Source organism: Gadus macrocephalus, chromosome 22, assembly GCF_031168955.1.
Source record: "Gadus macrocephalus chromosome 22, ASM3116895v1".
Classification (NCBI taxonomy): domain Eukaryota; kingdom Metazoa; phylum Chordata; class Actinopteri; order Gadiformes; family Gadidae; genus Gadus; species Gadus macrocephalus.
In genome coordinates this window covers 16274111-16346199 of record NC_082403.1, presented here as the reverse complement: position 1 = coordinate 16346199, position 72089 = coordinate 16274111, and the positions used below count along the sequence as shown (strand labels likewise).

General features: G+C 44.1%; 1 protein-coding gene across 3 annotated transcripts; it reads left to right on the top strand.

The window, feature by feature from the left end:
* Positions 1-35465: 35465 nt before the first annotated feature.
* On the top strand, positions 35466-51766 carry LOC132451091 (CMP-N-acetylneuraminate-beta-galactosamide-alpha-2,3-sialyltransferase 1-like). Of its 3 annotated transcripts, none has more exons than XM_060043381.1 (7): positions 35466-35800; positions 38233-38530; positions 39589-39785; positions 40165-40347; positions 40698-40743; positions 40832-40951; positions 49882-51766. In XM_060043381.1, exons 2-7 carry the CDS (start codon positions 38270-38272, stop codon positions 50047-50049), a joined length of 975 nt encoding a protein of 324 aa, XP_059899364.1. In that variant the 5' UTR covers positions 35466-35800; positions 38233-38269; the 3' UTR covers positions 50050-51766. The 3 variants fall into 3 exon arrangements, with proteins under 3 accessions (XP_059899364.1, XP_059899366.1, XP_059899365.1); XM_060043382.1 differs by lacking the exon at positions 35466-35800 and adding an exon at positions 35896-36863; XM_060043383.1 differs by lacking the exon at positions 38233-38530 and having other exon boundaries at positions 35468-35800.
* The last annotated feature ends 20323 nt before the right edge of the window (positions 51767-72089 follow it).

Below are 72089 nucleotides of genomic sequence, written 5' to 3'. Positions count from 1 at the left end.
ATGATGTCATGGTTTGCGGTTTCAGGCGGTTTCAGGCGTCCACACGAAACCAAAACGAAACCGGATAGATTTGAAACCACCTCCGAGGGTGGTTTCAGAAGTTTGCGGTTTCGGTCAGCAGATTCGCCGGCTTCGTGTGGACGGAAGGCCGAACCGTACAAGACCTTTGCGGTTTCGCCATGAAATCGGCTTCGGGTGGACGGGGCCTTATGGTGCGAACATACCAAGCGCGTACCTCGCGTACCATGTACGCGCGATACGCAGCTAAAATGTTGCTTGACCATTTTGTGTCAAAAATGGTCCTACGTACGCAGCTACGCGCCTGCGGCTGCGCTGGATTTAGGAGTCCGAGGAAGGAAACCCAAACGCCGCCGTGTTTGGGTGCATGATAGAGCTTGGATCGGGTTAGATTAAATAAATCTCGGATATAAATAACAATAATCGGGTTAAATAACTTCACATGGTGTGTCTGGTGTGTTTCCAGCATTCGTAGTGTTGATCGGCAGAGAAATAGTCCGCCAAGACGTTGAGGTTGCTTAGCAACCAGAGACTCTGTCCATGCAAGTGAACGGAGCATTCACTCTTCGTCATAACTATCAAACCAAACATCCTTCACATTCACCGAGTGAACATTATGAAAGTAAAATGCACATTTCTCGCTAAAAATGTTTCCATAAACGCATTTAATGGCGTAACTATGTTACTATTTCCACCCAGAATAAAGAAAGATGTCGGCCGTATGCTTCTGTGCAAGGGTCACTACTCTGCCAGTGACGTCGGGTCAAGCTCCACGCTGATTGGCTATTGCGGCTAAGTATCACGCGTATGAGCGTAAAAAGTTAAATTTTTTGAACTCCTCGCGTACGCGCCTCATACGCCCCATACGCGAGTAAAATGTTGCTTGGTACGCATGATACGCGTGTACGCACCTCATACGCGCGTAAACCAATGGTTCCCTATGGAAAAATTGCCGATTTTATACGCGTGGTACGCGGGTAACGCGTTTGGTGTGGCCGTACCTTTAGTCATTGACCGTAATCAACACCTGCCCAACCTAGGATTCATTGTTCTGTAGACTAATCCCTGATACGATTTATACGTGAACAAGTTAAATCACTCATTTGCATGCAATGCCCAGAATATTTGTGTTCTTCATGTCGGATTTGGCTGTTTTGAATCCTGTACTCTCAGCTGGAGTAGTGTAGATACCTAGGCTGCATCATCTGTAAACAAAGCAACACATGTGCAAAAAAATAATTTCGTTGGCACACTCAACTCATCGCCTACCACTGAACACGCACACACACACACACACACACACACACACACACACACACACACACACACACACACACACACACACACACACACACACACACACACACACACACACACACACACACACACACACACACACACACACACACACACGTCAACGACATGGCAGTGTTCAAGCGGACAAAAGAATGTTCAAACCTGTTGAGCCATAATCACCCATGTGGACTTAAGCCTTAAAAGCCGTTGTTTGTGATTGATAGGAATAGATTAAAGAGGAGGAGTCTAACTAGCAATACAGTAAACATTGTTCTCACTGAGGACACATTTATTTTGTGTGCAAAGCCTCATGATGGCATATTTAACCTACAAAATATTATGCAGTTGTTTCAGGGATAAGACATGTTTCCCGTTACAAGACTTTGATATAGGTGAACCTGAGACTCGAGTTACGGCACAATTATTTTGGGGTAATTCGGATTGGAAAAGCTATTATTATTGATAAATGATAGATACATTTAATTGTAAGGTTGAGGGTGGCAGTAGATGAGATGCAGATCTTCGTACACTTTCGCAGGTCAATTTTATGTTTTTTTAACGTTGATTATCTGATCTGATTTGGTGTCAAATTTACGGCCCACAATTTAGTGGTGTACACGGAAAAGCTGTTCCTATTGTGGAGTTGACCATAAAAAAGTAACCTGCAGCCTTCAATGAAAATAATCAAATTAAACATATGCAAAACGTTAAATAGGAAGGGTGACATAAGATTGATTTCTGGGGTTGTTCGACAAGTTTTTTAACGTCATGTTGATCACCCAAAATGTCTAGACGGCGTTAATGTGGTAAATTACTATTCTAGCAGGAAACGGCAGATTTTTAATGGAATATCTAGATAGGTGTACAGGGGTCTATGTCCAGCCACCATCACTCCTTTGATCTAATGGTACATTGTTGAGCTAATCCTGTTAAAAAGCTAATTAATTATTAGAAAACCATTGTGCAATTATGTTAGTGCAGTTGAAAACTGTTAAATCAAAGTTTTCATGGAAAACGTGAATTTATCTGGGTGACCCCTAACTTTTGAAGGGTAGTGTATGCTATACAATTGCAGAAGGCATACAATTAACTTTACTAGCTGTGACGGCCAGGGGGGCGGGGGCCTGTGCCAGGGTGTGCGTGTGTGTGTGTGTGTGTGTGTGTGTGTGTGTGTTTGTGTGTGTTATTTCAGTGTCGGGTTCCTGCCTGAGTCATTAGGGAATTGGGAGCAGCTGGGTCTCCAGAATTGCACAAAGCTGTCTCACCTTACCAGTCCCTGTTTGCCTGGTCCTGTTACGTTGTGCTTGGAGCCCATTGATGAGCGGCTGTTGGGCCTAGTTTGGCTTGGTTTTAGATTGTGTGGTTATACAACCCAGTCGCCAAGAAAAAACGTCGACGGTGTACGTTTCCATGAACACTGGAGACGTACTATTACAACGTAAAAACAGCGTGTTATACCTACAGTATCCACGCGTGCCGCTGTGGAGGCGGGTTTCGGGGTAGGTGTTTCACGGCTTTCGCGGCAAATTATGGACACGATTGTTTAGGGGGGGGGGGGGTAGACTGTTGTTGACCGGGGAGGGGGGGGGGGAGACACGTTTGTTGAGGGGGGGGGGGGGGACACACGATTGTAGGGGGGGGGGGGGAACATTTTATTTGAAGGGGGACGACGACGACGACGACACGTTTATTGAGGGGGGGGGGAGACACGTTTGTAGGGGGGGGGGGGGGCACGCTCGACAACGAGAGTTGATTTTTATTGAATGCTCGACAACGAGAGTTGGTTTTTATTGAACGAGACTTCAACACGGAACAGCTGCACGAAACGATGGTCACGTCACTCTCGGTGACGGTGTCGACAACAATGAACACACGAACAATGTTAATAGAACAACACACAACCACATAACATCCCGAACCCATCAACCCCACTTAATCCTAACAACAAAACAAGTTAACAAAAGCCCCATTTGTCAACTGGCAACCCCAATTCCCAGAATCCCCCGCGGCTCCGGAACACGGTGTAGCTTATATTAATCTTTATTATCCGAATGGGAAATGCAATATTTTAGGACAGATACACCATTAAACGCGTTTCTAATGACATTTCTAGCGAGAAATGTACATTTTCCTTACATAATCTTCAGTCAGTGAATGTGTATGATCTTTATTAATCTTTATTATCTGAATGGGAAATGCAATATTTTAGGACCGATTCACCGTTAAACGCGTTTCTAATAACATTTCTAGCGAGAAATATACTTTTTACTTGCATAATCTTCAGTCAGTGATTGTGTCTGATCTTTAGTTTTATAGTTATTAGGATTTGATCGGATCGCTCGCATGTTTCAACGTCAGGTTGTCAGGCTGCTTTCGCTAAACTAGCAGCTCACGTGCTTCCTGCGTTTGTCTTATTAAACTGTTACTTTATGTAACTTTTAATGATATCATCTTGTTAGAAACACGTATATCTGAGAGGCAACCCAGTCGCCAAAAGCATTCGTTGACAGTTTACGTTTCGTGAACACTGGATTACGTCGCATTTCAACATAAAATAGCGTGTTATACACACACACACGCACGCACACACACACACACACACACACACACGCACACGCACACGCACGCACAGACACACACAGACACACAGACACACACACACACACACACACACACACACACACGGTGCATTTCGCTGCTAAAACAACAACAACAAAATATTCCCTCAAATATTATTACTAAAGAACCGTTTTCCAAAGAAAGAAATGTAAACCAATGCATTCTGAATGGGAGTGTTTCTCCGATTTTTCCATGCTACACAGAACGAAATGTAAACCCATGCAAATAAAGACTTCATGGTCATAATAATTTAAATATCATTAATCTCCGTGTGTTGGGTGGTAGGCCTATTCTATTTTTTTCAACGGGGCTGCATCCAGTCACTTGACCGTCATGCTGCTATGGTGGTTGCTATCGACCGCCCCCTCTAATCCTTACATGGCTCTAAAAACCACGCGGCAAAGGAGCTGCCGTAAATTATGTTGTTTTTGTCGTAAACTGGGGTCCGACGGTTAAAAAATAGACAGATATTCCGAGGTATCCTTAAAAGGCAGCTTGGATGTTTTTATTTTCTGCAGTTTAGACTTCTTCTATAACCTATTTTTGAAAGCAAAACACCAAGTTCATTGATTTAACGAGGCAGGGTTATTTGAAACAATTTATTCAATAAATATTTGTGAGAGGTCATTCCTTCTCCTGAGTTTGCTTCCTATTTATGTCTAGTGTACACCCCTACTGTCCAAAAGCATCCCCCCCCCTCCCCATATGGATTTGGAGAGTTGTTGCCACGTCCCAGTGGTGGAAGTATCATATAATATGAAAGAGGGCATTCAATTATACTACAATGATCAATTAGGAGGCCGAAGCCCTAAAGGAAGTGATGCAATAGGTGACTGAGGCGAGAACATTTAGGTAAACTGTACCTTGGGGTCTCTTATATATCAAAGGGGGTTTCAAAGGACGCATACGCTTCAACCTGTGGCTCCAGCCCTACAGGAAATGACTCAGCAAGTGCTCCATCTCGTTGCACCTGCACCCAGCGGCTCGCTTGCAAGATTTTGGCCTGAAGTTCTTCCCAGACCTATACCCTAACAGTCCAACATGCATATCTGAGAATCAGGCCTCTCTTCAATAATGACAAAATGTTACGAGAGAAATACAGATTCACTTTTTGTTGTCTCATAAGCGGCGTGGTGCCGGCTCCTTTTGACCTTTTGACCCCAGACTTCAAAGACGTGGCCACAGGCCAGCTGTGTCTACACACATTAAGCCACAAATGTACACCTCCATCCCGCAAAAAATGGGGCCTAGAAACTAACCTCTGTCTTATGTACATTGACTGTACTGTTGGAGGTCACGCCCCTTTTCCGGCCTTTTCGAGATAGCTAGGGATGCTAAAATGTTTACACACATTTCCCGGGGCCCCGAGAACGACATATCCAAGATTTGTAGTTCTAGCCCATAGAGAAAAAAAGTTTTCCCAAATGGACTGTCATTTGGACAAAGCCCCTTCAGAAGTGTTGCCTGCGAGACCTAATGGTTCAGAATGTGGTGGAAAAACAGTTTTTGAGATAGGAAGGTCCTACCGCCCTGAAATTTGAATACCATATTCTAGGGCCTAACTGGGAACCCCGCACCGAAACTTGGCCCGGTCGGACCCCGAGTGCAGGAAGGGGGGGCCTGGACTTTCATAATCTTCGCTCGGTGAATGTAAAGGATGTTTGGTCGTATGTTATGACGAAGAATCATAATGTGAATGGGAATATTCTATTAATGTCTTGATATCATCTTTCGTCTCAACACTTCTGCTGCAGCCGCTTAAAGTCTCACTCCGAGAACCTTAAAATATGAATCAATCCATTAGAAGTATGAAAATATGTTCCCGGTCGTGCAACAGGGCAAACAAGGTGTCCTTTGACATCTACGTTTCGAGACGATTGCAACAGTGCCACACATGATCCTATTTGAATATGTTTCGGGGTAGTAATTAGCTGTCGATTTTGGAGGCCTTTATCAATAATGACCAGCTATAGATTTGCTTCCCGATGGAGATTTTTGACAAATTACATGTTAATTAGTATCTACACGTTAAGCTGAGTCCAATGAGATCAAGCTCGCCCTCTTGCTACACCGAGATCATGTCCTAGACCTAGGTGTACCATGTAAAATACATGTTACCATTAGCTAGAGTGTCATGCTTGGTGTCATTGGACTCAGCTCAACGTTTAGATGCTAAATAACATGTCATTTGTCAAAAAATTTTATCGGGAAGCAAATCAATAGCTGCTCATTATTGATTAAGGCCTCCAATTTCGACAGCTAATTACTACCATTAAACATGTTCGAATATGCTCATGTGTGGCACCGTTGCAATCGCCTGGAAGTGTAGATGTTGAAGGACACCTTGTTCGTTCTCCTACGCCACCGGGAAGATATTTACATGCTTCTGATTGACTAATGAATTGATTCAGCTATTCCCCCAGAAGTCTGGGGTCAAAAGGTCAAAAGGAGACGGCACCAGCCCCGTTGAAAAAAATAGAATACCACCCAACACACGGAGATTAATGATATTTAAATTATTATGACCATGAAGTCTTTATTTGCATGGGTTTACATTTGTTCTGTGTAGCATGGAAAAATCGGAGAAACACTCCCATTCAGAATGCATTGGTTTACATTTCGTTCTTTGGAAAACGGTTCTTTAGTAATAATATTTGAGGGAATATTTTGTTGTTGTTGTTTTAGCAGCGAAATGCACCGTGTGCGTGTGTGTGTGTGTGTGTGTGTGCGTGTGTGTGTGTGTGTGTGTGTGTGTGTGTGTGTCTGTGTCTGTGTGTCTGTGTGTGTCTGTGCGTGCGTGTGCATGTGTTTGCGTGCGTGTGTGCGTGCGTGTGTGCGTGTATAACACGCTATTTTATGTTGAAATGCGACGTAATCCAGTGTTCACGAAACGTACACTGTCAACGAATGCTTTTGGCGACTGGGTTGCCTCTCAGATATACGTGTTTCTAACAAGATGATATCATTAAAAGTTACATAAAGTAACAGTTTAATAACACAAATGCAGGAAGGAAGCACGTGAGCTGCTAGTTTAGCGAAAGCAGCCTGACAACCTGACGTTGAAACATGCGAGCGATCCGATCAAATCCTAATAACTATAAAACTAAAGATCAGACACAATCACTGACTGAAGATTATGCAAGTAAAAAGTATATTTCTCGCTAGAAATGTTATTAGAAACACGTTTAACGGTGAATCGGTCCTAAAATATTGCATTTCCCATTCAGATAATAAAGATTAATAAAGATCATACACATTCACTGACTGAAGATTATGTAAGGAAAATGTACATTTCTCGCTAGAAATGTCATTAGAAACGCGTTTAATGGTGTATCTGTCCTAAAATATTGCATTTCCCATTCGGATAATAAAGATTAATATAAACTACGCCGTGTTCCGGAGCCGCGGGGGATTCTGGGAATTGGGATTGTCAGTTGACAAATGGGGCTTTTGTTAACTTGTTTTGTTGTTAGGATTAAGTGGGGTTGATGGGTTCGGGATGTTATGTGGTTGTGTGTTGTTCTATTAACATTGTTCGTGTGTTCATTGTTGTCGACACCGTCACCGAGAGTGACGTGACCATCGTTTCGTGCAGCTGTTCCGTGTTGAAGTCTCGTTCAATAAAAACCAACTCTCGTTGTCGAGCGTTCAATAAAAACCAACTCTCGTTGTCGAGCGTGCCCCCCCACCCCTACAAACGTGTCTCCCCCCCCTCAACAAACGTGTCGTCGTCGTCGTCCCCCTTCAACTAACGTGTTCCCCCCCCCCCCCCCCCCCCTACAATCGTGTCCCCCCCCCCCCCCCCCCCTCAACAAACGTGTCTCCCCCCCCCTCCCCGGTCAACAACAGTCTACCTCCCCCCCCCCTAAACAATCGTGTCCACAATTTGCCGCGAAAGCCGTGAAACCCAAACCCCGAAACCCGCCTCCACAGCGGCACGCGTGGATACTGTAGGTATAACACGCTGTTTTTACGTTGTAATAGTACGTCTCCAGTGTTCATGGAAACGTACACCGTCGACGTTTTTTCTTGGCGACTGGGTTGGGTTATATCATGCTATTGAAGATTTCAGTAGGGCCGAGATCGTTCATTGGCCTGTGGCATGTGCCACCGCGACCACTGACATACCATGGCATATGCCGTTCTGGAACGGTAACTGCCATTCTGAAACGGTAACTACCGTTCTGAAACGGTAACTGCCGTCGCGACCACTGATATACCATGGCATATGCCGTTCTGGAACGGTAACTGCCGTTCTGGAACGGTAACTGCCGTTCTGGAACGGTAACTGCCGTTCTGAAACGGTAACTACCGTTCTGAAACGGTAACTACCGTTCTGAAACGGTAATGCCATGGCATCTGCCTTTCTGGAACGGTAACTACCGTTCTGAAACGGTAACTGCCGTTCAGGTGGAACGGTAACTGCAGTTCCCAACAATGGTATGTGACACCAGCATAACTCCTCCGTATAATTTCAAGACAGGTATTGCCATAAATGTAAAGGTATATATATTTGGTATTTATTGACACAATATCACAACATAACGCTGTAAATAAAGGGATTTACACGTTTCTCTCGTCCGTGCTGTTGTTAGGATATTTCCGATCTGTTTGTTGTTGCTTTTGTAATGACAGATGCTTTTGAAAACAGCCGGACTTGCTCCGGTGACGGTAGTTATAGCCTAGCCTTCTAGGTGGCCATAGAGCTATAGTCTATTGCTTTGTTCCAATATCCATACTATCCGCAGTCATTATACTTTATTTTAGTATGACTTCTTTTTTATATAGTTTGAGTACGTAGTGCGTTGCAATTAAGATCAGGGCGAAAGGAAGTGTAGTGAAAGGACCCGGATGGTATACTCAAACGGTCAAACCGATGAGGATTGATGTACACACTGGCACCTACCGTTTTTATAAGAATGATTGTGTAGCTGTGAATCATGAGTGGTATGTGTGTATGAACGGGCAAATACCACAGGAAAGGAATATCTACTGGCAAACGGTAGGTGCCAGTAGAAACTGGTAATTACCATTTTCCATGAGTGGCATGCCATCGGAAAAACGGTAGGTGCCAGTAGAAACTGGTAATTACCATTTTCCATGAGTGGCATGCCATCGGAAAAACGGTAGGTGCCAGTAGAAACTGGTAATTACCATTTTCCATGAGTGGCATGCCATCGGAAAAACGGTAGGTGCCAGTAGAAACTGGTAATTACCATTTTCCATGAGTGGCATGCCATCGGAAAAACGGTAGGTGCCAGTAGAAACTGGTAATTACCATTTTCCATGAGTGGCATGCCAGCGGAAAAACGGTAGGTGCCAGTAGAAACTGGTAATCACCATTTTCCATGAGTGGCATGCCAGCGGAAAAACGGTAGGTGCCAGTAGAAACTGGTAATACCATTTTACATGAGTGGCATGCCAGCGGAAAAACGGTGGTTCCAGTAGGAAATGGAACTTCCGATTAACATAATTGGCTTGCCAGCGGAAAAACTTTTGGCCTGTATGCCATGATACCACTGGATCATGTCGATATAGAAAGGTTTATGACACTGGATCAGGGTTAAATGATAGGAACCTATAGGCCTGCTTAAATTATTTGGTTAAACACCAATAACAACAAATGCCAAACTTAATATTTGGCCTATTGAATAGTTATGAGCTGAAGCAGTCATACAGTAGGCTTTATTATAGGCTACGCTACTAGAACATCTTGATAAAACACGAGTGGAAAAATGGATGACTGTCTAGCCATAGCCTACAGTGCCACCCCTAAAGGGACCTGGCTCTGGTGCACTAACAGGAAACTACGATCGCAACCGCAATAAACATCTCGCTTTGAACGGTGAACTCTTTACACATAGTAGTTATAAAGCTATTAAAACAACAAAATGACTCCATTAATGCAGGATACGTGGAAAATGCATATGGACCTATTAAAGAAAATGCGCCGACGTTGGCTCAGCCTGGCTCCGCCTCTTCAGCTACGTAGCTAAGATCGCTGCCGTGGAGCACGAAAGGTGTACCAATCCACGATTCCACACTCATCGGTTTGACCGTTTTGAGTATACCATCCGGGTCCTTTCACTACACTTCCTTTCGCCCTGATCTTAATTGCAACGCACTACGTACTCAAACTATATAAAAAAGAAGTCATACTAAAATAAAGTATAATGACTGCGGATAGTATGGATATTGGAACAAAGCAATAGACTATAGCTCTATGGCCACCTAGAAGGCTAGGCTATAACTACCGTCACCGGAGCAAGTCCGGCTGTTTTCAAAAGCATCTGTCATTACAAAAGCAACAACAAACAGATCGGAAATATCCTAACAACAGCACGGACGAGAGAAACGTGTAAATCCCTTTATTTACGGCGTTATGTTGTGATATTGTGTCAATAAATACCAAATATATATACCTTTACATTTATGGCAATACCTGTCTTGAAATTATACGGAGGAGTTATGCTGGTGTCACATACCATTGTTGGGAACTGCAGTTACCGTTCCACCTGAACGGCAGTTACCGTTTCAGAACGGTAGTTACCGTTCCAGAAAGGCATATGCCATGGCATTACCGTTTCAGAACGGTAGTTACCGTTTCAGAACGGCAGTTACCGTTCCAGAACGGCATATGCCATGGTATGTCAGTGGTCGCGACGGCAGTTACCGTTTCAGAACGGTAGTTACCGTTTCAGAATGGCAGTTACCGTTCCAGAACGGCATATGACATGGTATGTCTGTGGTCGCGACGGCAGTTACCGTTTCAGAACGGTAGTTAGCGTTTCAGAACGGCAGTCCAGACATGTTTAAGGTCTAAACCGCACACCTAAGGACTGCACCTATTGTTAACCTTGTTATTTGTTATTTATTTACTAATTTTTTCGATTACTTCAGGGTCCCTGCACATTTGGCACATTTATATTTATATTTATACTGATATTTATATTATACCTCATATTTCATCGTACTTATTTATTTACTTAACACACAGGTCACCTACAAACGGAGAGTTACATGTATATAGTATGTTTGTTTTATCTTAACTTTATCTTATTAAAATAGTTTTGTACTATAATTTTTATTTTCAATTAGTAAATGTATTGTATATATACTGTTTTTTCGCTCTTCTCTTTTCCCACTGTACTGCTGGTCACCTGTGAATTTCTCCCAAGGGGGATTAATAAAGGACTATCTTATCTTATCTTACCGTTCCAGAACGGCATATGCCATGGTATGTCAGTGGTCGCGGTGGCACATGCCACAGGCCATTAAACGATCTCGGCGTCTCTCGAAGATTTTGTTTAATCCCTCAGGAGTGCTTTCCTTAAAGGGGATCTATTATGCTTTTTCGACTTTTAAGACCTATACACGTTGTTATAATGATTGATAGTCATGTTTAACCATACTAAAGTGTCAAATAATGACGTACATGCATTTCGACGTATTCCCGGCTGACTGGGGTGTGGGGTGTGGGGTGGCTGTGCAGAGCGCTAAACACTCGGGACAACGTTTGCATTCACTTGTTCCCATTTCCGGGAATTCATCTACGTAGAGGCACTCCTGCCACGCCCCCATATGCCTGGTTAAATCTGCCCGCGCGCGCGCTTCAAGGAAGGTAACCAATCACAACGGAGTTGGGTTGGCAGGAGGGGGGCGAGGGGGCGGAGAAGGACGAAACCGAGCGTTGACAGAGAATGCTGAAAGCGTCGAGATGAGAGGAAGAGTTTCCCGAAAATCTACATCGTTTTTTGTGTATGGTTAAAAATAACTATCAATCATTATAAAAACGTTTATAGGTCATAAAAGTCGAAAAGCATAATAGGTCCCCTTTAAATCAGTGGTTCTCAACCTTTTTTGAGCCACCCTGACCTTACCCTGATCCTCTTGCGCCCCCTTCCTCCCCAAAAAATAAATAAATAAACAAACAACCCCACTCACACTCGTGTTATATTGCTTAAAGGTGTTGTTGCATCGTTTTCATTGATTTTGCGGTGGTCACTATTATCAATGAATGCCCTCTGAGTCGGTTTTGGTGAAAAAATAAATATTAATGAATATTCATGACATGCAAATGTCTCACCTCTGATTGGTTAACAGCACTGTCCATCACTGTAATAAACTTCCAGAGAAACACACAGGGGAGTTGACGAAGACAGAGATTGTGACATCCGTCAGCAACACGCAAGCTCTGTGTTCGCCAATCTACTTATCGATTCTTAAAAACAAAATGGCGTCGACGGGTGATCTACTTATGGTATTGCGTGAACAAAATGTATTTTTAACAAACAATCTGTACTCTTACAAAGTTCTCAATGCCTTGTTTTATATGTTAAGACCCTTATTATACTACCAAAGAAGTGTCTGGCTACTTTTAGCCTTTTTAAGTGGTTTAAAATAGGGTTAGTGGGGCACTAATGCCGCTTTTCCACTGCATGGTACCAGCTCGACTCGACTCAGCTCGCATTTTTGGCGTTTCCACCGCGAAAACATGGTATCTGGTACCTGAAGTGGCTGCTTTTTTTAGTACCGCCTCGCTCTAGGTTCCAAGCGAGCTGAGCCGATGCTAAAAGGTGAGGTCGGCAGACAGCCGGCCACTGATTGGCCAGAGAGTGTGACGAAGTCACGAGAGCGACATGGCAACCATGCTGGTAACAGCCATAGCAGCGGTGCAGCCAACATATTCCACTTCTTGAACTTCTTCAACATGCCAGCTAATAATACGAACACGAATACCATCGCATCGATGTCCTCCATTGTTGTTATGTGGGTTCTGTCCATGTGTGGGTTGCGTAGGTGTTGTTTGCGTCGCGTACAAAAATACGTCACGGCCCTTTCGCGCAGCCGACCCCGCCCACGTCCAGGAGGTACTATTTGCGGTGGAAAACGACCCGTGCTGCTACCGTGTCGAGTCGTGTCGAGTTGAGTCGAGTCGAGTCGAGCTACAAAGAGCTACGAAAAGCGGCATAATAGCCACCGGGAAAATTCTCCCCGGCCCGGCCCTTGTGCTAGCTCGCAGACGACCCACAAGTCGTCTGCGTCCCCTTGAAGACCTCCAGGTAGGCCTCAATATCGTCCAGGGTTGGTGCTTCAGCACCGCCCCCCCCCTGTCAGCCAGCACCAGGTCATGGCGGATGGGTGCGGGGCCGTGACCTAGACAACGACGGAAGTGGAAGATGGCAGTATCCCGGTTGGGGTTGAGGGCATTAGGGCAATCAGTCTCACCGTGAGGTCCGTGGGCCATAGTGAGGGGGTTCTGCGAAATACTCTCCTATAAATGATACAATTGTGCTGCCAACAACAAAGCAAAGTGGACCACATCATCAAAGGATCGAGAAAATATGGACCCAGTTATATTGAGTTTGGTTCTATTGAAAACAGCCATGGGAGACTCAAATGCGTGACATGTCTCAAAGTGCTACTGAACAAAGACATGAAGCCAGCCAAGCTAAAGCGACTTCTGGTTACAAAGCACCCGGAATATGGAAGGAAAAAACAAACAGTTGTAAGAGTGAGGATTACATCTCCTTGCTCAAGTTGCAGCAAGTGGATTTACTGCTAAGGCAGAAGAGCAGCTGTTGGATATATCCTGTGATAGAACATTAAAGTTCAAAGTCCAGCAGGTGAGTCTTGCATAATTATGGCGCTCCCACTCACATATAAAGTATATCCTGCACTCACTCCCAAGGCCATGCAAACATTGCTCCCCTTTCCTAGAACTTACTCTGATGTGGTCTGTAACAGTGTGATGATAACTTCTGTTATGATTTGTTCAGTGCATTTTATCACTGATTTATTATTTCAAGATGAAGCACATGAAAGCCACCCTTATTTTAAATGTTGGGTTTATTTACTATTTACTATTAATTTCACTCAGTTAGAAACCTTCCTAAGCCCATAAGACTATTTGACAAGCGCCAAGGAGAAGGAGAACGAAGATGAAATACAATAGGAGGCTAATTAAACAAAGGTGGAACTAAGTAGGCCAAATAGGAAATGAGGAGAGTATTTTAACTGGGAACCCCCAGTCTATCTGATTGCCTGCCGGTCCCCAAACTCTTGCCTGCCCCCGTTTACTCTGCCTGCCCAATCCTGATCATCTGTGCAAACAATAAACCTTTGCACTGCCCTGTCACCATTGTCAGTCTGTGCACTTGGGTTCTGCCTAACCCCCCCGTTACACAGGGTTTTCCATTAATGTATTAGATTGTGGCGGCCCACCTGTCAAATTTCAAGCGCCAGTCTTCAACATTGCAAACAAAATACAATATACTGTTGTATTCCACTAGTTAGAAGACCTATGTCTTTATTTCCGTTTAGTTGATAAAAGTCCATCATGTTCTTTCTCTGAGGACCACAGCCAACCTAGCCGGGATTTGTAATCATCCTGAATGACTCCATGAAGAAGGCAAGAGTAGGGGCGGTCCTTTCCCAGCGTTCATCCTTCGACCAGAAGATTCACCCCTGCGCCTTTTTCTCTCGCCGCCTAACCCCCTCAGAGAGAAATTATTACATTGGCAACAGGGAGCTTCTGGCGGTGAAGCTGGTCTTTGAGGAGTGGCGGCACTGGCTAGGGGGTACCAGGGTTCCGTTCGTGGTTTGGACCGATCACCGTATCCGAGTATATTCGGTCCGCCAAGAGGCTCAACTCCAGACAGGCCCGCTGGTCACTGTTTTTCGACCGGTTTAATTTCACCTTGTCCTATCGTCCTGGTTCTCGTAATGTTAAGCCTGATGCTCTCTCCCAAACAGTTCCCCGAGTGCCCCGACGAGACGGTTTAACCCTCCACCATTGTTCCAGCCTCCTGCCTCGTCGCCTCTGTCACCTGGGAGATAGAGGAGAGGGTGCGGGCCGCCACTCTGAATCAGCCTGCCCCCAGCTCCTGTCCCCGCCTGTTCGTTCCGGCTCCCCTCCGCTCCGATGTGCTCCAGTGGGGGCATGCTTCCCGGCTCACCTGCCATCCCGGCATCCAGCGGACCCGGGACTTCCTGCAGCGACGCTTCTGGTGGTCGTCTCTGGGGGAGGATGTCCAGGGCTTTGTCAACGCCTGCCCTGAATGCAACCGGAATAAGCCGCCCACCATCCGGCTTTCGGCATCCATTGCCCATCCCCCATCGTCCCGGGTCACACCGAACAGCGGCCAATCGGACCGATGAATGGGCATTATTTTAAAAGCATCCGTAATGTCGGCTTTAGCGAGCCAGGCTCCCTGGCCTGCGATTTTTATCAACGCGATAGCGTGGTCGATAGTGGCATAGTACAACGAAAATGGTTCTGGTGGGAAACATTCGTTAATGCTAGCGATAGAGTCAGAATGAGGAGAGGACATGTCGAATATTAGATGTCGAGAGAATTTATTCTGAAGAAAGAAAAGGGGGGAGAACTAAATGGGCCGATAACGTCGTTTTTGAGGAGCTCTTTAGCCAGAAGAGCAGACATTATTTCCGGTTCTGCCAGAGCTGACTGGAGATTTTTTGCCACGTATTTAGTAGACAACGGAGAAAGGACTCTCACCCGGAACCCTTGTGAATGACCCGTGATGAGATGGTCTACAAAACCGGGGTCGGGTGAGAGGAAAGGAATGATGCTAGCTAGAGAAGCAATGTTGATTGGGGTAGATGGGTGAGATTTTAGAATCTCTTGGAGGGAGGGCCCCTCCCTTGGTTTGCCGGCCTTTGGCGGCGGGGGCAGGTGGATTTCGGGTGTGGGTCCCTGCAAATACGGTGCCATGCCGTAATTCCGACGCCTCATTGTTCCGACGTCTCAATGGTCCGAAATATTTCCCATTAGATCGACATGATGCCACTATGCCGACGGTTCAATGTTCCGAAAACGGAACCCATTGGTCCGAAGGTCCGTTTGTCTGACTTTTCAAAAAGGAGGCGCATTAGGCCGACGGTTCAATATGCCGAATAGGCCAAGGCGCAATTCCGCATGCGTGATTATGAAACAAAAAAAAAAATAGGCTAAGTTCCAGCAGTGCACTTCACAAAGCCAGATTGTTGCTTTGGGCTTGAACGGTCACAACAGGTAAATTTATGAAGCGCAAGTTATACAAGGACTAATACTTTTCCCGTAAAGAAGTCAAACGGTGAGTGAAAAACAAATATTTTTTTTATCTTTAGTAGCTGTGTGTGGGCCTATATGTGTTGTTTACTGTGTTTACAGTGGGCTTTTAACCGAAATAATTTCGCTGGTCTTGATTTAGTCAAACTTATACCTCATACCGTTGTTACGTATTTTAAGAATCTAAACTACCCACACATGGACCCAAAGATACAGGACCAAACATATAAGCCGTAAATACCATACATAACCACAAGGGGAGCAAAACCTTACTGAAGACTGTAATAAATACTTTAGCCACAGAAGGCAGCATCACAGACCAGGCGAGAAAGTACTGAAGATTATCTTACATCGGCTTCCCCCTACTACTTCCGAACCACGCTGATCAGACTCTTAACAGCCTACAGACCCACATTGACTTTAGAACTCTCCAGGCAGCGATAGGACATACGTGGGTTTATGTTTTGGATCAGCTGGGAGAATACTCTCGCACGTGCTAAGGCACATCTTCAATCTCTCTTTACTTCAGAGCATCAGTTTACCATACCGAAAATACTTTATACAAATAAAGTCTCTTTAAAGCTATTCCTTTGGATTCGACCCCTCTTTCCCTGAAGAACTTAGCAATTGGTTGACCCCGACGTTCTTGGAAAGTCCCGGACCGAGCCTAGCGACGCGAGGCCGTCGGGAACAGTACAAGCTACTTACAGGCGCCACAACAAAGGTAAACAGAACCTGTTGTCAATGACTAAACTCTGTATAGTTAGATTAGTAACATTAGGTGAATAGCTTGTACTGCGTCCGTCAGGCTGCGGGGACGTGTAATCTCGGACTGGTTTAAATTCATACAGCCGGTTACAAACGGCCTAGAATAAGCTAACAGATTGAAATTAAATAACGAGCTCACGAAGTATAAGGGCTAGGAGTGTGTTTTATATGGGTTTGTAGATAGACTGTATCCAATCCTGATTAGATCTAAATGTTTGTACCAACGTGGGAGACGCATTACCTGTGGTTAAGTGTTATTTATTTGGTGATAAGCTTCGAGTTCAGCCGGGCCACCATAAGGTATATTTATTACCGACCATAAACTTCTAAACTCTTACGGCGGAGCGAGGAAAGGTCAGGTTTTTAACGTTAATCTAACTTAGTTGCATATTGAACCGGAGGCTTGGCCGTCGTTTGCCAAGGAGTTCAAAACGAATTGATTCCTCACAGCCCGGTTCATGTAACATCTAATGTGCAATTTTGGTTAGTATAGAACGCAGCCGTAGAGGTAGACTTACGCAGTATAACCCATCTGCTATCAAGTGCCTCGCTAACCCGCCGTGGGGACAAACTTGCAGGAATCTCATACTTCTTATAGAGATCCAATGCAGTTTTTTTTTTTTTTCTACAGCATTTTGGATGTACCAGGTGGTATACGATTTAAAGGGACAACGCGTCTTGGAAACGTGCGTTTCCTTTGTTCGTACCTCCACAATCTTTGTAGTCGGAGCCCTTTTTGAAACAAACGCCATTGCTCGTGAGCAACAGGGGGGCTCAACTTAAGTGTTACATTCTCTCTCTCTCTCTCTCGCTCTCGCTCTCGCTCTCGCTCTCGCGCTCGCGCGCACCTGGGTGCTCCTGGCTGTTTGATAAGACAATGGTAGCCTGCACAAAGGGACCCCAGGTGTGTTATGTCTGTGTGTAGAAATATGTTCTCTCTCCATAAATATATTCCCTTAAAGATCCATCTGTTTCAAATGATAACAATGTTTTGGCAGCTACTTATTCAGCCAATGGTGCAAGTATAATTGTCACATTTCACTAGTCAATAGCTGGAAGTATTACCATTGTATATTTCATTCCAATATTTGAGGTATTTAGTTTGATTTTGATTTAAATATCAATATCTAGTTCATAACTACAGTTTCCGCACGCTACTAAGTGCCATCATCCTCATCCTCTACGAATCAACAAATCCATAGCAATAAGTTGAAAACCATCGGTAAAGCAATAGTTTCTGACACATAATATTTTGGCTATAGTTTTGTAACTAATAGAATTCAACATCTATGGGAGAACAATATTTATGTATACGTGTGATAAATCTGTAAATCCACTTTGTTTGTACAGACATATTACTTTTGGGCAACCAGGAAGGTTGTTCCACAGTTTCAATATGGGATATTGAAAAGTAATTAACGTTGTACAATCTTATAACTCCCAATTCCTCGCTCTTTCTCTCTGTCTGCCTGCCTGTCTAAAAGTAGGCCCTCCCTCACCCCTTAAATTCCTTCCCCATCCTTTAGTCCCCATCTCCCACCCCCCCTCATAAAGACCCCCCTCTTCCCCAGAGAATAGAATGAACCCCCACCCTTCCCACATCACCTCTCTATCTCTCCCTCTCTCTGTCGCTATTTTTAACAATGATAACTTCTATTTGTAGTTCCCCTTATCATCCAAGGATCTCATAGGGCTATCTGTGTACATATAAATGTACACAAAGCGCAGAAACAGAGTGTATTAAGAACACAAATTGCGGTTAAGTGGTAGCCTTATGCCATAAGGTACCACAGTTTTCAGCCGGACAGATAGAACTCAGAGAAGTTTCTGTAGTCGGCTGATACGCATGTAGTATGCACCGCAGCCATATTTGTAGTTCTTGATAGTGCCCCCTACTCGTTAACACGAGATTATTCCCAATTACATCTCAACATCTCCAAATGTACCACAAGTATATAACTATTATAAGTCCCAACTACACGACCCCCAGCTTTCCAAGTAGCCGATCTCTTGCATTTGTACTAAATTTGTTCTCTTTTCTCGTCAGGCCTTGGCAACCCGAGCAGTAATGGATGCCCGACATTCATCATTTTTAATCGTTAACATTACTACAAATATTCTCTTTTCTAATCAGGGAGTGGCAACACAACGATCAGTTGCCCACGATCATCATTTAACTTCTGTGCATAAAATATTAATTCTCTTTTCTCTTTAGGAGGTGGCAACACAAGCATTATAGTTGCCAAACACTCATCTTTTTACTTCTCTGCTTTGATCTTAATTCTTTCTCTCTCCAGGAAATGGCAGTATAAGAACGAATGCCAAACACTGACAGTAATTATTATTATTATTTTTTTTTTTCAGATTGTTGAGCCCTTCTGTCTATTAAACATGCGTTTTGTGTAGCAAGACAGGTAGAGAACCAGGCTGGTTCAAATAGACACGGGGTTCAACTGCTAAAATAATATGTCTAATTGATAAATGGTGCACATGGTTTTAAACAGTGCCCAAGGAGGGAGTTAGCTCAACTGCTGTAGACACAATTACAATACGGTTTTTGCGAATATTAAATCTAAATGGGTTCAATTCTACTATAATCAGCTACTAAATACGAATAAACACTGCGTGAAATGTTCAAAGGCCAACTATTGCTTCCATTGGAGCGATTGCAATAGATATAATATCATACCACCAATATGCATGCAATATCTTGTATTCAACAATTAGGAAAGCCGGATTCCAGAACCGAAAGAAGTCCTACAAAAGGGCACCAACCCAGGGGTCTTGCATCAACCAGATCCCTGTACGGCAGTTACAGTGATCTTAAAATAGAAATAATTATCTAGACTCCACATCATGAACGGTTAGCCTTTAAAGTTGTCCATAGCGTGCATACCGCTCGTCCACAGAAGTCCGGGGTTATCCAGGCCTGGGGATTCTTATTAGAAGAGTTCTGGGATAACCTCCAATGAAGGAGTCCCCCCCAATAGAGGATCCTGAGGACAAGCGGTAGAAATGCATAGTTCAACAGACCTGACGAGGTCCAAAATACCAAAATAAGAAAGATTAAAATATATATTTCAAACTATAAAAAACGTTACGGTAACAACAGAAGTATGATGCCTAATATTGAAATGCAGATTTTTAATGTTAAGATATTTTGATAATGTTCAAATTTAAGTTTTGTATGTTTGTATTTTCCCATGTGGTCTTGTCACCCTGTTATTCTGCAGGGTCGTTCAAAATCCTTTTAGGTTAGTGGAAATCAGTTCTCACTCTGTTCCTATGTTGTCCTGTGTTGGTTTGGGCCCGTTATCCTTGATCCCCAGAGAAGCGCAGAGACGCAAGTGATAAGGAACGGCCAACCCCATATTTATGACATCTTAAAGGTCCCATGACATGCTATTTTATGTATTCTTTAATATAGGTATTAGTGGGCAACTAACACAGTATTCAAAGATGTTCCCTAAATTCAGCCGTGGTGCAGAGTTACAGCCACTCCGAGCCAGTCGCACATTGAGCTTCCCCCAAATGCGCTGTTTCGGTGGGCGTGTCAAGGAGGAGGGTGGGGGTGTGGCCCTGAGCAGCTTGCAGCCACCATGCGCTCTGTTTACAGTGGATGTATCGCAATGGCGAGCCGCACACAGCCTTTAGCCGTGTTCTGTAAATATTCTAGAACACACGGGAGTCCTGGAGCTCTATATCTAAATATTATCATATAGCCTACACAGATATCTATATCATATAATATATATTATCACGGCCAAAAGCTGTGTGAGCCGATATTATGAATCTCATACGACCGCTTTGGGTTCTCCGACGTTCCTGGTTCTTCAACGTCCACATCAATGTGAATACACACACTGTAACGCAAGTGTTTCTTGTCGGTTCTTTGACGTGTCTTGTATTTCCACAACGAGACTGTCGTGGGGGTTATCTGAGCCATGGTTGAGAAGGAATTGGGGGAAAGGAACTTTGATTTGACTCGCTGAAGTACATGAACTGCGACATGCCGCCGGTTGCCGCGAGGCACCATCGCCCGGCAGCGGGCAGCCGGCAGCAGGCAGCGCGCGGTTCAGTCGACTTCAGGTTGATGTGAAAGTGGAAGAACCAGAGACGTCGCAGAACCCGACAAAGTCGTTTGTGATTCATAATATCGTCTGGAGGCGCACACAATATGTTATATGATATAGATATCTATGTATATGATATTATTTAGATATAGAGCTCCAGGACTGTAACGCAAGTGTTGTACACTTCCTTGTTATTTGGATAACCGTTCTGCTGTTGGTGTGACGTCGGACTCTCGTATCTGGTATTTCTACAACGAGACTCGTATTGGGGGTTATCTCAGCCAAGGTTGAGAATGAATTGGGGGAAGGAACTTTGGCTTTGACTCCCTCAAGAACATGAACCACGACAAGGAGGAGAAAGGGATCTTTGCCGGGCAGCGCTTATGCACCTCCGCCTCCGGCGGTGGTCCCTCAGCGGGGCTCAAGCGGGAGACATTCGCCGCCAACAATCCCTTTCTCCTCCATGTCGTGGTTCATGTTCTTGAGGGAGTCAAAGCCAAAGTTCCTTCCCCCCCAATTCATTCTCAACCTTGGCTGAGATAACCCCCAATACGAGTCTCGTTGTAGAAATACCAGACGTGTTATGCGCCATCACACCAACAGCAGAACGGTTATCCAAATAACAAGGAAGTGTACAACACTTGCGTTACAGTCCTGGAGCTCTATATCTAAATAATATCATATAATACATAGATATCTATATCATATAACATATTGTGTGCGCCTCCAGACGATGTTATGAATCACAAACGACTTTGTCGGGTTCTGCGACGTCTCTGGTTCTTCCACATCAACCTGAAGTCGACTGAACCGCGCGCTGCCTGCGGCCGGCTGCCCGCTGCCGGGCGATGGTGCCTCGCGGCAACCGGCGGCATGTCGCAGTTCATGTACTTCAGCGAGTCAAACCAAAGTTCCTTTCCCCCAATTCCTTCTCAACCATGGCTTAGATAACCCCCACGACAGTCTCGTTGTGGAAATACAAGACACGTCAAAGAACCGACAAGAAACACTTGCGTTACAGTGTGTGTATTCACACACACACATGTGGCGCTCGCACGGTCGAGTCTCATTGGCGTGCCAACGTCTCTGGGCGGGCCAGGCAGAGTAAGGGGAGGAGCTGAGATTCCTCATGACGTCATGAGCACAGATTTCCAAATCAGTGCGCTTGAGCCTCCGTTTTTTCAAAGGTGAGCAGAACAGCTAGTGCTCGTTTTACACCAAACGCAAGTTTTAGCCACTGGGGGACCATAGGCAGGCTAGGGGAACTCATATTTATGTTAGAAAACCTCATAAATTGAGATTTTCATGTCATGGGACCTTTAAGGAATGATGACTTAGATGACCATGTGGTTAACAAAGGCTTTTGGTTTGTTGTGAGGCAGCTGTCCTCAGCAACACTTCTGAAGGTGTAAGAACTCCTGGCCACTCAGCGGACCTTTCTGCGGACCCTTTAGAAAATGAAGGGCTCCGCAGGAAGAAATCGCATCTGAGGTCTCAAATTGTTGAATAATATGCTTATTTTTAGGTCTGTTGATGCATATTATGATTAATCTGCGTTCGTGCTTTTCTTAAGAATGTGTATACAGAGATAAAATATAAAACGAAAACAAATGGTGGATTCATATACCATGTGAATGTCCTCTTGTGTGTGCCAGAGCCACCAAAATAATGGAGGTTACTCGACTGTTACATACACGAGGGGATATTGAAAGCATACCACATATAAAACTAAGATAATTAGAAAATGGTTCATTATAATTAACTTTCAATAACTTTGCTTTATCCAATAACTTCTGAATTTTTCTTTTAGGTTCAGTTTTTGTTTTGTTTATAGAATATCACCATATATTTAATACCCAGATGTGCATAATTGTTGTAGGTTTGGATGACTTTGTTCTGCCTAGTTTAGATGAATTAATGTATCGATTTGATGTTGACCAACAAAAAACTAGATATTCACGTTTGATGTGGTATGCAGAACGGATGTTAAGCCATCTAATGTTTGTACCGCGTGGGAGACGAATTACCTGCGGTTTAATTGTTATATGGTGAATGTTGGAGAATAAGACGTATTCACGTTTGATGTGGTATGCGATGTACATAGGAGATTAGGTCATCCAATATACATAGTTAGTGTAGGACAATCAGGTAGTATGATGAAGGTAACTGTTATTATGAGATACGGTTAACACAGAAGTGATATTGAACATGCAAATTTTAACATTGTTATTTCCCTTTTACATCTTTCAATGCGCATGGCTGAAGCAATGCGCAAGGAGGGATGTAGTGTGAAATTAAATCAAAGTAGATACTGTAAAACAATTAAAATTAGAATTCATGGAAATATGTTTTTGAACAACTAACTGCTGTAGGCCTACATGAGTTTGTATTTCTGCAATAGAAACAAAAGTTCCAGAACCAGATGCAGACACACCTGGAGCCTACAAACTACCACCGCCGAGCAAGGACCAACAGTCACATGAGGAGATCAAATAACAGCAGGATTTGAATCGCTCCGGATGGGTTGGTGGCCAGGGCGCTGGTATAATTACAATCCCTCAGGTTAGAATTGGCAGAGAACTCCGGCATTAATGACCCTTTCACAGGATGGATGGAGAATATGTTTGGGAAGTGGAAAGGCATGATGCAGTAAGTGCCCGTCGCGGGAATAAATGCAGAGACCGTGTTAATTGTCACCGGCTGCCGTTGTATTCCCTGTGCACGAGGGCTACTGCATCTGCTGACCACCACAGCAGTGGGCGCTACAGAAGTGCCAAGTGCCATCCAGGCTTACATTACCTGAGGGGCCCGACCCTATCCAGCTGTAATATCTAGAATAGTCACACCTATACTATTCTAGTAGAATCTACTGTATTTAAGATAATCAATATCCTGGATTTACTTGAATAATTAATTATTGAACCACCAAGACGAGTTGTGTTTGTTATTATATAGTATTGTTTGGTTGCGAGTGCAACCCGTTATTTCTGAATCGCTGCATTGATAATGGTACTGTTGATCTTCCTTGAGACGGTTGTTTTACAGGCCACCTGTTACTGACACGACGAAGACGGAGAACCTGTTTGGAGGCTCCCATGATGTAGGAGTAACCTCTCTGAGTTGAGCCCTTGACGAGGAGGGACGAGTCTTGGATTCATGAATTACAGGCCCGACGGCGACAGAGAAAATAAAAATAAAAACAATGACTACGATAATAACAATGCCCAAACCACCCACATGAACCGGCGCACCAATACACGAAGATCACCTGAACCCCCCAAATCCATGCTAGCCTATCAATCATTTTGAAATTTTAAAATTGTATTATGACCACCAATTTTTACGTTACTTTTGCACCTGTTGAATATTTTATGACCTTGTTGCACATAACCAAAAGTATTAGCTCAGGATTTCTATGGATAGTTTTGTTTGTGTGCTGTTTGGCCATGTGATTGTATGATAACAAGATATATGTTCATTGTTGTGTTGTTTAATAATGACCTGTATTTCCAATGAGACCCACAAGGTGAATGCCGTTACAGTGTTATGGTAATCCGTGATGGTTTTTTGCTCGGTAAATACCGAGTTTTCCCACTCGGTTGGTGGTGTTGATGAATTATCCTACTTTGACTATATTTTCGGTGTGGTAAATGGTGTTTATGATTTAAAATATTATTGTATGGTCATCTAAGATGACCAAGGAGGGACTGTTACGTATTTTAAGAATCTAAACTACCCACACATGGACCCAAAGATACATGACCAAACATATAAGCCGTAAATACCATACATAACCACAAGGGGAGCAAAACCTTACTGAAGACTGTAATAAATACTTTAGCCACAGAAGGCAGCATCACAGACCAGGCGAGAAAGTACTGAAGATTATCTTACATCGGCTTCCCCCTACTACTTCCGAACCGCGCTGATCAGACTCTTAACAGCCTACAGACCCACATTGACTTTAGAACTCTCCAGGCAGCGATAGGACATACGTGGGTTTATGTTTTGGATCAGCTAGGAGAATACTCTCGCACGTGCTTAGAATACATCTTCAACCTCTCTTTGCTTCAGAGTATCAGTTTACCATACCGAAAATACTTTATACAAATAAAGTCTCTTTAAAGCTATTCCTTTGGATTCGAATACTTTCCCTGAAGAAATACGTAATACCGTGTACTTAGGCCCCGTCCACACGAAGCCGAAACGGGCGAAACCGTTACGGTTTCGATCTATCCGGTTTCGAAGTATCTCCGTAAAGACGAAGCCAAGCGAAACCGGATAGATCTGTAGAAACGCTGTAGTAAACATTCCAGGCCCATAAGGGGCGCTGCTTCTGGTACACAAATCCAGAAGAAGAAGAGGCGAGCATGCGCATAAAGGCTGCCCCCCGAACCACTAACAACACAAACAAACAGCTCTTCTACGATGGCGAACTAGATTCTCAATAAATAATGGCTTAGCAACCCAACAAGGGACATGATATGCTGCAGAACGATTACAAGCTTGTAGTCCGCCATCATCTTTTTTGTTGTGATTTCTGAGACTCCGCGGGCTTAAGAGCCATTGGCTAGGAGGTCGAGGGGTGGGGCGATGACGTCATGGTTTGCGGTTTCAGTCGGTTTCAGGCGTCCACACGAAACCAAAACGAAACTTGATAGATTTGAAACCACCTCCGAGGGTGGTTTCAGAAGTTTGCGGTTTCGGTCAGCGGATTCGCCGACTTCGTGTGGACGGAAGGCCGAACCGTACAAGACCTTTGCGGTTTCGCCATGAAATCGGCTTCGTGTGGACGGGGCCTTAGTCAAGTGTGTGTGTGTGTGTGTGTGTGTGTGTGTGTGTGTGTGTTCGTGCCCGTGTTGAGAATTAGACCTACGCTCTCTGTCCATGGGGCTGAAACACCCTGTCGAAATGAAGTGAAGCGTTGTCACTTTGCTCTCCAATATTCATCGCGAACGTGATATGTAGGCCTATGTTGTATTTTGGAGAGAGTGAAAGAGAGCGAGAGCGCGAGCGAGGTATACAACTCTTTATATGTAGGCCTATTCGGCATATTGCACCGTCGGCCTAATGCGCCTCCTTTTTGAAAAGTCGGACAAACGGACCTTCGGACCAATGGGTTCCGTTTTCGGAACATTGAACCGTCGGCATAGTGGCATGTCGATCTAATGGGAAATATTTCGGACCATTGAGACGTCGGAACAATGGGGTGTCGGAATTACAGGCAGGCCCCGCAAATACTGCAGATGTGGGAGAATTTACAGTTGTGGAAAGAACAGACAGATTCATTAAAGTCATTACAGATGGGCCTCCCATTAAACGAAACGATAGCCCGTCTGAGACGATCGCTCGGTTGTCTTCCGTGTACGTCGCCGTGGACGAGTGATGTTTTGGAGGCATGGACGGGGGCGGTAGTAGCGGCCTTGGGACATAGCACCGTTGTGTGCCCGTGGGAACTACAGATAGCGCAAGAAAGTGACTGATGGCCACCGAAGTGGTAGAGCAAGAGCTCGGTGTCCGTAGTGGACCAATCAATCCTCACATTGAGCATAGAAATACATTGAGCCGACTTGGCAGAGAACGCTTTGTGATATTCGTAAAAGGTTCCCCCGTAGCGCTGGTTGAGATCGGCAATAATAGCGAGGTAAGCGTCGAGTTCTATCCTCCTATCTGGATAAACTTGGCACATGATGTCTCTGTAGATACCGAAAGTGATGACGAACTCGCCGAAAGAAAGATTGCGTGTAAGTCTGGGATCTGAAGTTTTAAAAAGAACGGAACAGCACCTCAATCAACCCATTGGCGCTCTATGGCCGGGGAGGGTAACAGTAAACCCGCGAGATTGACATCTCTGCCCTGGAGTATGATATTTTTCATGGTCTGGGAAACCGAGTGCCGCGGGGGGCGTAATAAAACTCCTACCCTGAAGCTGGGCTGGTAGAGCTGTAGAGAGAGAATACGTTACGGGGGCTAACGCGGGGGATGCAGTAGCCATAGTAGCAAGGCACGTGCGAGGTGCGTAGCCTGTGAAGGCGGAGGGAACCGAGCCGGATGGTTGCTGGAGAAAGAAGGGCGCCGTGGCGGCCGTGGCGGCATTGTTGTCGATAACAACAACAATGCCGCCATTTTCTTTATTTTTTGTAACCTACAATAAATAAAGCAGGCTTCCAGTCAATGGAAAAATGGCTTCTCCCCACCGGCGATTGTTGTTGTTTACGATTTTCTATCAGTTCTCACCACACAACGACGTCTCATCTTTGCATGTCGATATGTAATGGTATGGAGTTATTGAAACTTACTATGTGTAAAAAAGACTAGAAATTGAATGTTTATTTTTCATTGAATGTTTACATAAAGTTGCACTGGGTGCCTTTAAGGAACGCACCTCTGGCTGTGCGTGGTTCTGTGTTTGGGGAAATAAATCCTTCTCGTGGTATTTTCACCGGCAATCAAGTCTCCGTCTTCATTTCATTACGATCTCCTACATTGGTGACCCTGACAGTTTCCGGACGTTTTACCGGATTACTGTTCTATGCGCTGGAAGAGCGAGGACGCGCAGATCGGAGATTGGACTATGGAGTTGGATTCGGCGGACGGTTCCGTGGCTGCTGCTCCGGTGATGGCAGTCTCCCTGAAGCTCCCGGAGTTTTGGGAACGGCAGCCGCGGGTCTGGTTCGCGGAGGCGCAGTTCGCGCTGAAGTGGATTACGGCGGATGAAACCAAGTTTTATTAAGTAAACTCCGCGCTTGGTGGCTCGACGGCGGCCAGAGCGATGTATATTCTCGAGGACCCCCCGGCCCGTGGGAAATATGCATTGCTAAAGGGGTTCCTGATGGAGACTTTCTGTTAGTCGGAGGCTGAACGGGGCGAGCAGCTTCTGGCATTGAATGGCCTCGGGGACTCCAAACCATCGGAGCTCATGGATCATATGCTGAATCTCCTGGGGAATAATAGGCCTTGTTTTTTATTTCGGGCTTTATTTATGCAGCAGCTGCCAGTGCGTGTCAGGGCAGCTCTAGCCAATGGAGAGGCGGATTGTTTTTTCGCCGCCGGGCGCGAGCGCTGCACGGCCGTATTGGCTCACACCACTGTCGACCTGGAGATGACGGACACCATCGCTGTGGCCGCGGCGACACGACGACAGCCACAGCAGTCTGCAGGCCTGTGTTATTTCCACGCCCTGTATGGACCCAAATCTAGGAGGTGCCGCCCCCCCGTGCAGTTTCGTGGCATCGGGAAATGCACGGGCCGGCATGCCATGAGTGTCGGCCGTTCTGGGGGTCTGTTGTTCATCACAGACACAGGCTCTGGGAGACGGTTCCTGTGTGACACGGGGGCCCAGGTGAGCGTCCTGCCCGCGTCACGCATTGACAGAATAGGGGGCGGCCACGGCCCCGCCCTGGAGGCCGCCAACGGCAGCCCCATCCGCACCTTTGGGACTAGGACTGTTTCTTTATGTTTCGGGGGTCAGCGTTTCGGCTGGGATTTTGTCACCGCGGAGGTGTCCACACCCCTCCTCGGCGCTGATTTCCTCTGCGCCAATGGCCTATTGGTGGATGTGATGAACCGGCGCTTGATAAGTGCTGAGACTTTTAGCTCCCTGGCATGTGAGCTCAGTGGCTCGGGCACGACGAAGCTGTCGGGCGCACTCTCACCCTCCGATGTGTTTTCCCCCCTCCTCGCGGAATTCCCGGAGCTCACGGAGCCCACGTTCTCAGCTGCCGCCACCAAGCACGGAGTGGAGCATCACATCGCGACCACTGGCCCGCTGGTCTACGCCAGGGCCCGGCGCCTCGACTCTGCTAAGCTCGCCGTTGCTAGGTCTGAGTTTGACACCCCAGAGCGTCTTGGAATTGTCCGGCGGTCGGACAGCCCCTGGGCTTCCCCGCTCCACATCGTCTCGAAGCCTGGCGGTGGGTGGCGTCCATGTGGGGATTATCGCCGGCTCAATGACATTACGGTACCCGACCGCTACCCGATTCCCCACATCCAGGACTTTTCTGCCCGCCTGGCCGGTGCGGTAGTTTTCTCCAAGGTGGACCTCGCTATCACCAGGTGCCCGTCCAGCCGCAGGACGTCCTGAAGACGGCGGTGATCACTCCGTTTGGACTATTTGAGTTTTTACGGATGCCGTTCGGCCTGAAGAACGCAGCCCAGGCCTTTCAGCGCCTGATGGACACCGTGCTGCGGGACCTGCCATTCCTGTTTGTTTACCTGGATGACATTCTGATCGCCAGCGCCTCCACGGCAGAGCACATGAAGCATCTGCGAACACTCTTCGAGCGGCTCAGCCAGCATGGCCTGATTGTCAATCCGGCCAAGTGCCAATTTGGCCGGATCGCCATTGACTTCCTGGGCCACCGCATCACCAAGGAGGGAGCTGTTCCCCTGCCCTCGAAGGTGGCTGCAGTGGCGGACTTCCAGCGCCGTCTCACAGTTCGAGCCCTGCAGGAGTTTTTGGGGATGGTGAACTTTTATCACCGTTTTGTTCCCCGTGTGGCCCGGCTCATGCGGCCCCTGTATGAGGCACTCAAGGGTAAGACCTCGAAGCATATCATTGACTGGACCGCTGAGAGAGAGGCGGCCTTTGGGGACACTAAACGGGCATTGGCCGAGGCGACTATGCTGGCGCACCCTTTGCCTGCGGGGCTGATTGCCCTGACCACCGACGCTTCAGACTATGCTGTTGGTGCCGTGCATGAGCAGTTGGTGAACGGCGTCTGGCAGCCGCTGGCATTCTTCAGCCTGCAGCAACGCCCCTACGAACGGAAATATAGCACCTTTGATCGAGAGCTCCTCTGCCTTTACCTCGCCATTAGGCATTTCCGTTTTCCTGTTGGAGGCTCGGCCATTCTCAATTTTTGTGGACCACAAGCCATTGACGTTCGCGATGGCGAAGGTTTCGGAGCCGTGGTCTGCCCGTCAGCAGCGCCAGCTGGCCTACATCTCGGAGTTCACAACGGACATCCGCCATGTGGCGGGTAAGGACAATCACGTGGCTGATTGCCTCTCCCGGGCCATCGCAGGAGCTGTCCACCTGGGAATCGACTACACCAGCATGGCAGGTGATCAGGCCTCCGACCCGGAGGTCCAGGCTCTGAGGACAGCTGTCACGGGACTCCGTTTGGAGGACATCAAGTACGACAACGTCGGTGCCACGCTCCTGTGTGACGTCTCCAGTGGACAGCCAAGGCCGGTCGTGCCCGGTAGTTGGAGGCGTCAGGTTTTCGATGCCGTGCACGGCCTTGCCCATCCTGGGCAGAGGACATCGCAGCAGCTGGTGGCCGGGAAGTGGGCTCGGGCTCGGACCTGCGTGGTTTGCCAGCGAGCCAAGGTGCATCGGCATGTGACTGCTCTGCTGGCGCATTTTTCAGTGCCGGAGCGGCGGTTCGACCACATGCATGTGGACCTGGTGGGGCCCCTGCCGCCCTCTCAAGGGTTCACCGCCACAGCTCCCTGGTCGGCGGCCCAGGAGCGGACCTCGCTCCAGGACAGGGTCCGGGGTTATGCGCCGGTGCCCACCTCGCAGCACGGCCTCCCGAAAGGCTTGTGTGCCGCCCAGCCTGCGGACGGCAGAGTATGTGTTCATCCACCATGATGCCCATCGGGGCCCTTTCCGAGATATGCAACCATTTCTGGTATTGCTGTAAGACTGCACAGAACTCTAATCAGTTCAGTGTTAGTATTGTGTTGAAATTCTGTTTAAGATTTCACTTTGTGTTTTTAAAATGGAAATCTGAATTCCTGACCGTTTCTTACATTTTGATTTTATTGATAAATTGACTTTGGTTATTTTAATTTATATTTATTTTAAAAATTCTCACTAGCATTTATATAATGACAAAATAGGTATTATTTATTGTGAAAAAACAACAACAATATGAAATGATGCAGTTCAATTCTACTGTAGGATATGTGGACAGGACTTCTCCACCATGTTCAAGGAGAGCATGAGTGGGCCCTATCTTGCTGTGAACATGGCCCCTTATCGGCCGACAGGGAGAAGGAGTGGATCCAGAGTGATTCTGAGGCCTTTCAGTTAATTTTCAGAAATAGTGCTGGATGAGCACTGGCTGAAGAATGTGGAGAAGTTCCTGAGTTTCAGGTGCGTAAACATGTTTTCATAAGAAGGTTATTGTAAGTGGCTAAGCCCTGCTATACGGGCATTTGACATACAGTGCTCAGGCTAATGACTTGGCTGAGGTGCTTGCTATACACTGTCTTTCACTTGCCACAATACTGGGGACATGGTGTTATAAACACTATTCATGGTAATGGCTCTTACAAGCATGTCTATAACGCTGTATTCATGGCCACTTTCAAATGAGCACTAAAGTTCTATTATATGTGTATACATGTGGGGTCACAGCTTAAACATCTGTTTATTTTATACTGCAAGGTCAACCGCTGAGCTGGAATCCTTCCACAATCAAAGACTGATGTATGCCAGCAAGCGATTCCGCTTTAGCCTCCCTGTTTACAAAGCACGCACCCTCTTAGCAGCGTCGGACTACCACCATCATTTTCACAGACCGGTGAAGAGGAAGGCTGATGGCTCAATAGAGTAGATTTTCAATAATTTTCATATATATATATTTCATATTTACAATATTCTAAGCTGCATGACTGATGTGGATCCATAGAGACATTATTGAGGATGTCTCTAAGACTTGGCGAGGATGGCTGCGGTGGGTCACTGGGACCAGGCTGTTGTGGGTCAGATGTGGGATGAGGGATGAACATGGCCAGGAGGTCAAAGATGAGGGATGGTTCCTGTTCCAAACACAGCTCCAGCAGATGGTGGGAAGCGTCTAGCATAATTTGAACATTACCCTTTTTTGGGTCAAATTACTGTGTGAAATATGAGATAATATGAGAAATGTTTTATATACAATTGTCAAATGTTGAAAACAAAAAAAAGAAAAAGTTACATTTCCATTATGGCACATTGTTAATAAAAATATATTAAACAAAAAAAACGTCCCCAACATCCCTCAAGGATCTGTCTTACGCCTCGTTTCCACATACGTATGTTTTTCGTATCCGTGCTTCCGTAAATTTACGGAAGGAGTCGCTAGTGTTTTACGTACGGACATGAATTTATTTACGGACAAAAGATGGGGGAGCGTATGATAATGGCCGTTTTTAGGAGACCGGTACTTTGGAACATGAGAATCGACATATAGGCCTACAGAGATAAAAAACAAAACCAACCAGGCTTGGAAAGAGATCGGTGAGGAGTTTGGCCTGCCAGGTACTTACATGTTTTGTGAAAAACATAAAAACTTTCATACGGTATCTCCGTAAAACGACGGCGAAAGTTACATTTTTTTAACGTATATTACGGACATACCGGACAGAAATTTTACGGAGGGGAGGAGTCTCGGAGGAAAAACGGACATTACGGAGAATCACATAGGAATGAATGGACTTTCGGTCGGAGACGGTTGGATCGCATACGAGAATGTACGTATGTGGAAACGAGGCGTTAGGGTTAGTCAGCATTGCAACAGAAAAAAACTCATACACAAAGCGTGACTATTAATTTGCATAAAAAAAGACATTACGCATGTTAGATTAAAATATATTGTTGAATGCAACTATAACAATCTAAAACAATGGAATAAACCGTTTGGAAATGCACCCGGTTGGCTTTGGATGCAATACATACTAACATCCCAAATAGTGATCAACCAAATGCAGTCAACACAAAAGCAGCAGTCGTTAATCACCGAACTATCCAATACGTTTGGTAAACTCCTTTCCAAGCTACAATGGCTGGTACTGGCCTTCAAGGTTTCAGTAGGTACTTCCAAAATAATTTCATCATCCACGACACCATTGAGCAGGCAGTTGTGTCAAGATGTTACTTGATAGATTTATTAATTGGATACTATTAGTAATTGTTATGATCTGTAAGATAGGTCATAGCTTACAAGTACGATTGAGATCCTAAGTTAAATTGAGAGTGTCCTCTAAAGAGCCGTTGGTCGGTTCTTGGCAGATGTAAACAACGATATTTGTACAGAATTTGACTGTGTTTGGGAGATACTTCATGAACCACCTCCAGGGTGCGAGCTTGTTGACCTTGTATCTCTGAATAACCCATGTGTTTAACAAATGCTACTCTCCGAGTCATAACTGGCCTGAATCAATGAACAGAAGATTAAAATTACGTTTCATCAGGTGCATTGAGGGATTAAGCACTGTCATTATCCTGTCCTAACCCTACCTGATTTCTCCTTTGTGTCTGTAGTGTAATGCTTTTCTCCTGTGCTACTGAGGCCTATGCAATTATCTCTGCTGAAAAAGCCTACATCAAGTTAGTAAATACATTAAAATGAAATAAGATTCAAAATAGTTAAGGGTAAAAATACATAGTGCAGTTTAAGCTATTGTGTGCATGTGGGGGGCGTGATCATGTGATCACAGTCGAGACTTCAAAAGTCTTGTGGTTTGTGGTAACTCCCACAACGGTTTTGACAGTAACTCGGTGAAAAGTTCATGGCTAGGATGGCTGTGTCCCCGAATGTAGACTGGGCTACCGTCATTTCAATGTAGGGTCTCTCCCAACCCATCTGCCTCTGGATCAAGTTTTCTGTGTAACCGCCCCCAGACTGTCAGATTGGGCCCTCAGCCCTACGACCCCATCTCACTCAGCACTGGCTCCCCACAGGGCTGTGTGTTGAGCCCCCTCCTCTACACCCTCTACACCCACGATTTTACCCGCTCCCAGTCCACCGTAACCATCTTCAAGTTCAGTTGTGCCCGGACGACACAACGGGGGTTGGACTTATCTCAGGAGGAGATAAGACAGCACATGGAGGAAGAACGAAGACTGGCAGCGTGGTGTTCAGTCAACAACCTCATCCTGAACACAAAAACAAAGGAAATCATTCTAGACTTCTGTACGAACAGTGCAGCCCCCCAACCCCTACTCATAATTGGGGACTGTGTAGAAGGGGTTTCAGACTTTAGATTCCTGTGACTCTACCTTCTGTGGATCCTCAGGTAAAACAACCGGGAGGAGAAGCTGCCGGTATCCTTCTACCGCTGCTCCATCAAGGGTGCGCTGGCGTACTGTATAACCACATGGTTATATTATTATATATAATAAATATAATATATAATATAATATTAATAATATAATATAATATATTATATTATATATGCTAGCTGCTCTGCAGCGGAAAGGAGAGCCCTTCAGAGGGTCATCAACACCCCCAAGAAAATCCCCGGTTGCACACTGCCCTCCCTGGCTGAATGACATCTTCAGCTCATGCTGCCTGGGCAGGGCGCGCGACGTCCTGGGCAGGGCGCGCGACGTCCTGGGCAGGGCGCGCGACGTCCTGAAAGAGCCTTCCCACCCCGGACACAACCTTTTACACCTGCTGCCCTCTGGCAGACGGTACAGGTCTCTCAAAGCTCGCACCAACAGACTCAGTGACAGCTTCTACCTCATAGCCATACGTGAACTGAACAATGCAAAATAAGAATTGTACATTCACATTCAAATAAATCTCATTTCACAAGCACCTTAAAAACATCCTGTGCACAACAAAAATAAACTTGGCAACACTACTGTGCTATACCGTTTACCTCAGCTGCTATTCATATTTATCTGTATCTTTTATCTTTATTTGTTATATCTATATTTTTTTTACCTTTCTTATATATTCAAAATGTGTTGTTGTGAATTGTGAGACTATACTGAACTCCTAAGCTACTTAGCTCACCACCATGACACTTTATAACTTGCCACTTTATAACTTGCCACTTTATACCAGTCGACATCTGGATAAACACGTCTGTTTACATTTTACATATTTAGTTTTGCATTTAGGTCCCTGCTCTCCTACTCGTGTTCCTCTTATGCACTTACTTTTTATTATTATTATATTTATTTTTTTATTATTTAAGTCTCAGCTTTCCTAATTGTGTTTCTTATAAACCTTTACGTTCTCTTATATTGCACTGTTGGAGGAGCCCAAGACTAAAGAATTTCCTTGCCAGCGACTGCTCTGTAATTGTTGTGCATATGACAATAAAAACATCTTTAATCTTGAATCACACCATCTGGATGGCCTTTACATTTCTTTGTACCATATGCAATGACAATAAAGAGATTCTGATTCTTATTCTGAAGATATGGCATTCGACACCAATGGCAGTAAAACAACACCATTACGAGGAATTTCTCTATCTCCCACGCTCAGTTCACCTTGTTCATGCCAAGACTGAGGTTTACCTGGGTAAATAAGGACCTTTAGGCGTGGTTTATTTAACAATACCAATATTTGGCATTGTTAAATACAGATTTGTCAATGAACAACCTCCAGAGTTCGAGCTTGTTTACCTTGTATCTCTGAACAAACAATGATACCACAGAAAATTAAAATGACGTTTCATCCGATGTCATGAGGGATTGAGGACTGTAACAAGCCTGTCCTAACCCAATACAATAAAATAAAAGTAAAAGTTGGGAAAAAATTACAAGAGTCGAAACTTCGATCGTTTTATGGTTTGTGGGATGAAGCTGTCCTTGAGCCTATTGGTTCGCGTGCGGCTACTCCCAACTCCGCACCGTGGCGCAGTGTAGGCTACCACAACGTTTCCGCCTTTCTAGAAGTCTCAGCCCAAACACATTCATTAAGATCTGATACCAGCTTTGGGTGGACTAATATACATGGATTGATCACTTAAAAGTTTTAGGGCCATTACTACATGAGTATCTATTTGACAGAGCCAACTGGAATAAACCATTGGTGTAAGGTGCCAAACGGGTCGGACCATTGAGCAGGATAAATAAGGGGCCGTCGACAAAACACAATAAAAGGGTGGCGTTCTTTCCGTTCATTCTATGATAAATGTCATCGAAGTGCTTAACGGGCACTATATTGTGGTTTACTCATTCGATAAAATTCAACATTGGAGTGTCTGTCCGTGAGCTTAAAAGGTTTGTTGGATATCTATTTTTAAATATTTGTATAACAGTAGGCGACACAGTATACCGGGTTATATTTATCAAGATAGAGCAGGGGTCACTTTGTTGACCTGATGTTTATCAGACCTATAAGCTGTTACACAGCTGTAACACATATTTTACTTAATGTAAATAAATGTGTACAATGATCTATTAACAGAGATAAATGAAAACAAACGTTTAGTTTGAGCTCGTCTTTAGACCGATTGCCTTCGGCTTTGCATAAGGAACCTGTGACCCAACGGAGGAGTGGCTGGGACGCTCTCCGTAGGCTAGTTCAAATGAGAGTCACACACAATTCATCCATTCATTCCACTCATGGCCTCACACGCAGGATATTCGCTTATTTTTATATTGGCTAGCCTTACACTATTGCCAGTTTGACTATTGCCAACCCTAACCCTTGAAGACATTTTTTTTTTTAATTCGTTAATTTTCCCAGAATAGCCTATTTAAGGTAAGAAAACACGACATCTGTAGTCTACTAGGCTATATATTGTTTTTTGTTCTTAGTATTGAAATGATTAGAATTGACCGATAGCCTATATTCGTTTTATGACGGGTTGGTTCTCTTAAATATCATTGACGCATTTACACATTTCAATGCGTGTCAAACTACAGCAGTCATCCGGGTTAAGGCTGGCGGGGTTAAGGATCCTTTAGTGGAAATAAAAATTATTCCCGTGCGTCAATAATCATGAATCATCATCAAGGGGCCGCGGTCATGCGATGGATTGATGATTAATACAATTAGCCTAATTATAGCCTAATTGGTCTAAATGACTGCGGTAATAATGCGCTGTTGCATTGTTGCTGCTGCACTGCATTGTGAACAGGAATAATTGGGCAGGGTAAAGCATTCAATTAAATGCCCCAATATCCCAAAAGACCCCAAATACCCCGATTGAAGCTGTTTGTAAAACGGTAACCTGTGATGCTCACTTTCTCTTTGAGTGCTTTCATGGTTGCCACCTGTGGGATGAGCTTCCCCGATGCCACGATGTGATCGGCAACCCGAGAAAGGCAAAGGGATTAGGTAGGCTATATCATATCATGTTTGCATGGGTCGGTGCCTAAGCCAGAATGTCATTTTTTAGGCCACAGCCGCTAGCCCTGAAGGTAAACAAATAGGTCATAAGAATATATGAACCGACAAAATGTGGTCTAGTAGCCTATCTGTAGATATAATGATAAGAAAAGAATAGTGTGTGAATTACTATGTGCTAAATAATAGCCTATAGGCTAGGGCCTAGGCCAAATACAACATTTAAGTTACAAAATGTCTTGGCGGGTATATTATTTTAGGGAAGGGAGGCAAGGCAAGGCAAGGCAACTTTATTTCTATAGCACTTTTCATACACAACGCAGACTCAAAGTGCTTCACATATAAACATTGTCATACAATAAAATAAAATAATAGATAAGTAAAAGAAAACATATGAAAGAAATGGGTAAAATAGAAAGTTAAAAAGGCATTTTAGTATTAAAATAGAAAATAAGGGCAAAGTTAAAAAAGCTTAAAAATGCAATGTATTTAAGATTTAGCAGAAAGCTAAAGCAAACATAAAAGTCTTATGTCTTGTTTTAAAGGTGCTCAGGGTTGGGGCAAGTCTTAAATCAAACCCAGAAACATAAACACACCTACACACACACCAATATAAAAGAGGTTAGAAACAGCAACAGAATGAAATAAACAAAATAAAAATATCTATCTCGGTTTCAAGGTTCTGGGTTTGATCCACATGGCCTGCAGTTTATTTCACTGCAACAATAGAAAATAGATAATTTGGTGTTATGGCATATACAGCAGCCTACATGTCTTCCCATTTTTGAGGCATAAACCCCTCCCCCTAAATACCATTCATTAATTAGCTCAGTTTGGGATTATCTTCATGCAGTCTTTGCATGGGGATAGTTTCAGTGGCGCCAACAAAATGCATGTGACTGCTACCCTTACATGCATAGCTATTTGTGCCAGCCTAAGTGCTTTGTATTATGGACTGGACTGGTTACGCATAGTTATTACATAGCTAGGCCTAGATCAATCCTTTGGCTTGCCAGCCATACGTCATTTCAATGAAGGGTGGAAGATATGGCATTACACACCAAAGGCAATGAAACAACACAATTACGATGATACTTTATATCATCGTATCATCTTATCTTCACTCTCTAGACTAGCACTGCTGCATACAGCCTAAACAAAAATTGTGGATTGGCCTGTATCCACTTTCACATTCAACTTGTTGTTATATAAGGATTTGGTTTAATATGTTGTGTGGTGTATGGTAGCTTGCCTGTTTGAGTGGAGAATCAACAGCAGATTGTAACCCTACAAGATCAGTATAATAAAGTGCCTCAAGTACAACAGTGAAATAATAATCACACTATGCTCATACTCCTAGATCCCAGTAGTTCCGGATCAGCCATCCCATTGCCAGTATGGTGGCCTTCATGAGAAGACGCACAGCGGCCGCGCTGCTGTCCATCACAGGACTCCTGGTGCTTGCTCTAAGCAACCCCGCTGGGGAGTGGTGGACTGCCTTGCAGCAACCCTACCAATCTGAGGATTTGATTAAATGTGCTTGTGACAAGTGTATCCCAGAGGGTGATGACTGGTTCATGGCCCATTTGAACCAAACAATCCACCCCTTTCTCACTCCACAAAGCAATCTCTCAGCCAAAGATTTCCTTTGGTGGAAGGTAAATGCAATCAACATTCAACATTCCATTTGGCTCCACTGGTCTCTGACTTGATCTCTGACTTTAACCCACCAGACACAAATAAACATCAAAATAGAAAATACGATTTTGAGCTCAAAGAAAAATCAGGCATTTGATTTAGTAGTACCACTACAAGCAGCACAAGGATAGTAGTCTTAAAATTAATAAGTCTCAAAATTAATATCGGAAAACCTGATGGCAGACAGGCTCAAAACTTCCGTCTTTTGCTTCATATTTACTTCGACCAATCACATTGCTGGATGCAGGCTTCCGTATGCTCGTAATTGCCAAACAGGAACGTGGCGAGTGTCTTTCATGAACATATTATAGAATGGACAGCGGATTCCAAAATGGCGCCCATTCAACTGCTCAATGTTTCAGGGCAACATCAAGGAGAGATTGTTTACCGACCATGGAAGTATAAGTTTACTTCATAAATATGAAAGATTGCTCCATATAACACCAACATCATAGTAAATGTATGTAGGCCTAGAAAAAAATACAGTTCAATGTTATTGCTTAAGAAACAGATTCCTTCCAACTATTTATAAAAAATGCAATCAATAATTTATATACAAATAAATGGTTACATATCGATCAGCAACAAGGTTGAAGTAGCCTACCCACATAAATAATTGTAATACACCAACATTGTTAACTGTGACACAGCTAAACAAGCAAATGCCTAATTAAATACTAACGCAACCAAAATGTTTATTAGGCTATTAACAATATTAAGAAAATGATACCGTAATGCACCCGTTCTTTGTCTTTTGATCTTTTGAATAAATTGATTAATACATGGTAAATCGCAATGATCGCAAGCAGAGGAACGTGAGAGTCATTGAGCAGCAGCTGAACCAGTCTAAAAAAACAGTCTAAAAAATAAATAACAGGAAACAAGGCCCGAAGCAGTTTCTGCCTTTTGGGTCAGAATCTATGCCGTCCCTCCCCAGAGCTTTAAAACAAAGGAGACAGCCTGATCTGAGATTTGAAAGACGATTAATCGTTCTTTCTTCTTCTTCTTCGTACGCCAGAAATTACAGGGTGACCCAAACGACTTGGCCGCCTTCAAAAGAGTCGTGGACAAAGTGTTTAAACTCTTCCCTGATGGCAAAGGCTTCATGGACTCGGGGTCCCAGCGCTGTAGGAGCTGTTCCGTGGTAGGGAACTCTGGGAACCTGCTGGCCTCGCACAATGGTGCCCTCATTGATTTCAGCGACTTTGTGTTCAGGTTGGTCCAAGTGACACAGATTTGAAAATGATATCCTTCCGGTTGAACTTTGACCTTTGGCAGGCACTTTATTAAGCATTTTACATTTACATTTTAAATTTCTCTATTCACTATGTCAAGATATCTTTTATTTCTTACATTGATACTTGCAAATATCATCACTTAATTGTGGGCAATGCAGCCCAAAATTGTGAGCAAACTCACATTTAAAATTAATAATGGATTCTTTCTGCTCATCAAAAAAAACATGTTAAAAAAAAAACGATGAATTTATAATGTATATAAAAATACAAATCAATACACTGTATGTGTACACAAGTTACATGGCTGAACACACAGAATGAACAGACAGGTATTTCTCGTAATGACCACTGTTTAGAATGAACGGCGCGCCTACCAAAGGCTACGAAGAGCACGTGGGGAAGAAGACCACCTTCCACATTATGTACCCGGAGAGTGCCGTGGATCTGACAGACAACAGGACCCACCTCATGCTGGTCCCCTTCAAAACGCTGGATCTCCAATGGTTGATTAGCGCCTTCACCACCGGCTCCATTAAGTTGTGAGTATGTGGGTATTATTAACGGGGTGAAACACATCATGCACACACAAACACACAGTTCTACACACACACACACACACACACACACACACACACACACACACACACACACACACACACACACACACACACACACACACACACACACACACACACACACACACACACACACACACACACACACACACACACACACACACACAGTGCAAAACCAAAGCCATTTGGGGCATTATTGACCTCGCGGCCATCTTGGTTATAAAGTAGCTGGCTGGAGGGAACAGAATTATCTTTTGCAAGAATATCTGTATAAACATCTGTATCTGTAATGACATTTAATTGTATATCAACAGCACATACCTACCCGTGAAGGCAAAGATCAATGCTAATAAAGATTTGGTGAGCGATTCACTTTTTTTTCTAAAAATAATTGTTTGATATCACTTGTAACTGTAAGGCTAACTATGAGATTATCCAAAACCTGCAGGTCAGGATACTCAATCCTCAATTCATCAAGTATGTCTATGAAGTGTGGCTGAGAAACAGCGGAGGATACCCATCCACTGGCTTTCTGGGTCTGATGCTTGCAATACACATTTGTGAAGAGGTAATTTTCCTTATTAAATAATATATGTTACCACCTGTCCTTTTAACACCCTTTGCAAAGTATACTTTTAAATCAGAGTGGCCATGTGCTTAAATCATGTTGAGAATCAGGGACGAATGGAAATACAACATTGCTCAATGATCTCCCAGAATGTTTTCGTAACAACGTCCATTGCTACACACCACCTTGGTGGCCCCCACACTCCCATCTAGGGGACCTTTACGGGGCTCCTCAAAACACTAGGACGCAGAGTGGGGGTGTTCATTGTGCGGTTGGCAGATAATGATGCATGGCCTTGTGCTCTATGTTGCCATCAACAAGATTTCCTGGAGTGTGTGTGGTGATGGCTGGTTTAATGGTTTAACCTGTGGCAATTGCTGGCACAACGCACAACAGGTGTGCCCCACCGAGCCCACTGAGACCAATCATTCTGACTCGGGCCAGGTGAGGCTGCTTTAACCAGTCTTCATCCACACACACTCTGCAACCAACAAAAATGCATTTATAAGTAGCCTATATATTCCTGGGTAATAGACAATTGAATCAAATTGTTTTTATTTTATTATTGTTATGCTATTGTTGAGGAATTAACCACTTTAAACTAGATCAAAAATGTCCCATTTGCATGCTTTAAAGGATTTGAGCACAGGTTCATTGTTTACATCGTTTATGTCCAGTAAATCAACTGTGATTTTCTCTCAAAACCCAGTTTTGCGGTTTAGGCCTTATCCAAAACTGGGCAGTTAGCAACGTGTCCATTGACATCCATATACACCAAACGTGTGTTTAGCAGCTCCCTAGCTGTTTCTTGTTTTATCCAACACAACTATCCTGGCTAGGATAGGATGGCCACAAATCGAAAAACTAATCGACATTTTTAAATTTTGTGTTTACGTGCCACTGCGAGTGTTCATGGAGGCACGCAGTAAGAATGAAAGTTGTATGAATAGGACGAGACTGTGTCCATAGGCGTAGATTATGGGGGGACAGGGGGCACATGTCCCCACCACTATTTAAAATACGAATTTTGTCCCCACCACTTTAAAAATCGTCGAGTCTAAATCATGCGATAGGCGCGCACGAAGATATCCTCACGGCATGCACACCTGCCTGGCTGTGTGTGGAGCAAATGAGGGGGAGGGATTGTGATCATCGGTATCTCTCATCCAGTGGCGTGGTGCGCCGCGCTCGCACCTGTGGGCATTCATTCCAGCAGGCCTACTACACTTGGCAGTTGGCCGACTGTCTATTTTCTGGACGGCAGCCTGATAGTTGTTTTACAGACACTTTCTAGCAGTTAACTGAGTTAATATCAAACATCGTAAAACAAGGTCATTTGTAGGTTTCTCTGCACTTACAGTGCATTTTTGCCTGCTGAAGAAGGATCTTATATCGGTTCCAGCTTTTCTCTTAGACATTATGGATCCAGTTAAATAGCCTTGTGACGTAAGCTTGTTTTTGTTTGCATAATTTGTTAAATTTTATTTTATTTCATCGCAAGGGGGAGGGGGAGGAGGAGGAGGGAGGAGGGTGAGCGTGTGCTGTCTGTACACAGCGTTATAATGGAGAAGTTTCAAGACAGACAGCCAAAATTGACATTTTTATTCAGAAAATAGCCGGTCCTTTTGCTTCCTGTAAAAAGCATGTTTGTGACACTGGATAACGATATGGATACATCATCTAGCCTGCATGTGGAGGGCCACATAAGGTAAGAAATTGGTTTACGTAAACTTTGCTGCTGGTTTTGTTTGCTTGTGATGACCTGGCCAAAGGTAACCCACGGCCCTAAGCGATTGTGATCTGATTCTGGTTGGTGCTCCAGCTAGTTTGCATTGTATATATAGATGTTAGATCCTAAACGTTGCCATGGCGGCGCGCATAGTCGCAGCGGCTCAGTGCTCCCAAAAACAATGCAGTGAAATCAGTCAAATGAAACCAAATCAATCGTCAAATATTGTCTACAACAGAGAGGATTTATTTCACTTCGGTAGAACATGCCAAATTCCGATAACGAGTGCCTTTCAACACTCGCATGGGATTCCTCCGGGAATAGCAAGAACACCGGCGTCTCCATGGATAGATACACCGAGCGGCATACCCCGAAGACGGAGGAGGGAACGTAAACAGAAGCGGGGTTGCAGGTCTGGCGACTTGGCTAGGCTAAAAAGGGCTCCAAACAGACCACCACTGCCCAGTCTTTACGTCGCAAATGTCAGGTCTCTAGGAAATAAGATGGACGAGCTTCATCTAGATATATCGACGCGGTCAACCATACGAGACAGCTCCATCATCGTTATCACGGAAAGCTGGCTACACTCGGGGATCTCAGATGCAGCAGTGGAGCTGGCAGGTCGCTCACTTCATCGCAGCGATAGAACAGAGGCTTCTGGTAAGAGCCGTGGAGGAGGACTATGTACATATGTAAATAAGGACTGGTGTACAAACTCCACTGTCATTGATCAGCATTGTTCACCTGATCTAGAGATGCTAGCAGTCAAATGCAGACCATTTTATTTACCACGCGAATTCTCCGTTACCGTGGTAACCGCTGTATACATCCCACCAGATGCCAACGTTAATGCACCACTTGGCTATCTACTAGCAGCTATAAACAAACAGCAGACCACTTATCCAGAGGGCGTTTTTATCGTGGCTGGTGACTTTAACCATGTCAACCTCAAGACGGTGCTGCCTTGCTTTGATCAACACGTAAAGTGCGCAACTCGAGGAAAAAATATTCTGGACTGTGTGTATTCAAATATTAAAAAGGGATACAGGGCCTCACCCCTCGCACACCTGGGCCAGTCTAATCACCTGTCACTATCCCTGATTCCCGCATATCGCCCCATCATTAAAAAACAAGAAGCTACCATTAAAACGTTTAGGAAGTGGCCTGAAGATGCATCTCTACAGCTCCAGGACTGCTTTGAAAGAACAAACTGGACCTTGTTTTTTAATCAGGATGTAAATGAGTATGCCTTCGCTGTCCTCTGTTACATCAGGACCTGCATTGAAAATATCACCACCATCACCCGCAGCAGGATTCCCCCTAACAGGAAACCCTGGATGACTGGGGAGGTACAGGCCCTTCTGAGGGAGCGCAACGCAGCTTTCAAATCAGGTGACAGAGCACAGTACAGCATAGCCAGGCACAACCTGAAAAAAGGCATCAAGCAGGCCAAAGCCATGTACAGGGAGAAGATTGAGGGCCACTTCACCAACAGAGACCCAACACAAGTGTGGCAAGGCATACAACAGATCACGAACTACAGGGGAAGCCGCAACCCACCGACAAACATCAATGCCTCCTTAGCAGAGGAGCTCAACCACTTCTATGCCCGCTTCGAGACACCTGGGCTAGATAATGGAGCTGCTCCCCCACCTGCTGGCACAGACCACACAGCCATGGTAACAGCAGAGGAGGTAAGACTCATCCTCAGGTCTGTGAACACAAGGAAGGCAGAGGGACCAGATGGCATTCCAGGAAGAGTGCTCAAAGAATGCGCATACCAGCTTGCAGATGTCTTTACGGACATTTTTAATATGTCTTTAGCCAAAGCGGTCGTACCAACCTGTTTTAAAACAGCCACTATTATACCTGTGCCCAAGCAAAGTAACATCAGCACCTTAAATGACAATAGACCTGTGGCGCTCACTCCCATCATCGCCAAGTGCTTTGAGAGGCTGGTGGCGAAGCGCGTTAAGGCTTTCCTCCCTCGCTCCCTGGACCAGCATCAGTATGCTTACAGGGAAAACAGGTCCACTGAGGACGCTATCGTCACAGCCCTCCATTCAACGCTGACACACCTGGACAAGAAGGAGACATATGTAAGACTACTCTTTATAGATTACAGCTCGGCTTTTAATACCATCGTCCCCAACCGGCTGATCACCAAACTTCTTGATCTGGGCCTCAGCTACAGCCTGTGTATGTGGATTAAGGATTTCCTAACAGATCGCCCGCAGACAGTGAGACTGGGTCCTCACCAATCCTCGAGCCTGTCCCTCAGCACTGGAGCTCCACAAGGCTGTGTATTGAGTCCCCTGCTGTACTCCGTATACACATATGACTGCACCAACACCCATCCTTCAAATACTGTGATCAAATTTGCAGATGACACCACTGTTGTAGGACAAATCACCCATGAAAATGAAAGTGCCTACAGAGACGAAGTTGACAGACTGACAGAATGGTGTCAAAAAAACAACCTGACCCTGAATGTCAGAAAGACAAAAGAAATCATAGTCGACTTCAGGCGGCAAAAGGCAAACCCTCAACCCCTCATCATCAATGGTGAGGAAGTAGAGAGGACCTCCTGCTTTAAATTCCTGGGGATTATAATCACACTACACTCCACCCAGCACAACTGCACTTTTGTTAGTGGTTGCACAAACAAATTTCGTTGTGTATCCAATGCACAATGACAAATAAAGTCTATTCTATTCTATTCTATTCTAGATTGCAGCTAGTAGCAGCTACACACGGTGCGATTGCTATGCCAATGTGGTTATAGTTGTTTTGTCTGATTGAGATATGTGACGTTAGACTTGGAGCCTGGTAGGCCCATCCTGACATAAATATGTTCTCGCATAACCTGTGTGATTATCCTAAACTGTAGGGGATTTTATGTGCGGGCAATTTGCTTATGATGTTGTAATGAGTGAATAAACCATTTTGTTAATGGAAGACCAAAAGGGGAGTGAAACTGGAACATGTGTTGTTTTGGTGCAAGTTTCACTCACCTTTAGGTCTTCCATTAACGAAATGGTTTCTTCTTCTTCCTCCTACTGCATCTCCCACAGGTTTTTTTTCGCAGAATTCTGAGATTAATGTCAGAACTCTGAGTTTAAAGTCAGAATTCTGAGATTAAAGTCATAATTCCGACATTAATCTCAGAATTCTGAGATTAAAATCAGAATTCTGACTTTTTTCTAAGAATTCTTTTTTTTTTATGTGTGGCCCTAATCCTCTTCCGTACATATGCTACCAGCAGCCCTTGCTCGTCTTCAAAAGGTTGATGCTCAGTACCTCGTTTCATTTCGTACCCCCTTTACAGTCTAGCATTGTTTGTCTGGTAAACTTTGTTGATGTCAAGATAAGTGTTAAATTACCAACACTGTTCTTTGTCCTGTGTGTGTATTCGTATTACATATCCCGAGCCAATACCCTGGTGTTTCCAACGCCGTTTTTGCAAAGCAAGCCAAAACACAAACTGTGGTTTTCCACTTTTATTGTTCGAATATGATTTTCAACACCTGACTATGCACTGTAGAGCAGGCCTATTCAACTAGCGGCCCCTCTTAATTTTTTTCTGGTCCGCAAGAGGTTGCATGCAAATAATAAATCAAATAAAGGAGAAACATAGTTGCATGCAAATCAGGTTTCCGTGTGTAGCCGGTGATACTAGCCAGTATCAGTACCCCACAACCAGGAACTGGCATCACTTATTCTGACAATGTTTGGCTCAACCGATACGTGTGAGTCTAGCTTTTCTCATATGAATGCCATCAGAACAAGGGCATGTTGCTCCATGACCTATGAGAAGCTGCATGAGTGTCTCAGGATGAGACAAACTAGGCAAAGAAGGCAGTGCAATCTTTCTCACTGACTCAGTGGCTCAAAATGTCTCATATGTAGAGTAGTTCTGTTTTGTGATGATTCAAACAACATTGTTAAATTCTAAATACGTGTCCAAAATATGTGAGAACAACATCTTTTATAATGATATGATTAAAAGTGAAGAAGGAAGGAATGCGGAAGTTTATTCCATGTAGTAGTACTATATATATTATATATATTATAGTAGTTAACACTACTTTAAGTAAGATTTATTTTTAGCAATTCAATCACGTAGTTTTACTCTGTGTGGCCCATGAACCCCCAGTGGTTTTCCTTTTCGGCCCACTTGTTAAGGAGGTTGAATAGCCCTGCTGTAGAGCATATTGTAATGCAGCGTTGAATGGATGAATAGCTTACATAAGGGTACCCAGCACTTTTCAAACCACACTCAAGCTTATGGTTATTGTCCCCACCACTTCTAAAAACAAACGGACGCCCTTGCCACTGCCGGTCAAAATGAAGGGTGTTGCCCCCGAGAGAGCATCGGCCCTGGAGGTAACGTCTCCCCTGTGCTCCTCGACTACAGTCAGGGAGTCGACACTCAGCAGCAGGAAAAGTGTAACACTAACCATCTCGTAGTTGGAGGCGGAGCGCAGGAGAGTAGTTAGTGGTGTGAGGTTCTTCCCCCCCCCTTCACTGTAAGCGCTTTGAGTTTCAAGGAAAAAAAGCGCTATATAAATTCAATGAATTATTATTATTTACTATTATATGTGCTCCAATAGTGGGAGATAAAAATAAAGCACATTCATTGGAATGATTTTAGCTTGTGTGTGATTTATGGCGGGTACGGGTCGGGTAACGGGACAGATATTAACGGGTCCGGGCGGGTGCGGATTACATTTTGATATTAACACGGTTGACAGGTCGGATCTGGGCCCAGTTTCCCGAAAGCATCGTTAGCCTAAGTAGATCGTGAAGTGCGTCGTACGAGCATCATACAGTTTTCACACCATTTCCCGAAAGCATCGTTGGTAACGAACGTCTTGAAAACGCTCTCGTAGCTAACGAGGACTCCAGGGGTACTCGTAGGATGCTAAATTAGCCTCAGTGGCGTCACCAGCGGATATTCCGTGTATTGGATGTGTTTTATTAAAACATGGAATGCCCAGCTAGCACAATTTCGCACCCCAAAACAGTGGTTCCCGCCGATATATTACTCATAGACTACTGTTAGATTTAAACAGCAAAGATAGAGACATGTTAGAAGTCAACAACAGCATCATTTATTGCAGCAATTTAAAATACCAAAAATACATGCGCAGCCGAAATGTACCGTTCAAACGCCACGTCACAAGGCATATAATAAAATCAAATGATTCCATTGCCCATGTGTGGGAGGTCGCTTTCGAGCTGCACCTGCTGTCTCCCTTTGATTTTACTGTAGACATGAATCATGCTATCATGAGACCAGCGGGTGTCGGATAATTTCTGCAGGTGTTTTTTGTTGCGATTGTTTGCATTAAGCACTGTAGGCGCTTCGGTGAGGCTGTGATGAAGTTCACTATTTATTGGACCGTGTCTAGACAGTAACGAACATCCCTGACCATAGTTAATCGCGTTTGTAGTCTACACTCATAAACTCATAAACAGTAAACTCATTATTGCATGCGGGTGTCTTCATTCATAGAAAAATAAAAAATTCGGGAGTAGGCCTATGCAATAATACAAATTATTCTAAAGAGGTCTAGACTCTGTGCGCAGCCCCGCCTTCTCCAGTGAACCAAGAAAGCCCGTGCCGTGAATGAATCGAACGTTGCATTTTTTATGTTGTAGCGGGCCAGTGGGTGTGGGGTTTCCACGCTTCCAAGTTGAATAGACAAAACAACCCAACACACAGAGAGCATTTCAAAGGGAGGGTTTGTATACAGGGAAACTAATTATCACCAGAGGGAAACATAGGGTAATCCAAAGTAGGCTACGTGTTCAGGAGTCGTCGCCGGGAGGGTCCTCAAACAGGAAATGGTCGGTACACAGGTTGTCGATCTAAGTTCCAGGTTTCTTACCCTCTTGGCTGTACAAGGTTTACAGAAGCTCACGCAGAGGCTCTCTGTAGTCGGCCGTACCGAGCTTCCAGGCGATCACACAGATCCTGCCTGCTCGCTAGCCCTAGCCCTAACTCTGGCTTGTGGTAGCCTGCTCCCCTCTTTATCAGCAAGCACTCAACTTAATTTGCCAGACCTACCACTCCCCTCACTCCTCCCTGGCGTCTGCCACAATGTCTAAAAATATTCTAGACTAGAGAGTGCGCGCCAATCAATGACACCTTATGCGGAATCAGATAAAGTCGGCTCTCTTTGCTGCGCAAAACAAGTTTCAGAAATCAGCACCTACTTGTCACACAAGCTATTTTAGATTTTTCTAATATGGAAGGGGGAGAAATGGCGTGAAAGAATGTATGCACAGTGTAATCAGGATTAGGACCGATACATATGTCGTCGGCCTAATCAATTGTGTTTTAATATCTTTAGCATTCAAATTATTGCAGTCTATTCTTTTCGTAGGCTACTCTGCTGTTGGCCTTTATGGGGAGATATTTTAACGATTTTTAACCCCATTTTCCTGCGACATTCCTGCGTCTCCCTCAGTACAGAGCCAATTTCAGCACCGTGTCAGTAGGCAGTTACAATCCTACGAACGTCGTGAGTGCAGTGAACGCGCGTTCATGTTAAGAGGAGCTTCGGGTAACGCTCCAAAGAAATTCACGATGGTTCGCATGATCCATCGTGAGAATGATCGTACGAGCGAAGAGCCATCGTTATCGGGAAACGAGGCCCTGTTGCTGAACTTTGCGGGTGTGGGCCGGGCGGTTCTCAAAAAATGGACCCGTGCAGGACTCTGGCCAAGGCTATTGGCAATAAACAAAATATCGAACAGCAGAGTCGGTGGGGACGCTTTTGCCATGTCAGCATCATGGACAGCATTGTAGCTCAGCTGACGTGGAAAACCATCTGACCTACCAGATCTATGGATCTACCATGCGAGTCGACTGTTTGGGCTACAATTCCTTTAGAGATACTTTCTCGTGCGCACGAGATATTTCTTCGTGAGCACCAGATACTTTCCTGTGCTCACGAGAAACGTTTAAGTTTTTTTTTTTTACCCAATGCCCTTTTATGGGTTCCGTACCAACAAGACCTTTGGTCTAAGCATTAACAATTCCCAATTTGGGAACGCGCCTACACTGCAAGAGGGGGTGAGGTGAACAGAAATATTGACGATTGTCATCTGGACATAGACAATGTCAACAATAAACCTGGGGTGCTGCTGACTTTAATTCACATAAGGATAATGGCAATGTGTGTCTTCACAGGTGAATGTATTTGGATTTGGAGCAGACCAAAATGGAAACTGGAGACACTACTGGGAAGAGCTCAAAGACAAAAGACTTCGAACTGGGTTGCACAGTGGAACAGAAGAGTACAGACTCATTCAGAAGTTGGCAGCTAAGGGAAAATTTTATTTTTTCCCTGGACATTAATCATAAGAATAAACACCCAAACACAAGCACAATATTTGAGGTATGAGCCCCAAATTTACATAGAACCACAATTCAAATATTTTTTGCATGAGTTGTCCATGTCATCTTAACCTATGGAAATGAACCAAAACTGAATATTATGACAATCCACCACATTCATGAAGGTAGCTTTCTACTTTGTAAACACTTTTTATATACGTCCTGATGTTTTTAACCAGCCCTCCAAGTTTAATGGAAAATGAAGTTCTGTACCTATATGAAGTTATGAAGACTTATTGAAGCTCTGCATATTAGTTGTAGTAGCTGCTTTAGATACTGTGCGGAGCTAGAGAACTGTTCTTGTTCGATCCCTATTCAACTTATTTATAAAGTTTGCAGTTGTTTTTTTCCTAGATATATTATGTCGTTTTTAATATTTTTATTTATGGATAAACGTTCTATAAGTGTTTAAGAAGGGACAATCTTATTACGTGTGTTTTATCATAGTTCATCCATTACTTTATAGATTGTTCTGAGCTCATTACAATGACACCGTAAGACATTCAAGAAAACAGGAAGTTGGCGGGGTCAGGGGAGGTCCCAAGTAGGTCTCCCAACAATCATCACAGGCCCTTGGAAACCGTTCATATGTGCCTTACGGGAGAAATCTACCATAGGATTAAACAAGGTATGGGCATTATCTCGTCTATATGAATGAAATAAGTTAGGAAATAGCAGAATCTACAAAGGACTTAAGTCTGAATGACAGAGTTTGCATCCTCAGTTATAACCATATGCCGCCCCTGAGATGAACCCAGCATCCCGGCATAGTCCGTCCCAAGTCTACCTTTAATCCCTAACGTTGACACCACTCTACACATGGCTCATCCCATCCGGACAGGAAGAGAGGGAGAGGGCTTCATGAAGGCAGAAAAGGAGCACCTTCATTCTTCTCATTTAGTTTAGCTGGCCCCAAGTTGACCACTAAAACTGTATCTCTCTACTGTATATCCAGCTGACCAAATTGTCTCTCTCCACTTACATGTACTGACTTATATGTTAAGGTTGACTAGTCAATGTCACAGTCCAAGTTTAACATTTTCTGCTTTATGAATGTATTCCACAATTAAATACTGTGGTATTGTTGTATATTAGTTGAACTTCTGCTATAGTGTCTGAGTAGAAATTAGTTTCATTTTGCCCACATCCCAGGCTTGTCACATACAATGTTCATATGATATTGTACGAAAAGTTATGGACAATGTTTCGTAAGATTCCTATGAATGTCAACACGAGTGATCAGTGCACCCTAAGTTAGCAAGCCCCGAGGACTGCAGGACCATAAAACATTTGTCTCAGCATTATAATGCATTTTGATAACATTTCTAGTGAGAAATTGTGCCTTTATTTTCACAATCTTTGTTCATGATTGTATATGAGTTAGTTAGTGGAACTGCTCTTGGCACCTTTCATGCTAATTTGGGGTTATAAGGGAGTTCAATCGGGATAGGCATCTGTTTAAGAAATTATATATTTTTTTACACAGCACGTATTTCAAACGTGTGAGCTACATTTTTGTTTCCTGATCCCCCCGCCCCCCCCAGTCACTGTATATATCCATATATGCTTGTTTTTACACTATGTCAATCATTTAATTTTCTGTAACATGCAATCTTATATCCTGCATTTAATATAAACACGAACATGTAATATAAACACAATATTCTGAAAACTGAAACTATTGATCCTGGATTCCTTTGATAGGAGTGGCGCGCTGTGATGAGGTACATTCATGTACACAATGTAAGCACCGTTCACATTGCTCATGAGTTTATGAATTCTGTATAAGGTAATTCCCAAATACATTGATGGGTTTCAAGGTTCAGCTGAAAAACAGCAGTGGCAGGGCCACTATAGGCAGCCGCTAGGGGAGAATGTATTATACGGTATAGAAGTAGTAAGTTTGGCCAAACAGTCTTCTCAGTACGGGCCTCAAATTACTGGAATTGCTTTCCTACTGAACTTAGAGAAAGCGTCAGCTTTCTATCATTTAAAACAAAACTTAAGAGATGGATTAAAAACCACCTCTCTCTCTCTGTTCCTTATTAATGTAATGTGATGGTGTGTTGACCTGCCAAGGGACTACAGATGAAAATAAGCTTTTTTGCTAATTCTGGCACATTTACATTTTGAGTATAAACTAAAAATGTCAATTTATTTGCATTGTCCCTTTTAAATAAACAAATAAATAATTAAAAGGTATGTGTAAATACTAGCATTCCAGCATTCAAGGTATGGGTTTCTAGCATTCTTTAATATCTAGAAATCGAAATTGTTTCCGGGACCCAGTTGAGCGGCGGACCTTCAGTGACCAGAGCCGGGAACAGTTGGCTGGATGCCATGAGGAAGAGAGCCTTGGGGGCTTATGCCACCGACGTCTAGCTCTACGCCCAACATGGGTACCCTGAGTGTCCCGCGGCTGCACAGGAGGATATGTCCTTCCAGCTCTCCTACAGGGGCTGGAGTCACTAGCCCCCCCCCCCCCCCCCCCCTGGTGGGGCTCTCGATGAACCAGAAGGGGCGGAGATGGAGCTCTCAACCCGACCCAGCAAGCAGCCGTCCACTGCCTCCTTGACGCACGTCAAGCAGGTGGACTGCCAGGAAGTTCTGGAGGGAGCGTCGGGGGTTTGTCAGGCCGGGTCTGGACCAACCGAGCGCTTCTGCTATCGTCGAGGGGAGCCTGGCCACCTGGCCCACGAACCAGATCCCTACCGCCGGGTGGGATCTGGTTCCGCCCCAGCCTCTCCATGGTCTGTGTGCACCGGTCACAACGGAGGCCTGTGTATTGGCTGCAGCCTCGATGGTCGACCCTGCCGGGCCCTGGTAGACACAGGGTCGACCGTCTCCCTGGAGCTTCCGGGCTTCTTCCCGGGGGCATGGTAGACAGACGACTGCCGGTTGATTACGTTGACGGGAGAAGAGACTGGGATGAGGGGAGGAAGCGGCTGGTCGTCCGGGTGGGAGATCGGGAGGTGGAGCACGAGTCCTGGATTGCCCACATCCATGACCCGACGACACGCAGCAGGCGGACGGGGCAGCACGCCATCGACACAGGCTCTGGCTGGCCAGTCGGGGGACGGGGGGGTCCGTGAGATGGCTGCTGGGCGATGCCAGAAAGGGCAGACCCAGCTCTCCAATGCCCCTTTCCAGTGGAACCTGGAGGTGTCCCGATGGCGGTGGTCCCCTACCACACCCGCTAGGCTCAGGCTAACTCTGGGGTGGGGCAGAGAAGGGCCTATGACTGGCGTTCACACCCGAGGGGAAGGCAGGGGTGTACTGTCCCGGAAGGAAGGAGTGTGCGCCGCCACTGCGCAGCCCCCTGCAGTGGCCCCAGCGGCCCCCTGCAGTGGCCCCAGTGGCCCCCTGCAGTGGCCCCAGCGGCCCCCTGCAGTGGCCCCCGCGGCCCCCTGCAGTGGCCCCCGCGGCCCCTTGCAGTGGCCCCAGTAGCCCCCGCGGCCCCCGGAGCACTTAAAGGACTATGGGCTCGGTGATGGGGTCGTCGAGGATGACAGGGAAAGGGGCGCTATGAAGCTCAGAATGTCTAGCCAACACATTATAATTCAAATCGTTTTATAACTAATTATAACTAATTATTTAAAAGTTGTAATGGGCTTTGTATCTTTTCTTCATAGGTTATTGATATTTTTTTTGTAGCCCTATGAATTCATAAGCCTATGCTAAAGCAAGTCCGCCCTTTGGGCTATGTGTGCCTTCTTTCCCTGAAATGCAAATGGCATGTAAGCACCTGTATCTCCTGCCTCTCCTGCCACATTATACAAATGCAAACGCATTTTGCTCTTGGCATTTGAAGGTGTAATTTGAATTTAGAATTTGCCTCTTCCTCCCCTGTCAAGGTTCTGTCTCACCAAAACAAAATGGACATTTGTTTAATTCTCAATGGACAATGCAACATTTGAAGATAGTTAATATGCATTAATATACGTTCTTAGCATTGTGCATTTTCATTCATAGTCAGGTGGTGAATGTCAATTAGTTGAGATGTTAGTTAATGCAAAGTTTTCCATCGCTGCCATGATGATTTATATGGACGCAGCTTTGAGTTTACTAAAATCAATGTCTTTGCATTCTGTAGTAATCTGAACTGTTCAGTGCTATTTTATTTAACTGATGAGTACATTTATTCTTCTTTGGGACAGATTAGGAGGGATGTCAAACAACAGAAGTTTATATTCGCTCCGAAAAGCAGAAAGAAATTTAATCCAATGGTTCTTTCTTTTAGAATTACTTTTTGTTTCACAAGATAATCATGAGTTTATTCATTAATACTGTGTTGTATGATGTTCTTTCAGGGCGCACTCATATAGGCCATCTATCATTTCCGGGAAAGTTCGGTGAGTGTTTTTTCTGGTTAGTAGTTTTTTTTTTGGTGTGTGGGGGAATCCTGAAGTTTTCACTGGATGAGTTTGTGGTCAGTCCGTCTTTTGCTAAACTTGAGAAATGCAAAAAAGCAGATCTTTTGATTGTGGCAAATTGTTATAATGTGCATGTGCAATACAGTGCCAAGAAAGCAGAGCTCAAACAGGTGCTATGTGCAGAGTTGATGGAGCAGGGCGTCCTACCCAAATCAGCTGCGGCTGGTGACACGGCGAGTGACGCACCGATGGCAGAGGTGAAAGTGCCGGAAGCTGCGGGCATGTTTGCTGCTGGTGTAGAGCTTGGGCCGGTCACGGATCCTCTCATGGGTACCATGACCAAAGAGGATCTCCGCATAGCCCTCCAAATAAAGGAGGTAGAGACCAGAAATAAGCAGCTAGAGGTGCAAGCCATGCATCTGCGTATCAGGGCTCTCGAGCTTGAAAAAGGAGCCCATGTGGCCTCCACCCCGTTGTCTCCTGTTGGCCGCAGCTCTGTTTCTGCTCCTGCTTTTGATATTACTAGGCACATTGCTTTAGTTCCTCAATTTCGTGAGTCTGAGGTTGACTCGTATTTCAGCGCTTTCGAGCGGATAGCTGCCGCCCTGAGTTGGCCCAAAGAGTTCTGGTCCCTTCTTCTCCAGTGTAAACTAGTGGGGAAAGCTCAAGAAGTCTGTTCCAGTCTGTCTATTGAGGATAGTCTGGATTATAAAGTCTTGAAAAAGACTGTGTTGAAGGCCTACGAGCTGGTCCCCGAAGCCTATAGACAAAAAATTAGAAATAGCAAGAAAACTGCTAACCAGACATATGTTGAGTTTGTGGGTGACAAGAGCGTTTTGTTTGACAAATGGTGCCAGGCGTGTAATGTTTAAACTGTGGCGGAAATGAGAGAGCTCATTCTGCTCGAGGAATTTAAAGTGTTGGCCGGAACGAATTGTTGTCTATTTGAATGAACAAAAAAGAGTCATCGGTGACAAAAGCAGCTGTGCTGGCTGATGAATTCATTCTAACTCACAAAAGCGTTTTTTCTATGCCGGCAGCTCGTGTTTCACAAACTGTATGCCTGAGCGTAGAAATAGATTGCCAAAGCTGATGCTTAAAAGCACCTCACCAGCTGCGGGTGACAGCCGCGAGTGTTCATATTGCCATGAGCCAGGCCATTTGGTCGCTGTTTGTCCGGCTCTTAGAAAAAAAGGACAATACAGTAATCCTAAACCTCCCGCAGGTGTGGGTTTCATAAACACTGCGTCCCCGCCTCTAAAACCCACGGAGTTGTTACCTGAACCAGAGGTAGGTTGACCCTCGTTTCAAGCCGTTCGTTTCACACGGGTTTGTTTCGGTAACCGGCGAGGAATCGGATAAAGTGCCGGTAACCATTCTCCGAGATACAGCCACCTATCATTCATTCCTGCTGGCTAGTGTCCTGCCACTCTCAAACGACACTTCGTGTTTTTCTGATCTGCTAGTGTGGGGAATTAAAATGAGTGCACTTAAAGACACCCAGTGCAACTTTATGTAAACATTCAATGAAAAATAAACATTCAATTTCTAGTCTTTTTTACACGTAGTAAGTTTCAATAACTCCATACCATTACATATCGACATTCAAGGAGCAAAGATGAGACGTCGTTGTGTGGTGAGAACTGATAGAAAATCGTAAACAACAACAATCGCCGGTGGGGAGAAGCCATTTTTCCATTGACTGGAAGCCTGCTTTATTTATTGTAGGTTACAAAAAATAAAGAAAATGGCGGCATTGTTGTTGATATCGATTTTGTATCAGTTCTCACCACACAACGACGTCTCATCTTTGCTGCTTAAATGTCGGTATGTAATGGTATGGAGTTATTGAAACTTACTAAGTGTAAAAAAGACTAGAAATTGAATGTTTATTTTTAAGCCTCGAAAGTTGCACTGGGTGCCTTTAACGCCCCACTTCACATGATCCATTTACATTCACCACTCGTGTCGGGACATGTGAAAGTTGCCGTGCTTTCACCGTTTCCGATTGATGGTATCTCGTTTATTTTGGGTAACGATTTGGCCCCGCCTCTGTATCTTCTGCTGTGTCTGTGCCAAACTTGTTTCCTGTGTGCGCAGTTACGCGCGCACAGGCTCGTAAATTGGGTGAAAATGTGGATTTGTGTGAATAATTTATTGCTACATTAGATGAGGGTGAGCCCTCTTCATTGTTTCCCGCTACTGAGTGTGAAAAGGTAAACTGTGTCAATGAGTCTGATCTCTTTCCTGCTGACAAGGACCTGAGTTTAAATGTGTCCCGAGATATATTGATTGATGCTCAGAGAAATGATCCGTCCCTAACTTCGTGTCTGTCCTCTGTTGTAGCCGCCGAGGAAGACAGCAAACCCTGTGTGTTTTTTCTGGACAACAGTGTCTTGATGAGACGGTGGAGTCCCGACTCCAGTGAGATACGCGTTGTTAATCAGGTGGTTGTGCCAACAGACTATCGTGCGCAAATTTTGAGTCTCGCACATGACTCCAGCTTAGCTGGCCACCTTGGTGTTAAGAAGACGTACCATCGTGTGTTACGCAATTTCTTTTGGCCCGGGTTAAAAACCGACATAGTGAAGTATTGCCGCACCAGTCACACATGTCAAGTTGTGGGAAAGCCCAATCATCCGGTTCCTCCGGCCCCCCTGCACCCAATCCCGGTGTTTGGGGAGCCGTTTGAACGAGTGTTGGTAGATTGTGTGGGGCCGTTACCAAATACTAAATCCGGACATCAATACATTTTCTTTTTTTTAAGTACTTTATTTATAGATTTTCAATTTGCAAAACAAAGAATGACAAAGATACAATGTATCACAAACCCACCCCATCCCACCCCCCAAGGCTCAAGAAAAGAAAAACAACCAAAAAACAAAACACAAAACAAAACAAACAAAAACTAACAAACAGTAGAGGTAGGTAGGCTACACAAAACATAGTTACAAACGTTTCCTGTATATCACTTTACAATGCTCAAAATGGGAATATCCTGTAACGTTATACCACATATATCATCATGACATACATCAGTAGATCCAGTTGGCACTACATTGATATGTAAAGAATTACATCATGTGAAGGATACATTTTCAACAAATTCTATAAAGGGGGCCCAGGTTTTAATGTATCTGTCCCGTAAATTACTCAGATTATATCTTAACTTCTCTAATGGGATCACAGAGAGTACCTCTTTGACCCAGTGTCTAAACGAGGGGGGTGTTACAGACTTCCAGAGCAAAATAATTTGTCTCCGGGCTAGTAGAGTTATAAATGCTACAGCATTTACCTGGGGGACAGCAAATTGTTCTTCTGATGGGAATACCCCGAAAATAGCAACTGTTGGATCGGGATTCACTGTTCTGTCACAAATGGAGGAGATTGCTTCAAAGACCCTGACCCAGAAGTTATTAAGCGAATTGCAAGACCAAAACATATGACCTAATTTAGCTGGACTGTGGCCACACCTCGGACACACAGGATTGGTGCCAGGATATATTTTGGCCAGTTTCTCTGGTGAATAATGCAACCGATGCACAATTTTAAATTGAATAAGACCGTGTTTTAAGCATAAAGAAGTGGTATGTATGCGTTTTAAGCTACATTGCCATGTCTCGTCAGACAGTGCAACACCTAGGTCCTCTTCCCATGCCAGTCTGGCATTGTCCCACTGAGGGGGGCTAATGCCTAGTACTGTTTTGTAGATTTTAGACACCCTTTTTTTCAACATAGGGTCCAGGGCCAGTATGATATCGGTTGCATTTTTAGGTGGTAAGGAGGGAAATGGGAAGTGTTTCCTGGCAAAACTACGTACCTGTAAGTAGGCCTACCTGAAAAAGTGATTGTTGGGAAGGTTGTGATCTTTTTGTAGCATATTAAATGAAGCAAATGTGCCTTCAACGAAGAGGTCACCAAAAAACACTAAACCATTCCTATGCCACACTTGAAAGGCAGCGTCAATCTGAGATGGAGGAAACAAATGGTTGTTTGCTAGCGGGAGCAAAGTAATTGCCTGACTGAAATGAAAAGCTTTCCTGAATTGGAACCATATTTTAAGAGTGTTTTTGACAACTGTGCTCAAACCTTGAAAACTTAGGCTGACAGGTAAGGGGCCAACATCAATACATTTTAACAGTGATGTGCGCTGCAACACGGTACCCTGAGGCCATCCCACTGCGCACTATCAGAGCCAAACCAGTTGTGAAAGCTCTCACTAAATTCTTCACAACTTTTGACTTGCCAAAAACTATACAGAGTGACCAGGGCACAAATTTTATTATGAAGGTATTATTGTAGCAAAAGTCTTTAGCACCTGTAACTGCAGAATTTGAATGCGTACACTAAAGTCACAGCAAATTTGAAGTCGTATATATTTATTTTGCATGTGTACTCTAAAGTCACAAATGTGTAACAGTACATTTGTAGTCGTAAAAAAAAATAATATATTTTTTATACCATTGTAAACACAAAATAGGGTCTACGAGTACGCTAATCTGTGTTACAGGTGTACAAATCCTTTTGCTACAATTATTGCAGCGCAGTTGGTGCAAAACACATTCGCACACCCGTGTTTCATAATCTGAGAACATGCCCAAAAGGTGTGCATTCGTAAACCCAAATTTGAACAAATGCATCAGAAGTTGCACATCTGTGAACGCTATGTTAATTCAGCATTTTAATGAGCGAGCACAAAACCATTTTACAACTGCTCGAATCTGCTCCTGCAAGTCTCAGCTGTGGGGTTTTTTGCAGGTTGTTTTGCAACACGCCTATAGGTGGTAAATGTGTAGCAAAAGTATTCGTATCCGTAGATGACAGAGCGTCCGTGAGCGGGACAAAATAGTCCCGCCCATAATTTCCTAATCCAATGAAAATCGCCGGCAGGGATGCATTTCTCAAATTACAGTGACGGCTGGTGGTGATTTTGGGTGGGTGGGCTAAAGAATGCATTACATTTATCAATACTTCACAGGGCTCCAGACGCCATGAGGTCACCTTTATATCTCTGTTCATAGCTTTCATATAATGTGAATGATTTTTAAACAAGATTAAGGTGTAGAGAAAGGCATGTCTTTATTTGAAGCACAATTATAAATAAAAAGAAAAATAAGGTGTTTAAAGTGCTTCACTGAGCTGAAATTGAACATTTCGAACTAAACCATTAAGCAAAATAAAACTTTTTTTGTGCTTAAAGGCACCCAGTGCAACTTTATGTAAACATTCAATGAAAAATAAACATTCAATTTCTAGTCTTTTTTACACGTAGTAAGTTTCAATAACTCCATACCATTACATATCGACATTCAAGGAGCAAAGATGAGACGTCGTTGTGTGGTGAGAACTGATAGAAAATCGTAAACAACAACAATCGCCGGTGGGGAGAAGCCATTTTTCCATTGACTGGAAGCCTGCTTTATTTATTGTAGGTTACAAAAAATAAAGAAAATGGCGGCATTGTTGTTGTTATCGATTTTGTATCAGTTCTCACCACACAACGACGTCTCATCTTTGCTGCTTAAATGTCGGTATGTAATGGTATGGAGTTATTGAAACTTACTGCGTGTAAAAAAGACTAGAAATTGAATGTTTATTTTTAAGCCTCGAAAGTTGCACTGGGTGCCTTTAAAGTATTACACAATTAAAATGTTGACTGGTCTCCCTTTGAGCAAAATGCGGCTGTAGACGATCACACACTCTTGGGTAGAGACGTCTGTGTCGCCGTCAATCATGAAGGACATGTAGGCCCATGTGGCGTTTCCGACGTCCGCAGCTGTCTTTTGCTTTAAAGGCACCCAGTGCAACTTTCGAGGCTTATAAATAAACATTCAATTTCTAGTCTTTTTTACACGTAGTAAGTTTCAATAACTCCATACCATTACATACCGACATTTAAGCAGCAAAGATGAGACGTCGTTGTATGGTGAGAACTGATACAAAATCGATAACAACAACAATGCCGCCATTTTCTTTATTTTTTGTAACCTACAATAAATAAAGCAGGCTTCCAGTCAATGGAAAAATGGCTTCTCCCCACCGGCGATTGTTGTTGTTTACGATTTTCTATCAGTTCTCACCACACAACGACGTCTCATCTTTGCTCCTTGAATGTCGATATGTAATGGTATGGAGTTATTGAAACTTACTACGTGTAAAAAAGACTAGAAATTGAATGTTTATTTTTCATTGAATGTTTACATAAAGTTGCACTGGGTGCCTTTAAGGTGTCGCCCATTAGGCCTACTGCAATGAATTGTGCACATGCCATCTCATTGCTATACGTCGGGTTGATGTTTAATCCATTTCTCTTCATGAGAATAATTTCGGATTTAAATTGAGAATGGCAACTCCTCTTTGGCAATGTTGTATGCAACATTAAATGAGATCATTTCCGATTTAGAGAACCTTATTGTTACTGCCTGTCGCTGAAATGCAGCTTGGAGAGGGGCCACTATCTCTACACACTTGTCACGTCATGTTGGGTTATTTAGACAGCTTTTTAAATGTTTCGATACGAAACGTAGTTGACCCGCTTACAAATGCACTATTACCGGCCATATTCTGACCGCACTCCTGACAGTAAATCTGTACATCGTTTGGTTGATGTGTCCCCAATCTTTTCACTTCCAATTTTTCCTCCAAAGACATTAAAGAAAACCGATTAGAAAGTATAGAATCCACTTCATTCATTTTCATGCTAACGCCCGCCATACTGCACTTGCGCTACTGTGCTGTGATTAGTCGAAGGTCACTGTACACTGTAGCTACTGTGCTAGGTCAGCCTTTGGGCTAAACTAATTTAGCCCAAATGGGAAACATATGAAGGGGGCGTGTCAGGGCACCTGTCAATCAAACGTCAATAGAAGCTTACGCTACTGCGCTTGGGCTGAATACATTTAGCCCATTCACAGGAAAAAAACGAAGATATATATATCCTGGGTTTTTCTGTCACTTTTTGGTGCTGTTGCTCCTTTAGGTTCTACCAAAATTTAAAACAATATGTTCTAAGTTTTTAATAATATTTTTTTTATTTTCACTGTAAGAGGGCTTAGCCCTGTTAGCCCATTTATACCAGCCGTCCCTGACTGGGACCCATCGCGTGCCAGCCATGGAGCTATAAAGATCGCAGCATTCTCAGCGCGGGTACGTTTCTTTGTGAAGAGGGCGTCCTACTGAACGGAGGTGGGTATCCTACATTATGTAAAATGAAATGACTTAGTTCAAGTGAATTCTCCCCAAAGTATTGCATTAACATTTCTGAATTTATGTTATGGTGACCATTAAAATACATTGAAGGACATTTGCGGCATGTTAATGAAATACTTTGGGGGGAATTCACTTGAACTAAGTAATTTCATTTAACATAATGTAGGATACCCATCTCCGTTCAGTAGGACGCTCTCTTCACTTCTCCAGAAAGAAACGTATCCCGCGCTGAGTATGCTGCGATCTTTATAGCTCCATGGCTGGCACGCGGTGGGTCCCAGACAGTGTAATTTGAGAAATGCATCCCTGCCGGCGATTTTCATTGGATTAGGAAATTATGGGCGGGACTATTTTGCCCCGCTCACGGACGCTCTGTCATCTACGGATACGAATACTTTTGCTACACATTTACCACCTAGGCGTGTTGCAAAACAACCTGCAAAAAAACCCACAGCTGAGACTTGCAGGAGCAGATTCGAGCAGTTGTAAAATGGTTTTGTGCTCACTCATTAAAACGCTGAATTAACATAGCGTTCACAGATGTGCAACTTCTGATGCATTTGTTAAAATTTGGGTTTACGAATGCACACCTTTTGGGCATGTTCTCAGATTATGAAACACGGGTGTGCGAATGTGTTTTGCACCAACTGCGCTGCAATAATTGTAGCAAAAGGATTTGTGCACCTGTAACACAGATTAGCGTACTCGTAGACCCTATTTTGTGTTTATAATGGTATAAAAAAAATATTTTTTTTTTTTACGACTACAAATGTACTGTTACACATTTGTGACTTTAGAGTGCACATGCAAAATAAATATATACGACTTCAAATTTACTGTGACTTTAGTGTACGCATTCAAATTCTGCAGTTACAGGTGCTAAAGACTTTTGCTACAATAATACCTTCATACTTTATGTCCAAACTGTTTTCACAGGTAATGAGGGAGCTACAAGTTAAACATGTTACATCCAGCCCGTACCATCCAGAGTCCCAAGGCGCACTTGAGAGGTTCCACCAAACATTAAAGTCCATGATTCGAGTCTAACAGAGAGTGGGATGAGGGCCTCCCTCTTCTGTTGTTTGCGGTGCGTGAAACTCTGCAGGAGTCTTGTGCCAAGTTATCGCGGGCTAACTGACACACATAGTTGAGACGCTCACGAAAATAACTGACATAATCCAGCACGTTATGCTCAGTTTTTGGCGACTCTGATAGCCATTTTTCTTAGAGGTGCCGAAGGGGACCGGCACATGGCCGAAGATGGCGCGTTCGAGTATTCTCTGCGAACCGACTCGGATCTCGGATCTGACGCCACGCCCACACTTTTTATTCGCACACATTCGCGTTTTATTATTTCGCTCGGTCGTTGGAGGAAAACATGGACGCCACCCGGAAAGCTGTTGTCGCGGTAGCATGGCAGAGGAACAGGCGATCCAATATAAGTAGGCTATAGGCTATAGTCAAGTCAAGTCAAGTTTATTTATATAGCACATTTAAAACAACAGTAGTTGACCAAAGTGCACACAAATACAATATATTTGTGTACATAGGCAGAGATACGGACGCAGTAAGGTATTGCAGTAATACGAGTGATTGAAATTACCATTTAAACCACCAAAGTGGTCCAAGCACAATGAAAACAGTTCATACTTCAAGTCACAATGGGCGCAGCCATCTTGAATTCTGTCTCGGAATTTCGCTCGGTCACCACTGAGTTCAACCGAAATGGCGAGATCGCCGTCCGAGGAAAAGGGGCGTGTCGCTAGGCAACGTCCTCGGACCTCCGAGACGGATGGATATTAAAACGCACCAAAAGTCAGACTAAAATGAAACATCGTTACGACAAAAAGTCAGTCCTCCGTGTTTTCCAACCAGGTGAAAAAGTTTTGGTGCTGCTTCCGTTACCTGGATCCAGCTTGCAGTCTCGGTTTTGAGGTCCATACACGGTGGAGAGAAAAATTAGTGAGACAGACTATGGGCCCTATTTTAACGGTCTGAAACGCAAGTGGGAAGCGCAAAGCGCAAGTAGCTTTGTGGGCGGTTCTACGGCGCTATCGCTATTTTACAGGCGGATAAATGACACTTGCGTCGCGGCGCAAGTGTCAAAAGGGTTGGTCTGAAGCAGCCTATTTACCCGTAGGTGTGGTTTGGGCGTAACGTCTGTCCTATAACATGACATTGACGTGGAGGGCCACAAACCAATAAAGCAACACGCGTATAGAGTAAACCCGACTAAAAGGGCTATGATGCAGCAGGAGTCGAGTTATCTGGTTGAGCATGGATTAGCTGTTCCCAGTACTAGTACGTGGAGCTCACCCTGTGTTTTGGTTCCGAAACCCGACAACACCCCTCGTTTCTGTAACGATTATAGAAAAGTAAATTCAGTTACTAAACCCGACTCTTTTCCGCTCCCCAGGATGGAGGATTGCATAAATCGTGTAGGCTCCGCCAAATATGTGACAAAGCTGGACCTGTTAAAAGGTTACTGGCAAGTTCCTTTAACACCACGGGCCTCAGAAATATCAGCTTTCGTCACACCCGACACTTTCCTACAGTAGGCGTATACCGTTATGCCATTCGGGCTGCGAAATGCTCCCGCTACTTTCCAACGTTTAATGCATATCGTGTTATCTGGCGTCAAGAATTGCGAAGCTTATTTAGATGATGTAGTTGCCTACTCCTCCACCTGGTCCGACCATCTCCACACACTGTCCCTCATTTTCAGCCGTCTCCGCGAGGCTTCCCTCACATTAAAGGCACCCAGTGCAACTTTCGAGGCTTAAAAATAAACATTCAATTTTTTGAACATTCTTTTTTACACGTAGTAAGTTTCAATAACTCCATACCATTACATACCGACATTTAAGCAGCAAAGATGAGACGTCGTTGTGTGGTGAGAACTGATACAAAATCGATAACAACAACAATGCCGCCATTTTCTTTATTTTTTGTAACCTACAATAAATAAAGCAGGCTTCCAGTCAATGGAAAAATGGCTTCTCCCCACCGGCGATTGTTGTTGTTTACGATTTTCTATCAGTTCTCACCACACAACGACGTCTCATCTTTGCTCCTTGAATGTCGATATGTAATGGTATGGAGTTATTGAAACTTACTACGTGTAAAAAAGACTAGAAATTGAATGTTTATTTTTCATTGAATGTTTACATAAAGTTGCACTGGGTGCCTTTAAACCTCGCAAAATGTGAATTTGGCAAGGCCACTGTTACCTATCTGGGTAAACAGGTTGGTTAGGGGGAAGTGCGTCCGTTGGCCGAAAAAGTGCAGGCGATTGTTAATTTTCCGGTCCCACAGTCCAAGAAAGCGCTGCGCCGTTTTCTTGGAATGTGTGGGTATTATCGTGGTTTCTGTCAAAACTTTTCTGATGTGGTGGCTCCTCTCACAGGTCTCGTAAGTCCTTTGAAAACCTTTGTTTGCTCCCCCGCTTGCCAGGCTGCCTTCGAGTCTGCCAAGGCGTTACTGTGTAGCGCACCTGTCCTCGCCGCGCCCTGCTTTACGCGATCATTCAAATTAGAGGTTGACGACAGTGCGTGTGGTGCAGGTGCTGTGCTCTTGAAGAAGGGCGATCAGGCCTTTGACCACTCGGTCTGTTACTTCTCAAGAAAGTTTAATAAACATCAGCTTAATTATAGCACTATCGAGAAGGAAGCTCTCGCCCTCCTGCTTGCCTTGCAGTATTTTGAGGTTTATCTCGGATCTACTTCGCAACCTGTCCAAGTGTACACAGATCACCACCCATTAGTATTCCTAGCACATATTCGCAATTCTAACCAGCGGCTTATGGGTTGGTCTCTTCTCCTGCAGGATTTTAATCTGCAATTTTTTCACAAGAAGGGTACAGAAAATGTAATAGCAGATGCTTTGTCTAGGTGTTCCTCAGATCAGGAAGTAAACATTTAGGTGTATGTTTGATTCTTGGGTGTGGGGGTGTTATGACTGTGGTCATTTCTTTTGTTCGGTCTGCTGTGTGCTTGTGTGCCCTGTGCCTTTTTCTTTTTGATTTTGACATGCATAGATGAGTGTGCCAGGACGTGGAGATGATTGGTGGACGAGGTTCGAGCCCTGGCCTGTGGTTGGCTGCAGCCGGGAACCAACCACTACAAATAGAGCCAAGATGGCGGCAGTCCGGGGGCAGCAAGCGTCCGCTGCTCAGTAGAACAACACAGAGAACATAGTTTACACCTTACTGACTTTGTTGCTTATTTGGAGCAGTTCTACTCAGATACAGCCCTCTCTCACTGAGCGTTTTTACACTGCCAAATGCGTTTTATGCACGCCCTTTTCGCGGCACGGTGCGCGCGTCTACACTCCCCGAGGTAAAATGCCTACTTCAGCTAGAGTCCCGATTTACCCACCCGGACCCTGCACACATTGGTGGTTTATTGGGTTTCATTCTGTTGTAGGCCTAAATGCGACGGCTCCGCGGTTCCAGGGGAGTGGGTGCTTGGGTAGGGGTGTTGCTGCGCTGTCTCCACAGAGACAACACAGCGATATGATCATGAGCAGTTAAAGGTACCCAGTGCAACTTTCGAGGCTTAAAAATAAACATTCAATTTCTAGTCTTTTTTACACGTAGTAAGTTTCAATAACTCCATACCATTACATACCGACATTTAAGCAGCAAAGATGAGACGTCGTTGTGTGGTGAGATCTGATAGAAAATCGATAACAACAACAATGCCGCCATTTTCTTTATTTTTTGTAACCTACAATAAATAAAGCAGGCTTCCAGTCAATGGAAAAATGGCTTCTCCCCACCGGCGATTGTTGTTGTTTACGATTTTCTATCAGTTCTCACCACACAACGACGTCTCATCTTTGCTCCTTGAATGTCGATATGTAATGGTATGGAGTTATTGAAACTTACTACGTGTAAAAAAGACTAGAAATTGAATGTTTATTTTTCATTGAATGTTTACATAAAGTTGCACTGGGTGCCTTTAACTTCTAACTTGAGAGAAAGTGAAACACGCGAGCTGATAATCATGTGAGAGAAGGTGATGCAGTCGTATTAAGCAAAGACGTTGAAAGATGGTGCGATCTACGAGAGAGACGCAGATGAACTGTCCTTACAAGGCTTTCGTCTGGATAAAAAACAAGTGTTCAGCAAAATAAAGAATATGTTGGCGTTTTTGCACTTGTAAATAATTAGTCGCGTTTGTAGACTCAGACGTGAACTATTCTTGCATGCATGTGTCTTCATTCATAAAAAAAATAAAAACATTCGGGAGTGTGCGAATTATTCTAGAGAGGTCTAAATTCCGTGCGCAGCCCAGCCTTCTCCAATGAACCAAGAAAGCCCTCGCCATGACGAATGGGGTATTTTTGATCAAAAACTCAACTTCACTATCGCACAAACGTGAACCGCTTGCCGTCATGTTTATTGTTTATGGGAAAGAAGGGTCGCATGGACCATGCGTGTGCGCCTGTCGGCTCATTAGAATCTGTACCGTGGCCTGAGCACACCTCTCCGTGTGCTCATGCCACGGAATTGATGTGGATTTGAGTACGGTTTGCGTGCTCACACTAGCCAAACAATCTAGACTTGAGCACGGTAGCTACAGGTGTGAAAAGGACTTGGGCACGGTACAGATGGCCTGGTCTATGTCATTTTATAAATCTAAAAATAAAATCCATTCTTCTCTTTCATATGAAAGAGGTCATCAAGGAAAAGTAGGAATATACATTTGGGGAATCTAGCCCTACATGAAGTAACTAAAAAAGCCTCAGAAAATGCTCCATCTCGTGACCTCTCACCAAGGGCCCATTTCTGTGACTTTGAGCTAATACAATAACAAATTTGAGCGAACTGCATACATTTTCCTATGGGTCCCAAAAATGACATTTCCCAGATCTTTAGTTCTAGCACTTGAAGAAAACAAGTTGGGCCAGCGAGACCTTCTCCATCAGACTGTGGTAAAAAAGGCAGTTTTGGAAATAGGAAGGTCCTACTGCCCTGAGACTTGAAAACCTTGTTCCAGGGCTTGACTGGGACCCCCAAGACAAGGGGGAATCCACAACTTCCTGTAGAGCTAGAGGCACCAATATTATATGTAAACTTGAGGCCCTCTTTCATATAAAACAGACCCCTTGTCTTTTGCTCACTCCAAAGTGTCCTTGATCTCAAGGTCACCTACTAATTGGATACAGCTTGCGTCCAATTAGAAGAATAAACGTCATCCATGGGTCACTCAAATCTATATTTTTATTGAAAGAACACCGTATTTAACAGTGATTTTAAAAAAGGTTATACATATATTTATACACAGTGTTCCCCACCAAACAATGTAATAGTGGTCATGCGCCCACCATGTAACGTTTTCGAATAAGCATGTTGCGATTAAGAAATTGTATTTCTGCAACCGTTCAATTGGTTTAAAAACATTTGTTTTGTTGAATGCTTCAAAAAGCAAAAAACAAATATCACATGAGTGGTATGTGGAGCACGTCGGTGGCTTTCAGATCCACTCTTGATCCGAGTTCCGCTGCAGACGCAGCGTCCCGTCGTAGAAAGGACGAAGGCCGTCAGAAGATACTAAGCTATTAGGTCTTGTGTTTAATATGATGAGTGGTAATGGATGGCGCTGCGATGTGCAGCACCAAGGCCTTGTGCAGTGCTTGAAGTTATAGAGGGGCAGTATGGCATTCCCGGTATGAGTGTGCTCTCATCGGAAACCACAACCAACTTTAGTTCCAATGCAGACACACTGATTGTTCATACAACTAAAAAGAGGGTTGGAACACAAGTTTCAATGAAATTGCAATGAGAAGTATTATTTAATGGCATGCGAAGAACAGCGCTGTTCTGGATGACAGGTTGCCAAAAAGGGAAAGAAATAATAATTACTATTTACTAATGATTACTAATAATTATTATTAGTAGGTAGTAGGGCTGTAACGATACACAAACTCACGATTCGGTTTGTATCACGATATTTGACCCACGGTTCGATACATTCGATACAGATTTTTTGAAATTTAAAAAGCATTTTATTTAAACAACACTTATATACCAATTAACTTAATGTAACATTTAATAACAAATAATTTGGAACACTGAACAGATTTGAACAGAAAGAATACTATTAAAGTATAGCTAAATGAATAAAGAAATAACCAAAGATTGCAGTTGGAGGATGCTTTTTGCTGGTAGGCAAAAACCCTCAACTGTTTGGTTGGTTTAGTCAAATATCCTTATTAGCGCTTCTTATTAGGCTATGTAGCTTAAATAATGACATAATCAGGCCGAATAGAATGCAACATGTTTAATAGGCTAACTTTTAATAGATGGGGAAATGGGGGGGGGGGGGGGGGACTTCAGTGAGGGTTTTTATCGTGGACCTACGGACTTCAGTGAGGGTTTTTATACCGCTTGTGACATTTATAGTCAAATATGTTGTTTGACTTATGTCAATAAAATCACAATAGTATAATAATAGTCTGATATATTTTATTTCCACGGGGGTTTTTGCATTTCACATTCAGCCTCGCCACCAGGGGGGGCTGCAGCCCCCCCAGCCCCCCCAGTTCCAGCGTCCATGCCTATAAGCAGACAAACTGCCAGTCAAATCACACAAAACAATAGAGACAGGATCACACAGGCAATTTTTTTCGCGCTTGGCCCACTCTGGATAAATGTCGTTCATATCGCATATGAGGACTTCGACGGCTGTGGAGAAATGCAATCCTCCGTACGGCATCGATAGGAGGGGGCGCTGTCAGCAGACTATTATTTAGACAAATTATTAGCAAATTTCAATCGTACAATTTGACCGGAGAGTTACTGTCCGTCCACACCAGAAGCGAATTGAGCGACCAAATCGCCGGAAGTCATTCACTTTCTATGGGCAAGAGCGACCAAAGCGACCAAAGCGACCAACGCTACCAGCGGCCAAAGTTGAGCGACCAGAGCGTCAAAAAGAAGTTGAAAACTTTTTAACTTTATGCAAATGACTATTATTCGCATCAGCGACCAAACACTGACAGCCAATCGGAATGTAGACGCTCTTCGCTTGCGTGGATCCCAGGGAACATCGGCAGGCACTTTGGTTCCTACCTACCTTTATTCACTCACTGAACAAAATGTCGGCTGAAGTATTAATCGCGGCTGTAACTGGGCACCCGGTGTTGTACGAACCCACCCTTTTTCAGTTCAGAGATCGAAACGCCATAGTGGTTTGGATATCAAGTGATGATAAGCGGGAGAATTTATAGGCTACATCTAGAACGTTCGTATTTAAGCGGGAATCATTATAATTTACTCTACATGCCACCAATCTAACCAACCAATCGCGTGTAGCATGCTTTAAACAAAACCGTCACATAAACAAACTAATCGACAAGACGAGGGATAAATGACAAGGGATATATCTCTTGTCTTTTATCCCTCTGTTCCCCACTATTCACGGAGCCTGAGGTGAATAATTTTTAATTAAATAGTCTAGATAGATAGATAGTCAAGTCTTTATTAATACCAAACGACACAAATCGTCGGGAATCCATTTAGGTGGTTCGTTCCACACAGGACAGTAGCCTACAAGACCACACAGAACAAGTCTGACTGGACATACACACAATACATCACATTAAAACTAGACACGCGTTGATAGATAGATAGACAGAAAGACCTAGATAGATAGATATGTTCCATTATTTGCCTTGCGGAGCCAACCAGTCCTGTGCACGTATGCAAATTAGCCATGTGCGCTAACGTCTATTTGTTTTGAATGCGACGAATGAGTGCAGATCATGATTTGCAGATCCAGATCAGTGAAACATATTTCAACTACTACAGCACGCAGGGTTTTTTGTTCTCGGTTGTAATTAGCCTACATTTTAGGATTTTTATATTGGGGGGAATCACTGTCCTACTTGTTGTCGAAGCACTTTATCGAACAAGCAAAACCGTCTCGGCAATATGGCCAAGGTGTATGGGAGAGTTCAATATTTGATATGGCTGTCTGTAGGGCCTACTAAACGCATACGGCTCCTTTAAATGCGTCTGCATAATTGAATTGTACGTCATGAGCGACTTGAGCGACCAAAGCGAACAGAAATATTCGCAGCGAAAATTCCTGGTGTGGACGTACAGTTAGAAAGGGCATATCGCGCTTCTGCCTTCTCACACCGCAAGCTCTTTGATGCACGATCTACGTTGATCTACGTTGCCGCTGGAGCGTGAGGACGTTCAGCAGCGTTGCCAGATTGGGCGTTTTTTCACGCTCTATTGGGCTTCTTTTAATCACACACCGGCTCGCTATTCTCTTAAAGACACACACACACACACACACACACACACACACACACACACACACACACACACACACACACACACACACACACACACACACACACAGGTATTTTTACTGGTTTGAATGATTGTCTGTGACAGTATTTTATGTTCCTATGTGTATTGCCTTTTAATATCTACCCGATTTGCACCAAGACAAATGCCAATCAACTGTGTTGACATAAAGTATTGAACTTGAACTGTATAGCTCAGAATGTGCAGCCTATAATTAAATAATAATTATTTTGATAGAAGTTGTAATGAGCTAATTGTATCTTTTATTCATTTTATTGATCTTTTTTTTAAAGAAAGCCTATAAATTCAGCAGCCTATGCTAAAGCAATTCTCACTTTAAGGCTATGCCTGTTTTCCCTCTGACATGCAAATGGCCGGTAAGTGCCTGGCGGCCCTGTCCATCTACGGATGTTTCTTGGCCTCTTTATTCAAATAAAAGTGCATTTGGCAATTGGCAAATGAATATGCAAAGTGTCAAAGATATTTGGAATTAAATCTTAATGAATGCATTTGCAATTTATGTGATTTGGTCATGCAATTTGTAATAAACATTTAAATAGAAAAAGGGCCACCCTACTCAACCTCTGATTGGTTGCTCTAGACCTAACCAATGTAGGCAAGTGATAACTTCTTAATTTAAGCACTTTATATATAACTTCAGCTTGCACATGTCAGTGGTTGCCTAGTTAAAAAACAAATGTTTTCTCCAATAGGCACAGAGCTAACCCTGAGTTACACCACAAATATCACACATGTGATATTTAACATTTGTGGCACAGCCTTTCTCAATCTCTAATCGAAATATTTGTTTTGCTACTTTTGAATGGGCTTCATTATCCTCTCTTGTAATTCCCTCGACTTCCCATGACTCAATAAAGGCAAAATGTCAACCTCAATGTGAGTGGCTTTGGTCAACTGTTACCTGAAGAGCAAGACTCCCATCTAGTGACACAATTGTGCATTGCAGATCAATTACTTAAAACGGTTGGCCTAAAAATTACGAATATTTGTATATACTGTTTCAAAGTTATTGTAGCCTGCATATTCGTTCATTATTCAACCTTTTTCATGTTGTATGTAACTAGGTTACGATG

What these genes read in the sequence shown, in the direction of transcription:
- LOC132451091 (XM_060043381.1), top strand. Translation starts at nt 38,270, where the DNA reads ATGGTGGCCTTCATGAGAAGACGCACAGCGGCCGCGCTGCTGTCCATC. An exon ending in TCAATGCTAATAAAGATTTG is followed by an intron (nt 40,744 to 40,831) that starts GTGAGCGATTCA and finishes CAAAACCTGCAG; the next exon opens with GTCAGGATACTCAATCCTCA. An exon ending in CAATACACATTTGTGAAGAG is followed by an intron (nt 40,952 to 49,881) that starts GTAATTTTCCTT and finishes GTGTCTTCACAG; the next exon opens with GTGAATGTATTTGGATTTGG.